The sequence below is a fragment of the Nuphar pumila genome, chromosome 5, assembly GCF_984573655.1.
Source record: "Nuphar pumila chromosome 5, dmNupPumi1.hap1.1, whole genome shotgun sequence".
Classification (NCBI taxonomy): domain Eukaryota; kingdom Viridiplantae; phylum Streptophyta; class Magnoliopsida; order Nymphaeales; family Nymphaeaceae; genus Nuphar; species Nuphar pumila.
The window spans coordinates 91,659,750-91,731,838 of NC_143253.1; positions in this window are offsets into that span (position 1 = coordinate 91,659,750).

Below are 72,089 nucleotides of genomic sequence, written 5' to 3' on the forward strand. Positions count from 1 at the left end.
ATATGAAGTATAATAAACTTGTTGAGCTTGCGAGGCTAATATGAATGGTTCATATGTTCCAAACCTGGATTTATGATTCACCTCCACAATGCCTGAAGCTTTGTCGAGTCTTGTTGCAGTTGGATCAAACCAATGACACTTGAATAAAGTAACCCTGTTATTCATGCCTAAGTCAACTCCATTATTTCCTCTATAACACCGTAGTAATCATGTTCATTTTCACCGTAGGTGCTACCCTTGACACACACGCCACTATTTATCGTTGATTTGTATATACCGTAATCTTTTGTATGAAATTGATAACCATTTACGATATACCCGTTGTAGCATTGCACAACTTTGGTCGGACCATTTTCTAAATCACATATTCCTTGATCTTTAACATCACCATGGCGAACCTATGCACAAACATAAACAATGGTTGTGATCACGATCAATTAAGTAACTTAGTGTTGTTTATAAGTACAAAATTTATGTTAGCTTCTTTACCAACTGTTTCAACCACTCCACAAACTTAGTTTCACGTTCTTTTTGTACTTCTGCATCAGTGAGATGTGAAACTTCGCTTTGCAACTCCAGATCAAATCGTCTGCAAACCACAAATACTTATATTACCGAGCCATGTATCCACATATAGAACATAAAAGGATTTATAATTGAGTTGCATATACATATACTTACTCGATATATGGGTCGATCACTGAGCAATTAAAAAGAATATAGATGTGTGTTGCATCTTGCTCTCGATCTGTCAATAGCCTTGATCAACAACTACCAAATGCATGCCCAAGTGGTTGAAATATCGACAGCTTGTCAGCTACAGTTACTTGTTCTCCATCATCGTTACGGGGCGGGCATGTGTAACGTGTTGGAATATGAGGTTCGAAGTACATAGATGAGAAATTTGAAATCTCTTCTAAAGTGTACGCCTCACAAATAGAGCCTTCTACTCTTGCTTTATTACGAACCTTTTTTTTTAGGTCGAACATGCATCTGACAAGAATATACATTTCAAATTTTAAATATCTGTCATTAAAGAGACAAATATAAAAAAACATATACCTTTCAAATGGGTACATCCATCGATATTGCACAGGGCCACCAACCCTTAGTTCATATGGCAGATGTATGATCAAATGTTCCATAACATCAAAAAATGTTGGCGAAAATATCTTTTCTAGAAGACAAATAGTGGTGATGACAGAGTCCTCGAGATTCTTTATATCTGATACTACGACCTCCGATGCGCACAATGTTCTGAAAAATCCGCTCAACTCAGACAATACCCCCCATATAGGTTTGTCTAACATATTATGGAATGCTAGGGGTATCAATCGTTGCATAAAGATATGACAATCATGGCTCTTCAACCCATATAACTGTCCATCGTCAATCTTTACAGCCCGAGCAATGTTAGAGACATATCCATCTGAAAATCTCAATTGTCTCAACCATTGACATACATGTTTTATTTGATCAGGTCCGAGCACGTACTTTGCCTTTGGTTTCAGTACTTTGCCATTATATTCTTTGAGTTCCAATTCTGGTCTTTTACATATTAATTTTAAATCCATACGGGCCTTCAGATTATCCTTCGTTTTTCCTTTAATATTCATTACTGTATTGAACACATTATCAAACACATTTTTTTCTACATGCATCACATCCAAATTATGTCGTATCAATAGGGTCGGCCAATACGGTAGTTCCCAAAAAATAGATTTCTTCGTCCAATTGTGATCCTTCCCAAATCCACGGAAGGGTGTAGGACTGCGGGCATCTGTTAATACATCTGAAAAGTATCACAATCTTCTTAAAATCTCTATGCCAGACAATCTTGTGGGTGGACCTTCCATTTCAGTTGCGCATGTTCGAAACACATTCCTTTGTCGTCGAAACGGATAGTCGCTGGGTAGAAATCGACGATGACACTCAAACCAGCAAGGCTTCCTTCCATGCCTCAATCTAAAAGCTTTGGAATTCTCCATGCAGTACGGACAAGCCAACCTCCCATGTGTGCTCCAACCAGATAGCATACCATATGCAGGGAAGTCACTGATTGTCCATAGAACAACGACCTTCATGTTGAAATTTTGTTTTTTGTGGGCATCATACGTGGTAACACCGTCATCCCACAATACTTTTAGTTCATCAATCAATGATCTTAGATATACATCAAGATTTTGGCCAGGTGAGGTCGGACCAGGGATCAACAGAGACAAAAAAAGATTTGGACGTTTCATACACAAGCTTGGTGGAAGGTTGTATGGAGTTACAAATACTGGCCAGCATGAGTATGGAGTTGATCTACCCCCAAATAGATTAAATCCATCTGTACATAGACCGAGTCTAACATTTCGCACTTCCATTGCGAAGTTCTGATGAGTACGATCAAAGTGCTTCCAAGCTTCAGCGTCAACAAGATGCGTGATATTGTTTTCATCATGTCGAACTTTATTTGCATGTCATCTCATGTGTTTAGCTGTCCTTGAAGACATATACAATCGCTGTAATCTAGGAGTGATAGGAAAGTAGCGGAGCGACTTGTATGAAACTTCCTTTGATCTCGTGCTACCATTGCCTCTTGTCTTTGGCTTGAACCGAGGATGCCCACATGACGGGCATGATATGTTGTTTTCTTGCTCCTTGAAATACAACATGCAGTGATTTGGACAAGCATCAATATTTTTTGTAACCCATACTTAGAGCGTTGACCATAACTTTCGCACGATAGAAATTTTGTGGCAATTTCTCATCATTGGGCAACATACTCTTCATAATCATGCACAAATGGTCAAAACATGATTGACTCAAATTATACTCGGACTTCAAATTCATTAGTTGAAGAACTGCAGACAAGATAGTGTGACTCTCACAACTGTTCCAAAGTGGCTCATCAGCATCTCTAAGTAAATTATAAAATCTACTAGCTGCATCGTTTGGTGATTTTTCATCTACGGCAGTTCTTACATCACTAGAACTCATAGCAGAACCCAGTTCTGTTCCTGCGGCATCAAATATCAAATTCGTATATGGATTATCGTGCACCACATTCACCCGTGCATCAAAATCGTTTCTAAATTCTTCTCCATGAAACGTCCAGTTCTGATAATCACTCATAAAACCCTTCCTCTATAGGTGATGTCTAACGCCATGAGGTTCTACAAATCGATTATTCTTACAAATCTTGCAGGGACACCTAATCTGACCTGTGGGATCCACTGTACTGACACTTGCCGTTGCAAATTCAATAAAATTGTCAACACCATACATATATTCATGCGATAGCTCATTGTCCACTATCCTACGGTACATCCATTCACGGTTTGCAGTCATTTTCTTATGATGTTACGAATAGCCTAACGAATTAAAAGACAACAATCAGAATACTACGATGAAGAACATATCAAATTTATCATGCAATATATGATGTCATACAATAACAAGAATTTTGATGCATACATTGATAACTTAATATTTTCATGTGCAAACTATTCATGACACGATACAATCATTTGAAACATGCTTTCATTATACAATTTCACATGGAAGTCATAATCAAATTGAAAGTTACATGCAAGCATGGATACAATTACATCAAACATTGCAATACATCGTAATCATTCATACTAAACAAATGGCAAACATGTACCTGCAGCAAACACACTTCAATATCTCACTAACTACTACCATGCCTAGCATGGACTCCGTACTCCAAAAATAAGAACACTTCAATATTCATACATTAAAATCATGCTCAGCATGATCTCCGAACTCCAACAAAGCAACCCTAAATATCAATAACTAAGTGAGTGTGTGAACAATAAAGTGTTACATCTAATAAATTAAATAACATGTGATACGCTTGCATCACTTACTCACCACGGGTATTTACCCGATTTGCATTGTTTTTGACACTTACTTACCACAGGTGGCTGAGCACGAGCTGGTTCCGTTGAAAAATCTGCACAAAAAAACACTGTTTTAAAATGAAGTCACCACGAAAAAAAAAATGGTTCTGGCAAGGGATCGACTCCCCTGCTGTTCCGGCAGAGGGTCGACCCCCTTACGGAACATAGGGGGTTAACCCCCTTACGGAACGTAGGGAGTTAACTGACCCCCTGTTCGGGCAGGGGGTCGACCCCTAGCCTTTTCGCCAGTGAGTCGACCCCCTGCCGGAACAGCAGGGGGTCGCCCCCCTGCCTGAGCAAGAAAGGCTTGACCCCCTGCCTGTTACGGCAGGTGGTTAAACCCCCTGCTGAGGTCGACCCCCTGCCCGGGTCGACCCCCTGCCGGAAAGGCAGGGCAAGGGTCCCCTGTCGGAAAACGCAGGGGGTTAGCCCTCTGCCGAAAACGCAGGGGGTTAACCCCATATCGGAAACGCAGGGGGTTAACCCCCTATCGGAAACGCAGGGGGTTAACCCCCTGCCAGAAATGGGAGGGGGTTAACCCCCTGCCGGAAACGGGAGGGGGTTAACCCCCTACCGGAAACGGGGGTTAACCCCTTACCGGAAACGGCAGGGGGTTAACCCCTTGCGTGAACCGAGAGGGGGTTAACCCCCTACCGGAAAACGCAGGGGGTTAACCCCCTGCGTTTCCGACAAGGGGGTCGACCCCCGACCGGAACAGCAAGGGGTTAACCGACTTTTCGGCAGGGGGCGACCCCCTGCGTTTCTGGTAGGAGGTCAACCCCCTGCCGGAAAACGCGGGGGGGGGGGGGGGGGGGGGCATCCTTTACCTTTCTCCAGGCGGCGGACGGTGGGACCGACGAACGGCAGGAGCGGCAAACAGCGGGAGCAACGGGAGCAACGAAAGAAGGAAAGGAAAAGCTGCCTGGGATTAGGGTTATTCGAAAGTTAGCGACGGATTAATTCCGTCGCTAAGCCAACGTAAAATCAAATTTATGGAAATAGCGACGGACGATATTCCGTCGCTGACGATATTCCGTCGCTAAGTAGCGACGGACTAGATTCCGTCGCTAACTTCGTTGGTAAATGGTGCGACCGTAACGACAAAACAGTACGTCACAACATCCGTCGCTACTTAGCGATGAACTATATTCCGTCGCTATTTTCGTAAGCTTCATTAATTATAGCGATGGATTTTTGTCGCTCGCTAATCCGTGTCGCTAACGTCCGTCGCTAACAACGTATTTTCTTGTAGTGTGAGGGCTCCCAACGTGGCTACACAAACACTGCCCTTTCCTTTTTTGCGGTAAGTGGGGGCCGTTTTTAACGTGATCCCGCCCTTTCCGCAGAAAGCTTTCTCGTTGGGAGCGGTCCGATTCTGTTTTATCTGAATAAAACTCAGCAGAAACCCTTGAGTTGAGCATAGTCTTCTTCCACTTCACACAAATGCCCCCTTATTGTATGAGAGAAGATCCTATCGTACTTGGGAAAATCTTCTTCTTTTTTTAATTTATACGTAGTTGAGCTCCATTCCCACCATCACCGAATCAGGTCCATTGTAATCCGAACCTTGAATTAAATCCTGATCTTCGGCAGTGAAGTGATGTGTCGCACTCGTATCAGGGTACCAGGTCTGATGGGGCTTGGGACAAAACAACAAGGGCTAAGAAGGCTTTGACAATGTCAAAGCATTGGTGCGCAACGTGATTGCGCCTGCCACAATATTGACAGGTAACACTACTTATTTTGATGGATTTCTTGATTATTTGATCCCCGAGCATTTTCAGTTGGTCGACTGTTTTTGTCGTTGTGGAAACCTCTTCCTCTTTCTCTACGATATTCACTACTTTTTTTGTGTAAAGAAGGCAACTGAGTTTGATTCATTATTTTAAGACTTCAAATCAACTCAGGATGCCTTTCTTGGCTTAACATGTTATAGAACTTCTTTGAGCAGTGACGGTGGTGATAAAGCTTCTCATATTAAGATAAGAGACCATTGATGGTGTATTGCGCTAAATCATAATCAGAAATGAATGCATTCACCGTAGCAAGAGAATCAACGGAAACTGACCTTGGTTAGGTAGGTGGACATATCATCCCCTCCTTTCTTAACGTCCTTGAGTTGGCCTTTCAGTTGAATGATACACAACGATGACTAGAGGCAAAGGATTTTTCAGAGCTGTCTATGCCTCTCTTGCACACTGAACTCTTATTATTTGTCCTATGACTGATTCTGTAACAGTTACCTTGATCCAGCTCAAGGCAAGCTGACTGGAACGTCGATAAGCTAAAAACTCAAGGGTATAAACAACATACGACCCTTCAACAAACTTAACTGGGATAGAACTTGACCCATCGATAAATTTTAGGAGATCTTGACTTAGCATCACGATTCTATCTGTCATCTCCATAGTTAATAATTGTTTCTATCAAATTTGATAGAAACAAGATTTGAAAATGCGTTCCATTGGGTTAGGTGAAGATTTTGCACAGCTAGAGAAGAAATTGATGAAGCCATGAAACCAACTGAGGGAGAATCAGTCACGAACACGAAGCAGCTAAGAAAAGAAAATCAATCACGAACACAAACAACTACCCATATACGGTAGCAAAACACACACAAAAAAAAAACAGAAGGCTTAGGGCTCCAATACCATGAAAGTTATAAAAAAACCCAAGAGAAAAACAAATGCACAAGAAGCCAAACAATTTAACATGGTTTGGTTTTACTAAGATTTTCTAAAATATTCAAGGCTTAAAAAATCATGTTTTTCAACGAAAAAACATGATCTAAGTATCATTTCTTACCTTTGTATTGTCAATGTTAAGACAAGGAGGCTGCACACGACAATTCAAGTACAAGATTTTGATGATGAACAACTGGAACATCTGAATTTCAGTTAAGGCAATGAAGAAAGATAAAAAGAATTGAAGAATTCATTGAAGAATCTGTGAAGACAAGTGTGCAAATGTAAATCTCTTTAAAAGTCTTAGATTCTTGTAAGAGCTTTACTTTGATTGCATATCTTACTTGCATTTCACCTAAAAATATTTAAAAAAACTTTTCTAAAATAACCCTTGGTGAAAATCATTTTAGAAAGCTCTTTACCCACATTTTCAGGTTTATTAGTCGACCAATAGTTTTATCTGTCGACCAATAGACTCATCAGTCGACCGACCCGAGAGTTCATTTTCTGAAAAGTTTAGCAGGAGTTAACTGAAGGTTTTCTAAGTCGACCGGACAAAATGTTTGATTTTATGAAAAATTTAGCTGGAATCGACTGAAAACTTTTTCAGTCTACTGATGATTTTTATCAGTCGACTAACTTTTCTTTAGTCAACTAAGTTTCAAAAATCTTGAATTCAAAACTAAACGGCTAGACATAATAGTCGATTGACGGTAATAGTCAGTCTGTTAATATTTGAGTTCAGTCGACTAATAACCTTTCTCATCGACTAATATAGCCATTTTTCTGAAACTTTCAGAAGTTGCATTCTTTAATTTTTCAAACATTTTGACTGTTCAAAACTGACTGTTTTGACACCCCTCCGTACCATCAACGTATGAAAATCTTTAGCTATAAATAAGAATGAGATCTACACTCAAAATCATCAAGAAAAATATTCAATTATTTGTTTTTCACTCTTATTTATTCAAGTATTAGTTTTCTCACTCACAAAGTATTTTCACTTCAATTCTTTCTGTGAGTTAGTGAAATTATGAGTTGAGTATTTTAGCAACCTTAGAAGCCTATTCCACTCCATTTGCATTTACAAGAAAGGCTCGTAGATTGATTGTAAGTTGGTTATTTCAATTTTTCTGTAAAAGGACAAAGTCTCTTTGGTTTAAAGGAGAAGTTTACTTTTAGCAGGGTTGTTGCTGAAAGTGGGACCGGTTTTGGTTTGTTTGAGCTTGTGGTGACACAAGTGTGATAGTGGAAATCTCAAGCGAGTTTTGCTTAGAGACTGAATTTTGGTCTGGAATACTGAATCAGGAAAAAATTCTTGTGTTCTTTGTGTGTGATTGCTTTGCAGTATCCAAATTCCTTTAAATTTTAAAGACGAAGTTTAAAAGCACTATTTACCCCCACCCCCTCTAGAGCTCGTTGCATTGATCCTATAACACTTTCATTTGATATCAGAGTAAAGTTTGCTATCTTTTGATCTTACCATCATCTAGCATGGCAACAACATCATCTTCTCAGCACAAAGACGGATGCTCCTGAGTTCATCCTTCTCTCTTTGACGGAACAAACTATGGCTATTAAAAAGTAAGAATGACAATATTCTTACAATCCATGGATCTTGAAATTTGAAGAGTTATTTCAGAAAAGTATCAAGCACCATCAATTAATTTCAACCTATGGACTGATGAAGCAAAGAAGACTGCTTCACTCAACGCCAAAGCTATGAATGAACTATATTGTGCCATTGACAAAATAGAGTTCAATCGTATCTCTCAATGTTCTACTGCAAATGAAATTTGGCATACTCTTCTCGTAGCTCATGAAGGTACGTCAAAGGTAAAGGAATCTAAAATTGTCTCTTTAGTTCATAAATTTGAGTTATTTAAAATGAAGCAAAATGAGTCAATTTCTAACATGATAACTAGAATGACTGATATTACTAATACTCTCAAATCACTTGGGAAAGAATATTTGCAATTTAGATGAAGATGAAGATATTGCCCTTATCACTAGGTAATTCAAAAGATTCATCAAAAATGAGAGATTTCAAAGAAAGGTGAAGAAAATTGAACCACTAATTCCTGATAAAGTCAAGTGTTTCAACTGCAAAGAAGGTGAACACATCAAAAGAGATTGTCCTCTTCTCAAAATCAAGCCTAAGGATCAATTCAAGAAAAAAAGGCATTTTAAGCAAATTGGGATGAAAGTGACTCTTCTTCCGATGAAAAATCAAATGAAAAAGTCAACATATACTTTGTAGCACAAGAAGACTCGGTAAGTCAATTTGATTATGATGACTTATTAGAAGTTTTTAATTATTAATATGCTAAATTCAAGAGTCTAAGTTCTAAAAATAAAGAATTGAAAATAGAAAATTTGACTCTTGACTCTAAGAACAAAGTGTTACTTCAAGAGATGAAAGATCTCAAGAAGGAAAACTTTTCTTAAGCATGTAAGATAAAAGAAATTGGCGTTATAACCAATGTCTTACAAGAAGAGATATCTATTTTGAAAGAAAAATCTAATGATTTTCTCTCTATAGTGACTAAGTTCACTAATGATCAAGAAAATCTACAATAACTTCTTAGTTCTCAAAGATACTCGGTTAACAAAACTAGATTGGGATATAGTTTCTTTGATACTCAAAATAGAGCAAACTATGTTGTAAAGAATCAAAGTCAAAATTTTCAATCATTGGTTCAAAAAACTTAGTTTTCTAGACATGTATATCATGGTAGAAACATATCACATCATGGTACTTCCAATGCATATAAGCCTAGACATGTTTATTCATCTTATTATGCTTCTTTCTACAAATCTAGAAATGCCAAATCATTTTATGATAGAAAGAGTAATCATTCTCAAAGGAAATCAAAATCCAAATGGATTTGGATTCCTAAGACTAACTCTCATGGACCCGAATATAAAAAGGGGTCAAATGCTTTATCTTCCAATTTTGTTATAGGTACACAAAATAAGGAATAAGTGGATCTTGGATAGCGGCTATTCAAAACATATGACTGGAAGGCCGGAGTTATTTTCCACCCTTCAAAGTAAGGATGGAGGAACTGTCACCTTTGGTGATGATAACAAGGGAAAAGTAATCAGTATTGGTAATCCAAAATTTTTCTTGATAGAAAATGTTCTTTTAGTAGATGGATTAATGCATAATTTGTTATCTATTAGTCAATTATGTGACAAAGGTTTTTTTGTTTCTTTTGAACATGATTTATGCTTCATTTCTGATTCTTGTTCTAAAAAGATCATCTTTAAAGGAAAGAGAATAAACAATGTATATGAACTTTATCTTGATGAGTTACCCACCTTCAATGAAAAATATCTTATTGCTTCAAATGAAATTCAATGGTTATGGCACAAGAGACTTAGACATGTTAACTTCAAATTAATTTCTAAGTTATTCAAGAATGATCTTGTTAGAGGCCTACTTAGAATATCATATAAAAAAAATCATTTATGTAATGTTTGCCAAATGGGTAAACAAATCAAGAGTTCTTTCAAAGCAAAAGATATAGTTTTAACAAATCGTCCTCTCGAACTTTTACATTTAGATCTATTTGGACCATTAAGAATTCAAATTTTGAATGGTAGTAAATATGATTTTGTTATAGTAGATGATTATTCTCGTTTTACTTGGGTGATTTTTCTGAAAAGCAAAAATGATGCTTTTTCTGAATTTTCTAAACTATACAGAAGAATTACAAATAAAAAATCAAACTCTATTATTACTATTTGTAGTGATCATGGAGGAGAATTTAAAAATGAATCTTTTCTAAAGTTCTGTGATTTACATGGAATATCTCACAACTTTTCTTTTCCTAGAGCAGCTCCCCAAAATGGAGTTGTTGAAAGAAAGAATAGAACATTGCAAGAATGTGCTAGAATCATGCTTCAAGATAAAAATTTACCAAAATACTTTTGGGCTGAAGCAGTAAATACAACATGTTATGTTTTAAATCGTGTTCTTATACGACCTCTTTTACATAAAACATGTTTTGAATTATATTATGATCGTATACCAAAAATCTCATATTTCAAAATCTTTGGTAGTAAATGTGTCTTGTTAAATACCAAAGATAATCTTGATAAGTTTGATTCAAAATCAGACGAAGCTATATTTCTTGGATATTCTTCTAGAACCAAAGCTTATCGTGTTTTTAATAAAAGAACTTCTTGCATTGAAGAGTCTTTACATATTGTATTTGATGAGAATTATGAGCAGGTTATACCTCTAAGTGAAGGAGAAGAAGTCATACCTCAAGGAGAACCTTTGATAGAAAATATTTTACATGAAAACATTCCTCAAAATCTTCCATCGGTTTGGAAAGAACTCTGTTATCATCCACATGAGCAGATTATTAGAGAAATAAAGAGTGGTCAATTGGAAGAATACATTGCAAATTTTGCTTTCATATCAAAAATAAAATCAAAGAATATCAATGAAGCTTGTGATGATGAATTTTGGCTTTTGGCCATATCTGAAGAACTTAATCAATTCACTCGAAATGATGTATGAGATCTAGTTAATAGACCAAAGGATCATCCTGTAATTGGAACAAGATGGGTCTTTCAAAACAAGCTAGATGAGAATGGTGAAGTCATTTGAAACAAATCAAGGCTAGTAGCACAAGGCTATAACCAAGAAGAAGGCATAGATTTTGAAGAAACATTTGCACCAGTGGCTCGATTTAAGTCAATTTGAATGATGCTTGCTTTTGCTAGCTACATAAATTTTAAGTTATACCAAATTGATGTTAAGAGTGTATTTTTGAATGGATATATCAATGAAGAAGTTTATGTAAAACAACCTTCAAGCTTTAAAGATGAGAAATATCAAAAAAAAGTCTATAAATTAAAAATAGCTTTGTATGGACTCAAACAAGTACAAAGAGCTTTGTATGAAAGACTATGAAGTTTTCTAGAAAAAACTGTTTTTTTCATCGGTCGGGTAGACTCCACTCTATTTATTAAAAATCTAAATTCAGATATTCTTATTGTGCAAATTTATGTTGATGATATAATATTTGGTTCTACTAATGATTCTCTTTGCAAAGATTTTGCTAAAGATATGTAGGAAGAGTTTGAAATGAGCTTGATGGGTGAATTGAATTACTTTCTTTGACTTCAAATAATATATTGCACATTCAAACATATATATCCGACGGTAGTCGTTAGGCAAGCGTGTGAACACCGAAGTGTCCTAAAGGGCTCAACCAAGGACTAGGGTGAGATACTACTACAGAAAGTATATGCTATATACAAACAAGCAAATACTTGAGAGAGATAGATCAACAAAGCGAACTTACTTCAAATCGTGAAAGAAACAACTCTGACTGCTTCGAACAAGGTTTGATCCTTCCTTCAGGAGGTCAGACTAGGTCAGATGAGATCGACCTAGTTGAGAAAGAGGAAGAGCAGGTCAAGCTAGTAAGCCTAGGTGGTTTGAACCAAACTGGGTTCAGTTCAAGTCAATTGGGTTCAGCAGGTTCAGACTCTGCCCAAGCTGGCTGGGTCTGGGTTCAGAAAATCAAACCAAGGTTCAGGACCAAAAAAGACTTTGACTTTGACTTCAAACTCAACTAGGTTTAAGTCAAGTAAACTGAGTTTGGACCAAGTCAAGTGAGCTAGCACCAGGTCAAGCAGGCTAGAACTAGATCAAGCAGGCTCAGACCCACTCAGGCAGACTAGGCTAGGTAAGGGAGGTTTAGGAGAAAGAGAGAGAGGGGACAAAGGAGGGGGGATGATTTTTTCTAAAGGGGGGTCTCCTCCTTTTATAGCCAAGGTGGCTTAGCCCCTAAGCAACCTCCTTTTTCTAGAAAAAGCTAGAAAAAAATTAATGCTTTATTTCCCCTTCTTGCCATTTATTTCTGAAAAACTCCAAGAGCTTTCTTTTGCTGTGGGGCCCACATGAAAATTCTATGGGATATTTTGTGGGTCCCACCAGATATTTTCTGAGGAATATTTTTGTGGGTCCCACCAACATTTATGTGGGACCCACAAAAATTTCAGTTTTTGACAATTTTTTTCCTAAAAATTCTGAGTACGTCATTCTCTTCGTATTGACGTAACTAAGAAAGTTGACTCGTACAAATCTCTTGATTTTATTCAGGGAGGAAGTTATGACTCCCTAATGATTTGAGCATATATTTACGAAGATACGAACATCTTAAGTATAACTGGTTCATACAAATCGATTTGATTGGTATTCCAGATTCAGATGCTATTTTCACCTGAAAATGCCTCGTGAATTTATTCAAAAAGTTACTAAAAATTTGTGGGTCTTATATTATTACCTTCTTAAAAGAATTTTGTTCGCGAAATTCCGTTAAGAGTACTAAGTGTGTAACTCAGGATATTTCTCTCATATATTAAATTCATAATTTTTTTCACTTAGTTCGACATCACATTCATTACAATCATAACCTCATATCATGTTCCATGATCGATAAGGGTATGTTTCTTATATCTGAGTTCAAAATACGCTGTAACAATGGTAGTTTTTTTTTCTGAATCAATGTTCTTTCAACTCGCTATCACTCATAGCCATCTTGTGTAATTGTTTCATACACATAGATCATTCTTCTAGAGATTAATCATATTGGAATATGTCCCCCGTCAGACTACCTGGTATTGAAAATGTACCTCCTCATAGGTTCGCCCTCGTCAGACTTACCTAATATTGGATCATTACACCCTCATAGAATCATACTAGCCAAGCTACTGGTTTCAGAACGTATACACTCGCACGGAGCTGTATACCCTCACAGGCTCGCCCTGGCTAAACTATCTGATCTTGAATATGTAAAACCTCACAGGACTCTCTTCTTTTGAGAACAATTCTTTGATGGTTTATTTTATTAAGTGACTTTTAGCGTTTTAATTACGCTAAATCAATTACTCACTCATAGGGTTGATAACCATCAATTTCGGACATAATCACTTAAGATTCGATTTGACAAATCCAAAACTACTTTAAAGAACAAGGATACATATCAATCCAGATGACCGTACACAGGGTCATGAGCCTTTTGTCTCAAGCATTCATTGGATCTTGTCTTTCGATTGCCCCTTTTTATCCAACATAACTCTATTTATCACGATCTAAAAATCGATAAGGATCTGATTTTTGAATCAGGCTAAAATAGAAAAGCCAAATCTATAGATTTTATAATTGGTTATCTCAATCAATCTCATAAGATCATAATTCACCATAGCTCTTTATGGAATCAAAATTTCATAAGATCTATGTCGAATCACTTGGTCTGAGAAATATAGGACCTCACAAGGAGTTATTGCCCTAGATGGTCTACCAAGTCTTGGACAATATACTTCCTCACAGGAATATACCGCCTTTGCGGCTACCCGCTCTTGGACAATACACTCCTCACAGAGATTTACTGCTCTAGCTAGATTACCTGGTCTTGATCATACATACCCTTACATGATGGCCTCATTTGCCACAATATAGGCAATCCTCTGTATCACAGAGACTCCTTACTCAGCATGGTTCTTTTCGTCATAGGAGTCATCACAGAAGCACATGTTTTAGTTTCTCAATGTATTTATGAAAGTAAAATTGTATTTACTTTATGTACATTCTAAATACATACTTTGCCCTTTTGTACAAGCGTCACGCCACACTGGCAGACATTGATGGTGAGAAACCATACATATGAGTCCATTGACTTCAAACATAACCAGTTTCCTAAGAACTGAGTTTATTTTTCAACGTAAACAACCCAAAATATCATTGACTGCTATATCACCTTGGCTTAGGCATAGTTGAAGTTGGCTCGGGCGACACTTTCGTACTCTCGAGCGAATCTTGTGGATAGATCAGTGATGCTAGTCCACTTTCTCACACATTAGCATCATAGCACGGGGAGTCTGAAATCATGATCAGCGAACAAAAAGAATTACCTCCTTCATTCAGATCGTACATGTTAGGCGTATGTGATGTCAGTCCACCTTCCCATCCCATATCATCATGATTCAGGGAGTCCAAAATCATAATAGGATAATAGGAGTTATATCCTTCACCCTAGCCATTCAGGCTCGACATTGGTAATGCCGGTTCATTCTCCCATATAATAGCACTATGACTCAGGAAATCCAAAATTATAATGGGATTATGGAAGGAGTTGTTGTATCCTTCATCCAGGCCATGCAAGCTAGGCGTATGTGATGCATGTTGATAACCTTGCAAGTGATTGAATTCTGCAAAGAAGTTCAAGTCAAAATCTACCACATATGGTAGTTCATCTGAAGTCGATGGGGCATGACTACTCCCATCACTTGAGTAATGTGGTTCACTGATGCACAAGGTCTCATCTTTAAGATCAAGCGATCTCTGTCAACCCATATCGGTGGTATACCGCCTTTGGCATTCGTTGGTGGAATGCCCATCTTCGTCACAATACTGACAATCTTGGACTTCCAACGGGCATACTCACTCATTGTACATAAATTTGCAATGATGGCAGTATCTACGTGAGTCGTGAGTTGCCATTTATACAAAGATGCACTCAAATCAGTAAGTTCAAAGAAAAATATACATATAGTGCGAGACCACAAGCATGACGGATCTTGAACCAGGTTTCTCAAACATATGCTCTAATACCAATTTTCTAACTTCTCGGGTTTCCAAAACAAAGCTAAGTTAAAATTTTCATAAATTTCTTTTTTTTCTTTGCAGTGGTTAGAAAAGTTTTAGCACCAGAATTAGACGATAATGAGTCGTCAGTTTTAGAAAACTTCAAGCACATCACAGGTATGTGGCCAAGCACCCCTTGACCACCAAGGTGTTTCATTTATCAAAATCACTTGTTTATTATAAATATCACTGCTTAGAAAAGCAACCTTGGTTCAATAAAATGAAGCAATACAACTCTGTCTAGAGAAACCCTATAACTTGATGCTGCCTTGCTCCGCATATCGCAACGCAGATCCAACACCTGAAATCCCCATAAAACAGAGTCAGAACCACTGATGGTCTGGTAAACAAGCAATCATACATCCATTCAACTCAAATAATTACGTTGATCACTCAAGGTCACAGTTCGCAATAACGACGCTCAAGTCTCCATGACTTAGCGTATATCACAAGAGTCTCCTCAGAGCTATGAGTTGAACATTCGCTCAAGTCTTCATGACTTAGTGTAAGTCTCTTCAGGGTTGTGATTTGAATCTCTCTCTCAAGTCTGCACGACTTGGCACTAGCCTCTTCAGGGTTGTGATTTGAATCTCTCGCTCAAGTCTGCACGACTTGACGCAAGCCTCTTCATGACTGTAATTTAAATCACCACTCAAGTCTGCATGACTTAGCGTAAGTCTCTTCGGGGTCTCAATTAGGATATCAAAGCTCAAGTCTTCATACTTGGCACATCCGTATCTTACGAGCCTAAAGCGCAATCTCCTCGAGATTCACTTAGTCGTGTAGATACAACATGGATATTTTCCCAATCAGTCCAGTAGTATACTGATTATGACACATTTACGAAGGTTATGTAGAACTTGACACAACAACGTTCATTCACTCATACATTCAAGCATCGCTGAACCTAAGCTAATGCTTTGTTTCGATATTTAACCTCTCCTCTTGGGCTTAAGAGAGGTATATCTGAGCATCAAAACAACGATCTGGAGGTTGATTATTCTATGTATTTTAGATACCTCAGAGGCCTATTGACCCCATCCTCTTAGTAGGACGGTATATTTCATACCAGAAGAAGTTCCTACTAGGTATTCAGATGCATCCTGCTACTGCAGTAGTTGGGTTCAGTCCTTAGATATTTAAGGATAACCACGACCTCTATACCTCTGAGTGACAGAGGTCATCATGAACTCTATCAGGTTCGAAGGTAATATATGTCACTCAAGGTTCCACCATCACCGTCTTCCTTGGTGAGAAAGTTCTGAAGGGGTCTATCAGTCTTACAAAATTTTTGTCGGACATTGCATGCCTGTAGGACAGCCGTTGAGGAGATATACCTGACCCCATTCAGTATGCCCTTAGCACGATCATCAACCGTGGGGTCTTTTCATTTTATTCATATGCAAGCTGGACTCTACTCTCGGCACTGCGAGCATCTCACCTCTTTTGGGTGGACAACGTACTATGGCTCTGCGGCCCTTACGAGTCTAGTTATATATCAGTCTCTCAATGAGCATGCATATGACACGATCTCAATAGATTGGTTGCTCGGCGTATATCATCGCAATAAGTACTTAGCCTAGTCAAGGCGCAACCACTACTCCGACGCAACGGCCTTTACGAGTAAGGTGCCCTTACAGGCAATAGGGAGATGAGTCATTCTGGCATTGTTCCAACAACTAGCATCCTATGTCATTCAACTGAATCTGACAGTTCTTCTGCCAACCATTTCGACAACACTTCCTTCGCTTTAACGACATGAGTGAGTCTAACCTTTCTACATTATAGAAAGTACTGGGGGTATATAGGCAACACCTCCCTTGCATGATAGAGTAACATGCTTCGCTCTTTCTAAGCTTGGTTCAACTTCTTCAAAAAATTCTGCAGTACTCCCTCTCTTTACTGAGGAAGTGTGCGTTTCTTTTAAGCTGGGTGAGCATCTTTTCAGAATTTCCAACAGCACTTTCTCTCTTTGACAAAAAAATTTATATGCTTTAACTTGAGAATGAATGCTCACCGTTGTGCATACTTTGCATCCATCAAGGTTGATTGGAACCTTGGGACATAGCTAGGCCATACACAAATAATTTAGTCTTTACGAAAAAACAGTTTTGAACAAAAGTGAAGCCTTTCTAATAAGAGCTTTATTCGTCAAGCAAAATCTTGATCGAAGAGCGGTAATGGAATCACATCGGCGATTTGGAGTTGGTCTCCATTTGAACACTTATTTATGTGTCATATATATAATATAAGTAGAAGCATGTGCTTTATATGGTGATGGCGTAAAGGAATGCATATACATATTGTTCTGGTGGTGAAACCGAACAAAATATTTTACGTATATACTTGCAGAAAGCAGAGAAACCTTGGCATCATACGACGTGATGGAAAGACAAAATGCGTAATCTAAATGCATATTAAAAAATTGCAGAAAGCAGGGAGCCTTCGCATCATACAACGCAACGGCAAATTGTAAATTACATTTAAGCATGGAGCCTTGGCATCATACGACGCAATGGCAAATTGTGTATTACATTTAAACATGAGCATTGGTAATATATAACGTGACGGTAATCTCAAGAAAATATATACGAGAATCGGCATCCAACGATAGTTACAAGACGAGTGTGTGAATACCAAAGTATCCTAGAGGGCTCAACCAAGAACTAGAGCGAGATACCATTTTTAAGAATGTATATACTTGCATTCAAACATATTTATCCGATGGTAGTCTCAAGGCAAACACATGAACACTGAAGTGTCCTAGAATACTCAACCAAGGACTAGGGTGAGATACTACTTCAGAAAGTATATGCTATACACAAACAAGCAAATACTTGAGAGAGATGGATTAACAAAGCAAACTTACTTCAAATCGCGGAAGAAACAACTTTGGCTGCTTGGAACAAGGTTTGATCCTTCCTTCGAGAGGTCCGACTAGGTCAGATGAGGTCGACCTAGTTGAGAAAGAGGAAGAGCAGGTCAAGCTGCTAAGCCTAGGTGTTTTGAACCAAACTGAGTTTGGTCCAAGTCAACTAGGTTCAGCAGGTTTAGACTTAGCCCAAGTTGGTTGGGTCTGGGTTCAAAAAATCAAACCAAGGTTTGGGACAAAAAAGGACTTTGACTTTGACTTCAAACCCAACTAGGTTCAAGTCAAGTTAACTGGATTTGAACCAGATCAGGCAAGCTTAGACCCACTCAGGCAGGCTCGACTAGGTAGGGGAGGTTTAGGAGAGAGAGAGAGAAGGCAAAGGAGGGCAGGGAGCAATTTTTTCTAAAAGAAGGTCTCTTCCTTTTATAGCCAAGGTGGCTTAGCCCCTAAGCAACCTCTTTTTTCTAGATTTTTCTAGAAAAAGCTAGAAAAAAATCTAATGCTATCTTTCCCCTTCTTGTCCTTTCTTTTTGAAAAATTTTAAGAGGTTCCTTTTGGTGTGGGGCCCATATGAAAATTCCATGAGATATTTTGTGGGTCCGACCAGATATTTTTTGAGGAATATTTTTATCGGTCTCACCAAAATTTCTATGGGTCCTACAAAAATTTCACGTTTTCGGTAATTTTTTTCGAAAAATTCTGAGTACGTCATTCTTTTTGTATTGATATAACTAAGAAAGTTGGCTCGTACAAATCTCTTGATTTTATTTAGTGAGGAAGTTATGACTCTCTAACGGTTTGAGCATATATTCGTGAAGATACGAACATCTTAAGTATAACTGGTTCGTACAAATCGATTTAATTCATATTTTGGATTCAGATGCTATTTTCACCTGGGAATGCCTCATAAATTTATTCTGAAAGTTACTAAAAATTGTGGGTCTTACACCTGCTTAAATCCATAAATAGATTTCTTTAATTTGTAAACCATTATCTTGACATCACCTAAGACAAAATATTCTGGTTGGACCATATATATTGTCTCATAAATGTCACCATTAAGGAATGCAGTTTTAGCATTCATCTGATGCAGCTCTAAATCATAATGACCCACAACTACCATCATAATCATAAAAAAGTCTTTCATAGAAACCGGAGATAAAGTCTTTGTGCAATCAATGTCTTCTTTTAAAGTAAATCCCTTTGTAACAAGACAAGTCTTATATCTCTTTTGGTTTTAAATATCTATTTGCAATAAATGAGTTTCACACCTTCAGGTAATGAGACAAGATCACACATGTCATTATCCCTCATGGATTTAATTTTCTCATGTATTGCATCAATCCACTTTTGAGAGTTAGAACTTTGTCTGGCTTGATAAAAGTTGATTAGATCATCTTCCCTTATGCTAGTATTACCCTCATGTTCTTATAGAAAGATAATATAATCATCTAAAATTATCATTTTTTGTTTCTCTAGTGAATTTTTTTAGTGGCACTTGTTCTTGAGTTACTTGAGGTTATTGAGTTTGTACCCCAAACGTAAAAGGTTAATTTTAGATAAGGAGATTTAAAGCATTGCCTTGATCTGAATTTGTGGGAACAATATCAGGAATAAAAATTTAATCATTGTCAACCACAACTGTAGGAAAATAAAGAAACTCTTCTTCAAAAGCAATGTCTTTTACCTTATCACTCTCCCCAAACTCAGCATCCTCAAAGAAACAAGTGTTTTTTGTTTCAAAAAAAGACTTATTCACAGGGTCATAAAACTTATTGCCCCTGAATCTTTAAAAATACTCAACAAAATAACAACTAATCGTTCTTTAATCCAGTTTATTTTCATGTGTTTTGTAGGTCCTAGCCTCAGCTAGACATTTTCAAATATGAAAATGCCTCATACTAGGTCTCTTTCCTATCCACAATTCATATAGGGCCTTAGTTACTGCTTTAGATAGTACCATGTTCAATATATAAACTGTAGTCTTTAATGCCTCTTTTTAGAGGGTCTCGAGTAAGGTATAATGAGAAATCATACTCCTTATCAAATCCTTTAGGGTTCTGTTTTATCTCTCAACAACATCATTCATACTAGAAGTGACTGGCATGGAATTTAGCAAAGAGCCCTAGACTTTGTTCACCTGATCTATCATATATAACATATTACTCACCAACATGGTCAGATCTAATGACCTTAATACTTTTGCCAAGTTGGTTTTTAACTTCAGCCTTAAATGATTTGAATACATCCAGAGACTGACCATTCCAAGAAGTTGTAGGGGATAGCCCATAAATATCTGAATGAATTAGTTCTAAGATATCTGTTTTTCTTTTGGCACCTAATTTTCTTATGTTTGTTTGTTTTCCTTTTATACACTCAACACAAATTTGAAAGTCAGTGAAATCAAGAAAATCAAGAATTTCTGTAAGACCCACAATTTTTTAGACAAACTTCTGAATAAAATTCATGAGGCATTTCTAAGTGAAAATAGTATCTAAACTCGAAATGTGAATCAAATCGATTCTTGCGAGCTAGATATACTTAGGATATTTGTATCTTCATAAATATATGCTCAAACTGTCAGGGAGTCATAACTTTCTTCCTGAATAAAATCAAGAGATTTGTATGAGCCAACTTGCTTAGTTACGCCAATATGAAGAGAATGGCGTACTTAGATTTTTTTAGAAAAAAAACCATCGAAAACCCAATTTTTTTGCGGGACCCACAAAAATATTGGTGGGACCCACAAAAATATTGCTCAAAAAATATCTAGTGGGACTCACAGAATATTCTATGTAATATTCCATATGGGCCCCACACAAAGGAACCTTATGGAATTAAAATAAAGCCAAGGGTATTCATGAGATTGGATTTTTCTAGCTTTTTCTAGAAAAATCAAAAGAGGAGGCGGGCTTGAGCTATAAATAGCCCTCCCCACCCTCTCTCCTTTCATAAAATTGCCCCCCCCTCTCTCTTGCCTTCTTTCTCTCTCCTAAACCTCCCCTACCTAGCCTAGCTCACCTGATCTAGTCTGAGCCTACCTGACATGGTCTGAACCCACCTGACCTAGTCTAAACCCACTGGACCTGGCTTAAATATAGTTGGATTAAGTCAAAAATCAAAGTCCTTTTTTGGTTCCAAACCTTGGTTGGATTTTCTGAACCTAGACCCAGCCAACTTGGGCTAAGTTTGAACCTGCCTGACCCAGTTGACTTGAACCGAACCTAGTTTGGTTCAAACCTCTAAGGTTCAGCAGCTTGACCTGCTCTTCCTCTTTCTCAATTAGGTCGACCTCATCTGTCCTAGTCTAACCTTTCAAATGAAGGTTCGATCCTCGTTCGAAGCAGAAGAAGCATTTCTGAGCCGTTCTTCACAAATCAATGGGTAAGTTTGCTTCATTGATTCATCTCTCTCAAGTATTTGCTTGTGGTATATACTGTATACCTTCTGAAGTAGTATCTAACCCTAGTTCTTAGTTGAGCTCTCTAAGATACTTTGGTGTTCACGTGCTCGCCTCGTAACTATTGTCGAATATATATGTTTGAATGCACAATATATGCGTTCTGAAAAATGATACCTCGACCTAGTTCTTGGTTGAGCCCTCTGGGACACTTCGGTGTTCATGCGCTCGCCTCGTAACTATCGTTGAATGCTAATTCTCGAGTATATTGTCTTGAGATTGCCATCACGTTATATATCTCCAAGGCTCCTGCTTATATGTAATTTAAGATTGTCGTCACGTTGTATGATGCCAAGACTCTCTGCTTTCTGTAATTTCTGATTACACACTTAAATTACGCATTTAAAATTATCGTCACGTTGAATGATGTCAATGCTCCTATTTTCTGCAAATATATATGTATGTTAGTTTGTTCGATTTCAACCATCAAACCATAAGTATATGCACTCCTTTACGCCACCGCCATATAAAGCACAAGCTTTTGCTTATACTACATATATTGTGCATAAATGAGCGTTCAAATGGAAATCAACTCCAAATCGCCAATGCGATTTCTTTGCCGCTCTTTAATCAAGATTCTGCTTGACGAATGAAGCCCCTATTGGAAAGGCTTTGCTTTTACGCAAAACTATTTTTTTGTAAAGACTAAGTCACTTGTGTTTGGCCTGACTATGTCCTAAGGTTCCAAACGAACCTCGATGGGTGCAAGTACACACATCGGTACGCATCCATCTTTGAGTTAAAGCGTAGCAATTTCCTTGTCAAAGAGGAGAAGTGTTGCTGGAAATTCTGAAAAGATGTTCACCAAGCTTAAAGAAAACACACGCTTCCTCAATTAAAGAGAGAGAGTGCTGCAGAAATTTCTAAAGAAAGCTCAACCAAGCTCAGAAAGAGTGGAGCATGTTATTCCATCATACATAGGAGGTATTACCTATATGCCCTCAGTACTTTCTACAATGTAAAAAGGTTTGTAACACTTTTGTCGTCAAAGCAGGGAAAGTGATGACAAGATGGTTAGCAGAAGAGCTATCAGAACCAGTTGAATGTCACAAAGATGCCCTGTTGTTGGAACGCTGCCAGAATAGCTTGTTTTCATGTTTGCCTGTAAGGGCACTTCACTCGTAAGGGCCGTTGAGCCAGAGTGGTTGTTGCACCTTGACTAGGCCAACTGCTCGTTGCGGTGAAACACGCCGAGCAGCCGATTCAAAGAGATTGAGTTATATGCATGCTCATGGATACTGTTACATAACTAAACTCGTAAGGGCCATCGTGCCAGAAGTACGTTGTCCACTCGAAAGAGGTAAGATGCTCGTGATGGCCGAAGAGCTGAGAGCTCAGTTAAGCATGCATAAGAATAAGACTTAAATGTCTCATGAACCCCATGGTTAAATGTCCATGTTAGGGAAGATTACTAAATGAGGCCGGGTATATATATCATCAGTGTGGGATGCACTGGCTTGTCCGAATGGCAAGAACATATTCAACAAGTAGCAGTTAGACCAACTAATTTCTTCAGGTCTTGCTCACCGTGACAAACAATGATGGTACATCTCGAGTGATATATATTTGATTATGAACCTGATAGAGTTCAATGGGACCTCAGCCACTCAAGGGGTTTGAGGTCGTAGTTATCCTTAAACATCTAAGGATTGAACCCGACTACTGCAAGTAGAGGATGCATCCGAAATGGCATGTTAGGGTTCTCTCGGTATTAATTTACCGCCCTAACATGGATGGGGTCATCAGGCTTCTGGGGTATCTAAAATACATAGAATAATCAACCCTCAGAACATCGCGTTGATGCCTGGACAAAGAGTTCTCTCGTGTACTAGGGAGTCAAATGTTAATATCGAAACAATGCATTAGCTTTAGGTTCAGTGATGCATTGAATGTATGAGTGGATGGACGTTGTTGTGTCAAGTCCTGCATAACCTTATGAAAGGTGTCATGGTTAGTATACTACTGGACTGATTGGGCAAAGACTCATATTGTATACGCATGACTAAGCGAAGCTCGAGAAGCTTGCCCTTAGATTCGTGGGATCTGGATGTGCCAAGTATGAAGACTTGAGCTTGATATCCCTTTGAGACCCTGAAGAGGTCATTACTAAGTCGTGGAGACTTGAGCATGATATTCTAATCACAACCTTAGAGAGGCTTGCTCTAAGTCATGTAGACTTGAGTGGGATGATCAAATCACAACCTTGAAGTGGCTTACGCTAAGTCGTGCAAACTTAAGCGAGATGATCAAATCACAACCCTAAAGTGGCTTACGCTAAATCGTGCAGACTTAAGCGAGATGATCAAATCACAACCCTATAGAGGCTTGTGCTAAGTCATGAAGACTTGAGCGAGATATTCTATTCACAGCTCTGAAGAGGCTCACGCTAAGTCATGAAGACTTTAGCGAAGTGTTTAACTCATAGCCCTATGGAGGCTCTCGCGATATACGCTAAGTCATGGAGGCTTGATCGTCGTTATTGCAAACTGTGACCCTGAGTGGTCTTTGCATGAGTGAATACTTGATGGAATGCATAGATGTTTGCTTACTTACCAGACCATCAGTGATTCTGACCCCGTTTAATAGGGATTTTAGGTGTCGAACATGCATTGCGATATAAGAAGCAAGGCGGCATCGAGTTCCAGGGTTTCTCTAGACAAAGTTATATCGCTTCTTTTTATTGAACCAATATTGTTTTTCTATGCAGTGGTGTTTGTAATAAACAAGTGATTTTGATAAATAGAACACCATAGTGGTCAAGGGGTGCTTGGCCATATACCTATGATGTGCTCCGAGTTTTCTAAAACTGACAACTCATTATCATCCATTTCTGCTACTAAAACCTTTTCCAAGTTCCATTGTAAAGAAAAAAAAAAGAAATTCCTGAAAATTTTAACTTAGCTTTGTTTTGAAAATTCGGGGCATTACAGAATTGGTATCAAAGCATGTGTTTGAGAAACCTGGTTCAAGATCTGTCATATTTACGGTATCGCACTATAAATATATTTTACTTTGAACTTACTAATTTGAGTGCATCTTTGTATAGATGACAACTCACGACTCGCGTGGATACTGCTATCGTTGCAAATTTATGCACGATGAGTGGATATTCTCGTTGGAAGTCCAAGACTGCCAGTATTATGGTGAAGATGGGTATTCCGCCAACAAATGCCAAGGGAGGTATATCACCGATATGGGTTGAAGGGCATCGTTGGATTTTAAGGATGAGACCTCGCATGTCAGTGGACCGCATCACTCAAGTGTTGGAAGTAGTAGAACCCCAACGACTTCTGAAAAGTCACAAAGTTTAAAAGGCTTTAAATTCCTTGCGGAATACAACCGCTCACCAAGCTACCACCCGACATCACATACACCAAGCTTGTATGACTCAAATGAAGGATACAACTCCTTCTATTCGCCAATCATGATTTCGGACTTCCCGGATCATGATGTTATTGGATGGGAAGGTGGACTGGCATCACATATGCCTAGCCTGTACGATCCGAATGAAGGAGGCAATTCCTTTTATTTGCCAATCATGATTTCGGACTCCTCGAGCTATGATGCTACGGTATGGGAGAGTGGACCAGCTTCGCTGATCTATCCACAAGATTCGCTCGAGAGTGCGAAAGTGCCGCCCGAGCTAACTCCAGTTGTGCCTAAGCCAAGGCAATGTGGTAGTAGACAGTATTTTGGGTCGTTTTGGTCGAAAAAGAAACTCAATTCTTAAGAGACTGGTAATGTTTGGAGTCAATGGACTCATGTGTTGGTTTCTCGCCGCCAATGTCCAGTGTGCCATGACGCTTGCATAAAAAGACAATATATGTGTATAGAATGTATATAAAATAAATAAAGTTTTACTTTCGTATATACATTGAGAAACTAAAATATGTTGCTTGTGTGTGATAGATAAATGGCTTCTACAATGAGAAGAACCATGCCGAGCGAGGAGTCTCATACACAAAGGTTCCTACTAGAGACACTCAACAACCTGGTCACTGTCATCCGTGAAACGATGCCAGAACCAGTCACACCTCGCAAAGAGAACCTTGGGGGAATAACGTATGAAAAGTTCATCAAACTTGATCCACCAATCTTCGCCAGTAGAGCCAATCCAAAGATTACAGAAAGATGAATCGAGGAAACAGAGTGTGTATTTCTAGTATTGGGAGTACCAGAAGAGAAAAAGACTAACTTTGGCACATATAGGCTGAAGGATAATGCACGGAAGTAGTGAGATACCAATAAGATCATTCAGTTCTCTCAGCTTGAAGTCATTCTTTGGGATGACTTTCGAAGATATTTCTTGGATAACTACTTTCCGTTCCACTCTAGAAACAAGAAAAAGATAGAGTTTCTGGGATTGAAGAAAGGTGGTATGAGTCTGATTGACTATACCACCAAATTTTAAAATCTTGAGTGGTACTACTCTCGATTGTTTAAGACCGGCTGGAAGATAGCCAACAAGTACATCAATGGGTTGCGGGAAGGGTTGTGATCTTGTGTCATGACCAGCATGCCTCAAACTTTTCAAGTTGCTATGACGGCAACTTCAAAACTACAAGTTGACTGGGAGCGATCCAAAGGGATCGTAGCAAAGCAGCCAAGTGGGCAAGGATTACGACCACCCTTTCACAAGAGAGAATTCCGAAACAAGAACTCTGCTCAGCAAGTTGTGAGGTCGCCACCAAGGCAGAATACGACTCCAAATAATCGTCAACCTAACTCTAACTACCTAAGGTGTCGTATGAACCACCCTAGGAGACCGTTTCCTGATGACACTGGTGGTTGTCTCTATTGTGGCAAAGTTGACTACTTTATAAGGGATTGCAACAAGAAGGCTGTTGATGAACAAAGGAGGAATCACGTATCTGCCAGACCCTCTCAACAAACACCACAATGCCCTCAGTTCCAACGACCACCACCTAGAGTAGAGCAAAGGCCTGCGATAGGTCATGTATATGCTGTAACGACTGAACAAGACGAAAATGGTGACTTGATTGAAGGCATTGTACCTATGAATGAACATGTTGCTTACGTCTTGTTTGATTATGGTGCTACTCATACCTTTATCTTCGATGATTTCACCGAACAACTCCACGCTTCGGTGCAACCGGTTGATAAAATGATCGAGGTATACAATCCATTGGGTTCATGCACCAAGTGTATACGATGTGTAAAGAACCTGGATATAGAGATAACAGGGCAACACTTGCCTATTGATGTCGTCCTACTAGGTATGATACAGTACAACGTCATTCTGAAAATGAATTGGTTGGCCAAAAACCATGCTAGGATTTTATGCCGCGAGGGCAGGATGATTCTATCTCGACCGGGATTGCCCAAGGTGGAATACCAGTTATCCAAACTTGTCCCACAAAAATGACTCATATCAGCACTTAAGGCACAGAAATACCTTAGGAAGGGTTGTGTGGCCTTCCTACTAAGTCTCTCGACAGAAAGCTCAACTGCCATATTATAAACACCCCAAAAATTTCCTTTCATTCACAAACACCTTCCTTCTGCCACTAGGGTCCACATCTCTGAAGCCTTCAGAGAACCAACTAGTCGACCCCTGAGCCAGGGCCATTGAGAGCCCAATTTATGCATCAAATTCAACTATTTTATCCTACAACCAAAATTCAATCCTCATTTTGACTGAATCTCAATTTTTAGTTCTCATCCTTAGAGGAGAATTTCTCATCCTTTGTGTCTGTCAGGGGTTCGCGATTCCAAGTCCCTTATCTAGGGTTTGCATTTCATATGTCATTGCATATCACTGTATGCATTTGGCATATCATCTCATACCATTTCACATCATTTCATAGAATTTCATGTCATTTCATCTCATTTTTGAAATCCAACACTCTTGTTTTCAAAATCTATAATCCAGATTTGAGTTTTAATACCTTCTTTCAGAATCAATTTCAAAAACCTAGGCTTTAAATCAATATTTCTCTATCTGGCCAACCCCCAGGGCTTTATATCTCTTTGTTTCAAAGTATTTCTCTTACAAAAACAATCTGGATTCATTTTAAACTCATTTTCAATTGATTTCAAACATCAGATGAGACCCATTCAGGTGGTGCCACTTCCGAATCACTTATTTCTTTCAAAAATTCACAAATTTAGTTATTTTAGAATTCTAGTTGAATTAGGACTCTGTCTTTTCACATTTTAAACCTTTTCAATCTTTCATTTTATTGATTTCAAGTCAGAAATGACTTCATACCTTGTTTATTCTCTTTCATTTAGTCTTTTTGTAGAGTTTTAGTCGAACTAGGACTCTATTTCAGAGTTTCAGACGGATTAGGACTCTATCCCAGTCTCATTCTTTGAATCTGTTCTTCACTCATTTTCGAAAACCTCTCATCTGCCCTTTTAAAATGTCAAATGCTAGAGTCCTAGTCGAATTAGGACTCTGTCCCAGAGTTTTAGTTGGATTAGGACTCTATCCTGATTTCATCCTCTATCTCTGTGTTTCACTTATTTTTGAAAACTTCTCACCTGCTTCTCAAAAATATGCCAAAATTCTAGAGTTTTAGTCGAATCAAGACTCTATCCCAGAGTCTCAATCGGTTTAAAACTCTACTATGATTTCATTTGTTATCTTTATTTTACTTGTTTTTTGAAAACAAACCCAAAACTTTAGAGTTTTAGTTGAACTAGGACTCTATCTTAGAGTTTCAGTCGATCTAGGACTCATTTTGATTTCAATTTTCATCTTATTTCTGTCTATTTTCTAAAATCCTCTCGTTTATTGTCAGAAAAACCAAAAATTCTGGAGTTTTAGTCTGATAGAGTCTTGATCTGGTTAGGACTCTACTTTAATTATTGTTTCTACTTCCATTTTCACTATGTTCACTTGTTTTCCAAAAATTAATCCATTTTGCAGAGTCTCAGTTGATTCAGGACTCTATTTCAGAGTTTTGGTTGATTTAGGACTCTAATCCTGACTGCATTTTCTAACTTATTTCTACCAGTTTTGAGAAAATCTTTCAAAAACTTCTTTGTTTGGCTTTCAAAAACCTAAATGACAGAGTTTTAGTTGGTTTAGGACTTTAGTCTAGAGTTTTAGTTCATTTAGGGTTCTATTTTGAAAACTTTTGGTCTTCATCTGGTGATTTTAACTTCGTTTCAAAACCCTTTTTAGTCTTTATTTTAACTTTTTTGAAACCCTAATGTGGGGTCCACTCAGTTGGTGCCACATCTGAAAGAATTTTGATCCAGTCAAAACTCTATTTGATTCAAAAAAAATTAATTTCAAGTTCAAATCCATTCTAAACCTCTTTTGAAATCCCTCATTTTCAAGTTTTAAAATCGTTGTTGAAAAATTAAGTGGGGTCCACTCTAGGTGGCGCCACATTTGAAAGAGTTGGGATTAGCTTTGGGTTAGTCAATGTTATAATTAGGTTAGGAGTTTAGAAGAGTCAAAGTTTGATTTTAAAACACAATTTTCACTTTAGTTTTTAACTTAGGTTTTTAAAGTTTTCAAAATTAGGGTTCTAAAAACAAAAGTGGTGCCACCTTAGGAAGCTTCCTAAGTAACCTAGAATTCCAATTAGATCAATTAGGGTTAGTAATTAGAGTCACAACTAGGTTAGGATCCCACCAAAAATCCCCCCCCCCCGCTAGTTGGTTTTAGATAGAGTTTTGAAAAAGTCAACAAAAGCATTAATTACACCCTAATTCTAGGGTTTTGAAAATCTATAAATAGAGACCCCAAAGGGGGTCGATTTTGATGAGTTTCCTCTCTCTCCCTCTCTCAAAAATTCATGCTCATCTCTCTCCCTCAACCTCCTCCTCTATTGAAGACACTCCAAGGTATGGTTTTCTTCTTTTTCTTTTATGTTTTTTAGTGTTTTTCATGTTATTTCATGTGTTTCACCATTATCGCCCCTTGTGTATTAGATTTAAGTTTGTTTTTCATTCAAGATTCATAGATTAAATGTAATAATCTGATCTAATGTTGTATCTTGCTCCCTTCCATGTTTTTAATCCATTGAAATAGATTAGATTAGTATTTTTTGTGTTTACGTCAAAGAAAAGAGAAGATTCGACCCCTCTATGGATCGAATCACTCTTTCAAGGGCTAAATCAAAAGTTATTTCATGCTTTATATATATATATATATATATATATATATATATATATATATATATATATATATATATATATATATATATATATATATATATATATATATATATATATATATATATATTTCAAGCATGTGCATGCATATTTATATGATTTAATACGTTGAAGAATGCCTAATGGCCTTAGTTCAATTTTATAGTTATTTATCATGCTTAAATTGAATTTATTTTATGTAATGCAATGTTAATTGTCTATCTTGATTTCTAGCCACATGTTTCTCTATTTTCTTCATCTATTTATGTTCATCATAAAAATCTTATTTTTTTTATGTTAGAACCACACATTTGTCTTATGTTTTCAATAAAACAATTAAGGTTTTTAATGTTCAGTAACTATTAAAAAAATAAAAGTTGAGAGACTGTCTCTGCAGGCTATCAAATTAGACACAGAACCAGGGTCTACTTGTCCCTATTATACCTCCCAAACGGTAACTGTTTTGCAAAACCCATAAAAACCAAAGTTGTTTTTTTACATGTCTAGTATTTAGTCTAAATTTTTCTTAATTTTGGGGTTCCGTTTGATCCCTTTTTAGGATTTAAAACCAGGACTTATACAGAATCCAACTTCTGTAACAGACCTCTTTTCAAAAATAAAGGACCTGACTTCCTGAAGTCACACAGCCCTAACCCTGAAGTGTTTTTCTGTGTTTTAAATCTTGATGTGTTCATTAGAATTTCTAAAATCTTTTCCCAAAATTTGGGAAAATATTGAAGACTATTAACCCTTGAAACAGTAAAAATACTAAAGTCTATTAAAAAAGACAGTTTCCTGCTTTTAAAAGTTTTGATCTTTAATGTTTCAGTCAAAAATCAAGTTTTATAAATTGTTTTTCAACTCTGTAAATTTCATCTGATTCACATAGATGTCAAGGATCTTTAGCCTCAATCTAAGCTCGATTTGAGCTCTTTTTGAACCGCTTTTGGGCAAAACACTGAAATAGGTTTTCTCCCTTTCTTTATTTTTATCAAAAATTCAATTATTTTTATAGAATATCCTATTTTCCTATTTTTTTCTCAAAAGTCTTCCTAATTTTTAGATTCTAGGATGTTCCTAAGGCTACTAAGAGTCTTCAAACCAATTTTGAGTTTTTTCTAAAGTCAATTTCTATGTCTTTCATGCATTTTATGAAAACTAGTTTCTTGAAAAACCCTAAAACAAGGGCAAAATCATCATTTTCATTTAATATTCCTAATTTTAGGCAATATTTCTTTATTTTAATATTTCAAACATGTTATCAAACATTTCAATTACCTTTACAACCATTTTTATCAATTTTAAATGCCCCAAATTAGAGATATTTCAAATTTATTTTTTTTAAAAACCCTGATTTCAAGGTCATAGTCTTGTTTTTAGGGGTATTTTGGTTATTTTGCCCCAATTTTTAAATTCAATCTTTCAAATAAAGTTAATTTTCATATCTTATTGAATCATACATGCATTCAATACTGTATTTCATAAATTTTCATTTAAGAAAGTTTTGAAAAGGCTTATATCCAGATAAATTCATCAATTTCTAGATATTGTTGGATAAATCCAGAAAAGCTAACATTTTTGCCCCTAACAAGTTTTCTAGTTTTGCAAGGATATCCAAGATTGTATTTTTTTTATTTTTCTTTATTTTCTTTTAATTAATTGATGTAAATTGTAAATAAATTTGGAATAAGAGTTTAAATTCCTGCTTAGATTTGCATTTACATATAGTTTAATTTTCAATAATGTCTAATGTGATGATTGATATGCATATTCAAATTCACAATGGTCTACACAAATGTCACGTGCACTAGCTTCATAGAAGTTAATAAACTTGATTGAGTTCGTATTTATCGTCATAGTCAGAATATGAACAAAATCCAGATTTATCATCTTCTTTTAAGCTATAATCGGCCTACACTCTTAGGCTATTTTAAAAAACCATTTCATATTTCAATCTTTTATAAATACTTTTCTCTTTTTAAAATCAAATGAATTATATTTAATTCATATTTGTGGCCATAGTCAGGGATATGAGGCAAATTTACTTCATTGAAGTTCTATAAGGCACATAAATTCTCTTTTTCAAATAATTTTCTAAAAAATCTTCAAAAAAATATTTTCTCAAAATCATATTCATATATCATTTAGGTTAGATTGCATCATGAAAAGGATTTCATAAGGCTATACGCCTCTCTTTTTTATCAAATAAAAGTCCATTCTCAGAAAATTGATTTCTCAAAGTTATCCTGAAATTTCTTCAGAAATTGATTTTCTCAAAAGCATTAAAGTTTTTCCTTCATTAAAAACGGTTTTCAAATGCCTTTTTAAGTTCAAAATCGATTTTCCAAGCTCCAATATTTTCAATTACAAAGTTCAAATTCAGAGAAATCAATTTTCTATAAGTCATTTTGAGTTTTCTTAGAAATCGATTTTCTTAAAAACATCAAGATTTCTTCAAAAATCGATTTTCTTTCGTTTCAAAAATGTTCTCTCAACATGGTTCATGATTTTCAATGTGTCTTCTTTTACAAAAATTTCCAAGTATTTTAAATCTCTGAAGCATACATCATGTTTTTCATTCAAAAATTTTCTAAGTCATAGCACATGCCTGATTCTTTGTGCATTTAGAAAATAAAACATCGATTTAGACAATTGAGCATAGCAAAGCACACAATTGATTCTTAGTTCAATTACCCCTGGTTATGGCGTCAGGAACGGTTGAACCTCATACCGACATGCGAGTCTAATTCTTCGAAATTATCTTGCATTTTAAAACAGAGGCGAGTTATTTTTAAAACTTTTTCAAAAGGTCAGTTTGACTTGCAAAAGTAAAATTTTGCAATGATAACACATATCCCTCAAGAATTTGGAAGTGGTACGGGAGTTTCCCAAAGTGTTTCTTGAGGAATTGTTAGGACTTCCGCCACTTCATGAGGTTGAATTCGGAATTCAATCCTTACCTGGAACGGTGCCAATATCAAAAGCCCCTTATCGTATGGCGTCAGCTGAGCTTAGTGAGCTAAAATGTCAGATGAAAGAACTGATAGAACAAGGGTTCATCTGTCCGAGTGTGTCACTGTGGGGAGCCTTGGTGCTATTTATAAAGAATGATGGATCCCTTCGGTTATGTATCGATTATCAGATACTTAACCAGGCAACTATAAAAAATAAGTATTTGTTGCCTCAGATTGATGACTTATTCAATCAACTGAGAACCGCGAGAGTGTCCTTCAAGATCGACCTCAGGTCTGGGTATCATCAACTCAGAGTTAAGGAGGAGGATATACCCAAGACTACCTTCAGAATGAGATATGACCATTATGAGTTCATAGTAATATCGTTCAGACTCACTAATGAGCCTGTTGCCTTTATGGACCTGATGAACCGGGTGTTCGGGCTATATTTGGACACATTTGTCATCGTCTTCATCGATGTCATTCTCGTTTATTCAGAGAATAAGGAACAACACAAGGAACACTTTAGAATTGTCTTAAAAACCCTTAAAGATAATCAACTATATGCCAAGTTTTCAAAATGTGAATTCTGGCTAGACAAAGTGATGTTCCTTGGCCATGTAATCTCTAAAGATGGAATCGTGGTAGATTCTATGAAGGTGAAAGCTGTGATAGACTGAAAGCAGCCAAAAAATATCACTGAGGTCTGCACATTTCTTAGACTTGCTAGATACTACCGGAAGTTCATACAAGACTTCTCCTAAATTGTCGTACCCATGACAAAACTATTGAAAAAGGGAGTCAAGTTCAAATGGAACAACTAATGTAAGGAATGCTTTGAGATTCTCAAACAGAAGCTTACAATTTTCCCTATCCTTACCTTACCTTCTGGTCAAGGAGGCTTCGTGGATTATACCGATGCCTCAGGAATGGGTCTGGGTTACGTATTGATGCAACACGGCAAAGTAATCACTTATGTGTCATGACAATTGAGGATCCATGAGAAAAACTATCCAACCCACGACTTGGAGTTTGCCGTGGTGGTGTTCGCACTCAAAATCTGGCGACACTACCTGTACGAAGAGAAATTTGAGGTCATGTCGGACCATAAAAGCTTGAAATACCTCTTTCTCAAAAAGAACTCAATATGTGGCAACGTCAATGGCTGAAATTTCTTAAAGACTATGAATTCACGCTTTTCCATTACCCTGAAAAGGTGAATGTCATAGTAGATGCCATTAGTCGCAAGACTGTTGGCACTCTAGCCAGCCTCATTGGACAATGGAAGATTTTGTCAACTGGAAGTCATTTTTTACTGATCTAGGCAGAATTTTATTGTCAAGCCTAACAATACAGCCTGAGATCCTGGATCAAATTGTAGCCAAACAATTCAAGGACCCACAGTATTTGGAACTAAAAGCTCGAGTTGATAAAGATGATACTTTCTTTCATCTGAAAGAAAATTAAGGAATATGGATGGAAGAAAGGATATGGGTTCCAAATAACCCTGAGTTAAGAGAGAAAGTACTCCAGGAAGCTCATGGTAGCAAGTACACTATCCACCCTGGAAATACCAACATGTTCTGAGACTTGCACATAAAGTACTGGTGGAGGGGTATGAAAAGAGATGTAGTTACGTTTGTCTCAAAGTGCTTAACCTGCCAGTAAGTTAAGATTGAACATCAATGACCTGACGCTAAAATGCAATGGATTGAAATTCCAAAATGGAAATGGGAGAGTATTACGATGGATATCATCGTAGGATTACCTCGATCCAAGAGACAACATGATTTAATATGGGTGATTGTGGACAAACTCACCAAGTCTGCTAATTTTCTGTCAATCAACACCAGATATTCAACCGAAAGATTGGCAGAAATCTACGTTCGGAAAATCATCAGACTCTATAAAGTGCCTATAATGATCATATATGATCGTGACCCGATGTTCACCTCTCACTTTTGGGAGCAACTACAAAGAGCCCTTGGGGCAAAACTCAAGTTCAGTACAACTTTCTACCCCCAAACAGATGGGCAATCTGAGCGGACCATACAGACTCTTGAGGATATGCTGAGAGCATGTATGTTGGAATGGAAAGGGGATTGGGATTCCTATCTAGCATTGGCTGAATTTACTTATAATAATAACTATCACGCTAGTATTAGGATGGCACCGTATGAATCCCTATATGGAAGACCCTGTCGATCACCAATCCACTAGGGCGAAGTGGGTGAGTGAACCTTAGACTTACCCATTGTCTTGCAGCACTACACTGAGCAGGTCCATATGATCAGAAAGAAGCCACTGACTGCTCATAGCCGACAGAAGATCTACTCAGATCAACGACGTAGGGAGTTCACTTTTTTGGTTGGAGACAAGGTTTTCGTCAAGGTCTCTCCAACCAAGAGTGTGTTCCGTTTTAGAAAGAAGGAGAAGCTCATCCCCAAATTCGTTGGTCTCTTCGAGGTTTTAAACCGGATCAGAGAGACTGCCTACTGAGTAACATTGTCACTGCAATATGTGTTGATACATGACGTATTCCATGTGTCAATGCTTAGAAAATACGTTCACGATCCTTCCCATATCATCCAACATGAAGGCAGTTTGCATCTTCCCCACTCGATCCTTAAACTAAAGCTTACCCTTTGGTTTCAGTGGGCAGTGATTGTTCTCTTTTTAGGTCCCCCCACGTGGTTGATTCAATGAATCACTGAGCACCAACATTCATTACTATTTTCTCTACCTCACAATTCACTTCTTCTTGTCCCCAAGGTGCTTGCAAAGCTATTCTGTTGTACTGGTTGGAATTTTCATTTGGTAAAGAATATCATAAGAAACGTCAATCACTGATATTCCATTTGGACTTGTCTATTAAGGTCATACACAGTACTCCTAAAGAAGAATGCACATATTTTTTGGATCTTTTGAGCAACAAATTTTAACCCAAATATGAATTTTCAGTGGACATCAGAGAACAGTATCAGTGGCATGAATGCCCAGTACTTCATGGTCTCTGGTGAAGACTACCTAACTAATTATTCATTGATCCAGCCTTCTGTGATACACGGAAGTTCACAGGGTCATTATCAACATGTTGTTTTGTCTATGGAAGACGCCATTTCATATTACATACATCAAGGTTCTATTGGTCCACAATGCTCAAATGAGTTTCAAGGAGGGAATTTTCCCACTTCCATGTCTCAAGTGCAATACTGCACTCTTGAGTCATCATCATGTGCTACTGGGATAAATTTGGGTGATTACTTTGTAGAGATTGATTCAACTATATTGATTTACTGTGCTGTTGAGATCGATTTGTGTGAACATTTTGCAAAAATCGATTCATCTGTATCAATTCACTATGTTGTGGCAAACCGATTGAAGAACTCGAATTGTTGTGCAAGTTCAACCTGCTGAGGTTGATTGGTTGTATGAAATCGAGTTGAGGAATCAATCTATTCATGTATTTAAGTTGTTGTTAGTGTTTTATTTACTGTTTAATATTCATGCTAGCACCTGCACATCACCCTATCACATTCACTACACTTCATTTTACAGTGTATTGCACATAGCATGTGCATTCATTCCATTCCCTGCACATGAGTACTTGCACATATGTCATCCAACATCTTCACCCCCTGCATTTCATTTGCACTAAGCATGATATCAACAGCATGTTTCATTGCGTTTTATGTATAGCTGTGGATGAACTTCATATCTGCATCAACATCATTTTCACTAAGCATCAACATCTCATTCTACTAAGCATCACCTTCATATCATCGCTCAGTTTAGCATTGTTGTGTTGCTGCATTGCTTTGTTGCATGTCATTTAGTTACACTACTGTGTATTGCATGGCATACTACCTGTACACCACCTCATTCACCTGTATTGGATTCATTTTTTGCATAACACTAATCATCTGCATATTCATTTCCTACATTTTATACATTCACCTGCATTTCCATGTTACAGTCCACTATGCATTGCATTTTCATATATGCTTCAACAAATGAATTTTTGTATACATCTTAGCCAATGCATTCTCATATGCATTTCAGCTCATGTATTGCATTTGCATATACATATGCATTTCATCATATGGTATATGCATTGCATTTGCATATACATATGCATTTCATCATATAGTATATGCATTGCATTTGCATATATATATGCATTTTATCATAGTATATGCATTGCATTTGCATATATATATATATATATATATATATATATATATATATATATGCATTTTATCATATAGTATATGCATTGCATTTGCATATACATATGTATTTCATCATATAGTATATACATATGCATCCTGCTAAGCATAAGCATATGCATTTCATCATATGCCTTTCAACTTTAGCATATGCATTACATTTGCATATACATATGCATTTCATCATATAGTATAGGCATATGCATTTTCACTTTATCATAGACATATGCATTTCCATTCAAGCATATGCATATGCATCTCCATTTAGTATAGGCATATGCATTTTCATCTTAGCCAAAGCATATGCATTTCATATTATTATTGCATTTCCATTTTAGTTCAAGCATAATCATTTCATTTTGGCATAATCATTTACAATTTCTTTTGTATTTTGTGTCTTTGCTGCTTTGTGCTATTTTCTGTTTTGCAGGGAAGCTTGGAAGAAGACCCTGACTCCACTTTTACTAGAAAAATGTCAACGTTTATTTTAAATTCAAGATTGTAATTCTTTCATTTAATGAGAATTTCTATGTTTCTGCCTAGATTAGAATGGATGAGCATGTAATTGCATTTCAATTTCTCATAATTAACTGTATCATTTTATTTTTACTTTCTTTTCAAAAATGACACAATGAAAAAACACGAATGACACGTGCATCCTTTAATAAAGGATAAATAAAATTAAGTAAAATTTGTATTTACGACCATAGTTGGAATATGAACAATACTTAAGATTATTATTCTCTATTAAAATACAATTTATTATTCAAAATCATCATATTTTTAAAAAATGCTTTTTCTTCTTTTATCAGAATTCAAAGTAAAGTTTAAATCAAGATATATTTGTGGCCATAGTCATGAATATATGGAAATTTAATCTTGCTTTAATTCTATAAAAGCACAAAGATCTATTTTATTCTTTTCTGAAGTTTAAATAAAGATTAAATTAGAATATGTTTGTGACCATAGCCATGAATATATTAAAACTGAATCTTATTTCAATTCTATTAAAGAATAAAATTTACTTTTCTTCAATCTTTAAACAAATTCTTTCAATGCATTCATCATTTAAGATAGAGTTGCATCATGATTTGCCATCTTTTTTTTTTTAAATTCTTTCAAGTTATTTTAAAAATTTCAAGTGATTTTCGAAATGAATTTTCAAAAACACAATTTTCATTTCTAAATTCAAAAGCCATTTTCGATTTCCAATTATAAATTTAGATTTCCCTTCATTTTTTTCATCTTCAATTCCACTCAGTTTTTAAATATTATTTCAAATTCCAATTTTCGATTCTTATTTCTGAACTTCACATCTTCGAATTTCACATTTTAACTTTGAATTTTATTTTCAAATCTTTACTTCTTTTCGAAATTCCAAATTTTGAAATTTTATTTTTCATTTCAAGTTCAATTTCAAAGATTCTAAATTTTATTTTCTCCACTTAAATTCTAAACCAAATTTTTGAAATTCACTTTGAAATTCCAATCCAATTTCCAAGTTTAATTCTGATTTCAAACATCAAATTGAATTTCAAAATAAAATTCAAAGTCTCAATTTCAAACTCTGATTCATCAAACTTCAAAGTTCCAAATTGAGTCTTTTATCTTCTAATTTCACTCTTTTCCAAATCCAATTTCGATTTCAAATGTTCATTTTAATTTAGATTTAAGATTCCAAATTTTAAACTCTGAATCTCACAAGTTTATTTCAACTTCTTGCAATTTCAACTTCTTGCAATTTCAACTTTTGATTTCAATTTCAACTTTTTTAAAATTTCGAAATTTTAAATTTCTAAATTTCCTTTTCAATCTTAAATTCACTTCAATCCCAAGTTTTTGGATTCAAATTTCAATTTTTTTAAATTAAGTTTAATTTCTGAACCATTTCCTAAAGGATATTTTCAAACCTATTTCAAAATCACTTGAAAAATCCAAATTTTTGAAATATTTCCAAAAGCATACATCATAGCACAAGCATGATTCAATGTGCATTTAGGATTTTAGAATAATCGCTTAGTCAAAATTTAGGCAAAGCAAAAGGCATTGATTCGATCATTGGTTCAATTACCTCTGGTAAAGACGCCAGGAACGGTTGAACCTCGTACCAACGAGCAAATCCCATCTCCCCATTTTTCTGTAAAATTTTAAAATGGAGGTGACTAATTTCAAAACATCTTTTTCAAAAGGTCAAGTGAGACTTTGCAAAGAGTTTCTCTTCTCTTTTCTCTCCCAAAAGAAGGAAAAGAATAAAGGAAAAAAATTTCAACGATCACAGAAGTGACGACCGAGATGGGATGCGTCTTCGTCCGATCGAATTAATGCCTTTGCCTTGTTTAAATTTGTCTAAGTCATTATTCACAAATGTCAGCTTCATTTAATGAAAACCTTAGGAGCCTAGACTCTGTCCCAGCTTGTAAGACCCGAGAATTTTCTGAGAAATTATCCAATAGAAGATTAAATTTCATAATGCAATTATCTATATATTCGTACATAAATATGTATATATGTGTATGCACATTTGTATATAGATATATATACGTGTAAATATATATGTTGGAAACCCTAGAATGGATGTAGAAAAGAAAAAGCTTCAGTGCTTTAGTCCTTGTCCCTTTTGTGTTTCCTTTAATGGAACATGTAATGCATGTTTTCTTCTACCCTCTGAGGGCACTTTTGAGGGCTTGAGGGTACCTCACATGGTACTTTTAGGGCACAAAAAGGGCTCTACTGCATGTTTCAACACTTTCCTGTAAAACACAAAAACAAAACACGAAGCAGAAACAAGAAATCTAAACAAAATCTAGGCTTAAAAACTAGCAAAAACTAAGATTTAAGCTAACTAATAACAACTCACTACAAGACGAAATAATAAAACTAACTAACAAACTAAATATCAGATTGAAACAAACTATGCAATGACTAACTACTTGAGACAAATATGAAACAATCAAAACATATAAAAGAATCAATCTACTATTATGAACTAATCAAATAATAATCTAATTAACGAAAGGCGATCTAAATAAACATGGACTAGAATTGATTATTTAATAATCAAATTAAAGTTGACTACTTATAAGGCAAACTAATGCAAATTCTGAATACCTAAATTTGAAGACATGTTGATTAAAATGAATAACTTAAGAAGAGATAAATTAAGCTAATTAAACTAAGGTTAATGTAAACACATTATGGCTGAATGCACTACCCACTAAATCCTATAAAATCTAATTAATTGGCAACATAGATGAATATACTAATTAATGCTTACTCTACCCCTCATATGAATTGATAGTATGAATTTAGGCTAATGTAAGCAAAGCAAGAAAGAATGTGGTTTATCACTAAAACATGAATCCAAAAAACAAAAAATAACGACCATCTAATTAAACTAAATATACCTGAAACTGCTTACTTATTGCTCATAAAAAACTACTAAACAATAACAACCCTAACGAAGAACAAAAAGGAAAACTAAGCTAACTAACCATCTACAAATAAAAACTGCAATTAGACTAATGCGTTGGCTCACTACTCATTCACAGATATGCATGTTTGGCACTATTGAATGGCACAACAACTATTCTCTATCCAGTGAAGATAAAAAAAAATGATGTGGTTCACTTCTACTGAATCAGGGAGTTTGTTTCTGATATGAATACGCAGCCTGGTTGAGATGGTCTTGTACGTATGCTACCATTTCAACGCTATTGTGTGTGACTTAGCAGTCACCCAAACCAGCATTAAAGGAAAGCCCTTTTTATGTCACTCTAAATTCAAGAACCGACTTACAACAACAAACAAAAATTTATCAATCAATCGTGGCTCGTATTTCACATAGAAGTTGCTACACTACAAGAAACCAGTGGATTAGCGATGACCTAAATCTGTCGCTAATCCGACGTTAATCCGTCGCTAAACAGCTTAGAGACGGATTAACATCGGATTAGCGACGGATAGCTTCCATCGCAAATTTTTTGATAATAAAATAGTGACAGAATTTTTCAACACATGAATCTAATCATCGCTAAGATTTTGTGCGTCCTCTTGTTCATTGTCTTGATTTGTTCCTTCAACTCCACTACGCTGATTATCGCCAGCAACCTACACGAGAAAAAAAAAGTCAGAATTGATAAACAAAATATACTGAAATAAATTATACTCTATATGTGATTCTATCATGCTCATATATGTTCTAAGGCAGTAAAAAAACTCTATATGTGATTCTATCATGCTCATATGCGTTCTAAGGCAGTAAAAAAACTATATATGTTATTCTATCATACTCATATGTGTTCTTAAGGCAGTAAAAAAAACTTATATGTGATTCAATCATGCTCATATGTGCTCTAAGGCAGTAAAAAAAATGTATATGTGATTCTACCATGCTTATATGTGTTCTAAGGCAGTAAAAAAACGTTATAAGTGATTCAATTATGCTTATATATGTTCTAAAGACAGTAAAAAATTTATTTTTGTGATTCTATCATACTCATATATATGTGCTCTAAGGCAGTAAAAAAACTGTATATGTGATTTTATCACGCACATATGTGTTCTAAGGCAGGCAAAAAACTGTATATGTTATTATATCATGCTTATATGTGTTCTAAGGCAGTTGAAAACCTTTATATGTGATTTAATCATGCTCATATGTGTTCTAAAGGCAGTAAAAAAACTTTATATGTGATTCTACCATGCTCATATGTGCTCTAAGGCAGTAAAAAATTGTATATCTGATTCTACCATGCCCATATGTGTTCTAAGGCAATAAAAACACTTTATATGTGATTCTATCATGCTCATATGTGTTCTAAGACAGGCAAAAAACTTTGTATGTGATTCTATCATGCTCATGTGTTCTAAGGCAAGCAAAAAACTGTATATGTGATTATATCATGCTCATATATATTCTAAGGCAGTCAAAAAAATTGTATATGTGATTCTACCACGCTCATATGTGCTCTAAGCAGTCAAAAAACTGTATATATGATTCTATCATGCTCATATGTGTTCTAAGGCAGGCAAAAAACTGTATATGTGATTATATCATGCTCACATGTGTTATAAGGTAGTCAAAAAAACTTTATATGTGATTCTATCATGCTCGTATGTGCTCTAAGGCAGCCAAAAAACTTTATATGTGATTCTATCATGCTCATATGTGTTCTTAAGACAGTAAAAAAAACTTATAAGTGATTCAATCATGCTCATATGTGCTCTAAGGCAGTCAAAAAAATGTATATGTGATTCTATCATGCTCATCTGTATTCTAAGGCGGTAAAAAAACTTTATATGTGATTCAATCATGCTCATATGTGTTCTAAAGACAGTAAAAAAACTATTTTTGTGATTCTATCATACTCTTATATATGTGCTCTAAGGCATTAAAAAAATTGTATATGTGATTCTATCATGCTCATATGTGTTTTAAGGCAGGCAGAAAACTGTATATGTGATTATATCATGCTCATATGTGTTCTAAGGCAGTTAAAAAACTTTATATGTCATACAATCATGCTCATATGTATCCTAAAGGCAGTAAAAAATTTGTTTTTGTGATTCTATCATACTCATATATATGTGCTTTAAGGCAGTAAAAAAACTGTATATGTGATTCTACCATGCTCATTTGTGTTCTAAGGCAGTAAAAAAACTTTATATGTGATTTTATCATGCTCATATGTGTTCTAAGGATGGCAAAAAACTTTATATGTGATTCTATCATGCTCATATGTGTTCTAAGGCAGACAAAAAACTGTATATGTGATTATATCATGCTCATAGGTGTTCTAAGGCAGTAAAAAAACTATATGTGATTCTACCATGCTCATATGTGCTCTAATACAGTAAAAAAAACTGTCACTACAACAAAGCAGTAGATTAGCGACGACCACATTCTGTCGCTAATCCATCGCTAACAGGTGTAGCGACGGATTAGCGACTGGTTGATAATTTGAAATGATATTTTTAAAACAATGATTTTCAATAAAACTTTGAAAAATCGTCAACCAAAAGTAGAAAGACCGACTTTCCACAAAGTGGTAAGTACGGGTCGAATCCTCAGGGAACATGAATTAATCAGAATATTTCTTTCAAATTTAATTTATTAATTACAAATGTCAATCTACAATTACAAAACTAATCAAATTACAATTAAAAAAAACTTGAAATAGCAATTCAGTCTTCAGTTGCACGCCAGGGGTATTTTGGTCTTTTCACCACTTAGACGATCTTTGCACTTGGACAAGGAACCCTGGAAAAATGAATATGCTGTTCAACCTAAAAATGAAGGAAAATGCAAAGTTAGTATTTTATTCTAAGATTGAAAAATATAAATGAACCTAAGTCTAATTTGTACGAAATTAATAAAACAAGTTCTAATTCTCAGAAAATAATGAAATAAAATATTAAACTAATTCTAAAATTAGCTAAACTAATTCTAATAATGCTGTATGATGCTTATGCAACTTCTACAATGCAGAAAATACTGAAAACAGTCCTAAAATGCCGAAACTACAGAAATTACAAAATTGCCCCTAACTAGTGTAAAATAGATTTCTGACAGGTTATCGGAAAACCACCGTTTGACAAGGCAAACAAGGTCCGATTTTCCCAAAATTCATTCTGTTCTGTAGCTGACAGATTAAATAATCTGAAAGTTTTTACAGAATGAAAAAATAATATCTGGAACTCCAGATATAAGGATTTCAAAACTGGGAAAAATCAGGATATCGAAAGTCCCGAAATTTAAAAACCAGAAAAGCGGTTTTCACAAAACGCTTAAAAATCAGACCAAAACAACTCGGATCGAGCTGAAATTTGGTCTGCAGTTAGCTAACACGTTGATAAAGTGAATAGAAAAAGAATTTTCTAAAAACTCAGAATTTTTGCACCTGAAATTACGACAGTGCGATGGAGCAAAAATCAGACTTTTCTTTCAATGCACTATTCACTCTATGAATCTATTTTACACACTATGAATGTAATGTAAATGTAATGAAGATTTAAATGACCCTAAATGACAGATGATATGCTGATATTAACTACGATGAAGCTAAATGAAGTCTAAATGAGGTATGCTATGCATTTTATGACTATAAACTAATTGAGCTAATAATGCAAATATAACTAACGTACTAAAACATACAATTAACTATATGCATATGTCATGAATGAATATAAACTGAATGCAACTATACTAACTAAATTATTAACATACAACAAATCAACAAGCACATATTAAATCAACAAGTATAAACTTTAACTAAAACAATTAAATAAATAACTACACTAGCTATTCTAAAATCACTATGGATTAAATCTAAAAAGAATGAGACTACTAGGGAACAATAAGATGCAGATTTTGAAATAGGACTAGGGTCGACTCGACTAGGCTCGGTTGACTTCGGTAGACTCGGTCTTGACTTAGTTAAGGTCAGTTTGGTTTGACTAGGCTCGGGTTGGGTGAGGTAGGCTCGGTTGACTTAAGTTGGGGTTAGGTTTGACTCGGACTAAGGTTGACTCGACCTAGGTTTGACTTAGCTAAATGGGTTCGGTTGACTCAACTAGGTTCGGTTTTGGTTAGGTTAGGTTAGGTTTGACTCAACTAATTAGGTCAACTAAATTAACTAGATTAAACCCTATTTAAGACCTATCTAATTAGTAACCTACTAATTAACCTAAAATTAATTCAAAACTCAATGAATTCAATAAAGAAGGTTGGAAAATAAGGTAATAAATGTTAATGCTCGAATTTTGGAATAATTAGATTATCAAAAATTGCCCAATTAAATAGGGAGTTACACTCTTTAAATATATTTAAAGCTCACTTTGGAAAAAGGAAAAGTCCAACCTAGAAAACCCATGATTTTTGCTTTCCAAGATTGAAGTAAATTGCATTATTTCTTTATGGAAATCGTGGAACTTAAATTGGAAATTTAATTGAATTTCAAAAACACTTTCCAAAGCCAAATAGTAACTCCTTTTTTAATGCACACTCAAAATTTAATTCTCCTTTAAATGCTCCACACGATTTTTGAAGAATCTACTATTTCCAAAAACTTTTCAAATCCAATTACCTTAATTGCCTTCCTTCTCAAAAATTGTCAACCCTAATTGAGCTACTTTCTAGGCTAAAACATCTAAAACTACCTAGGGAATGAAAAGACTCAAATAGAAACACGATTTCCTAGAATTAAATGCTATGCCTAATTCCAAAACTTACTTAAATGGCTCTTAAAAACGTCTAAGGCAATAAAACCTAATACACTGAATGTGGACACCCTAATAAACCTACCTAATTGCAATTAATACTTACCAAAGATAGCCTAGAGCTCGAATGGAGCTCTAATGGCTGTCGCCCCACCTTGGGGAAGAAGAAGACCAAAAAAAAAAATACAAACTAAAAAAAAATGATTAAACTAAGTAACAAATACTTTGATAAAGCTAAATTAATATATAATCAAAAACTCCTAATTACACAAATGCAAGCATGAACAACACTATGCTGGAATTCATGAAATACCGAAACACACTAAATTACCTAAACATTATTCTAATGAACAAAACATCAAAAAAATTGCAAACGACTAAATCTCTTTCTAAATCTATCTAACTTCAAGAACAAAATACATCACGAACACAAGAACACAACTGAACTAAGTATCAAACATGAAACCGAATGAATACATCCATTAAAAACATAAAGAAAATAAACTCGGTTTTTGTAAATTTCCTTCTTTCAATAAAGAGAAACTACCTAAAACTTGAAAACACAAAGAAAACAAGAGTTAAGACAACTCTAAAACGATGAACTTGACACACCCAACTTTAAGAGACTATCAACGAATATACAAACAGAAAATCACACGAATGACACAAGAGAATCACCTACACTTGCATGATTTAAAACATTCATTCACGATTTTTGCAAAAACCTCTCACGCGACACGTAAGAAATCCATTTTCCTTAAAACGAAAAATAAAGGACATTGAAATAAACAAAACACACACACAACAAACAACAACACCACAAAAAAAAACAAAACAAGAATATTTTTATAAAACCCAAGAATCGGCTAGAAATAGTCTAGCTGATTTTTGTGTTTTCTTTTATCAATTTGATTGCAACACAAAACAAACAATCCAACGAATAGGGTGAATAAAAAAGAAAACTTTTTTTTATTGGATTTTCAGTAGAACAGCACCATAAACACCTTTGACAAATTTGAAGAATCGGCTAGATGAAGATCTAGCCGAGTTTCACGATTTGAGTGAAATATCTTAAAAATCAAAATTCAACGAATCAAGCAATGAAATAAACCTAATTTAACATGCTGGTTTGTGCACGGGGTCTATTCTAAGGTTGAAACAAAAAGAAAAAGAAGAAACACACAGAAAATAAGAAAATGAAATCAAACACACAATTTCGGTTTTAGCTAGAAGAGAAGGAAGAAGAAGACCTACCTCTCGGGCGATCCGACGATCGTGGGGATGAAGAAGAGCGAACCGTGGCTTGACCTTGATGTCCCGAACGGTTCGAGGATGCTGGAACTTCACCAAGAACAACACTTTTGCAGCTGCAACACGTTGGAGATCCACCGAGGATGGGATGTGTGCCGATTCTCGATCGGAGGGTATAGAAAACCGGATGGAGGTAGGGCCGGCTCACCTTGATGTGTGTTTCGCACTACGGATCAAGGTTAGTAGTCTCCACCTCTGCTATACCTGCAAAAACACAGAAAAATGGTGAAAAAAGCAGCAAGAAAAAGGAAGAAACGTAAAGAAATCACAAGGGAGATAGAAAGATGCTTGAAAACCAAGCATAAATCGGTCTTCAATGGCCAAAACATGGTGGAAGGGAAGGGGAGAAGGTGCTGGAGCTAGAGGCATTGCAGGGGGCGTCAAATCCAAGCCAAAGACGCCTAGGGTTTGCTGAAATATTTTATTTATACTTTTGACAATTTTCAGAAACACTGTTATAAAAAAATAATTTTCTATGCACCTCTTTCTGGGGGGTTTTCTGCAAAACTTTTTGAAATGGATATGGATAGGCGTGTGGGTTGTATTTTGGGTTTTCTAAAGGTTGATCCAAGGTCCAAACAGCCTAATTGGGTCGGATATGGATCCGATCCACATCGAAATCTGTGCCCAAACACTGAAATCGCAATAACTCTCTCATTTTAAGTCCGATTTCTCTGAAATTCAAACCATAACCCCTTACTATCAAAATGCATCTAAACATGGGTTTAAAACCTTAAACTTGTTACAAAATGCATGAAAAACTTGTTAACATGATGTGCATTCCATGCATCATCAAATACCCTCATGCTTGAATGTTTGTTAGTCCCTTAACAAACCCTAATTATGTTGTGCACAAAGACAAGAAATGCTAAATATGAATGCATAAAAACTAGCTCACTTTCGTAGGAATCACAGTTGCATTTAGCGTATGCAACAAGCCCTTTAAACCCCTGATTTACACCAGTGGACGAGTAAGGTCTCGTGAGGGTTTGCAGAGATGCTACCCACAAACATCAATGAAATGTAAGGATGATTTTTCAAAAATATTAGGCTCTTAAGAAAGCAGTTGGAACAAATATTTCATGTAATTGACATTCTCAAAACAAGTTTAAAAATCTCATGCCACCACAGTAAAAATTTATTTTCCTTCACTTTTCTAACATTGTAGCTATTTTATGATTTTTTCTCAGAATGTCAAGTATTCTCATGTTTTACTCATTTATTCTCACTTCTATATTTTCTGCACAGTAATACACACCTATGCCTAAGCAATGAAACTTTTCTCATTCAGCACATTCTTTTTCTTTCATTTTCACCCTTTTTCAACTTTGTTCTCTTGAGCATTCTTCTCACATGAGCACTATTGCGAATAGTCAGTTTTCGTGACCCGTGTAGCGAGCTTTGGGTCAGTGACTCCCAGGCCGGCCGACCTTAGGGCACTAGATACAAAGTATCCCTCAGACTTAATTGCTCGAGTCACTAGACCTTCTATTCTAATAGTTTATGTATAGTCTTCCTCGTCATGTGCAATGTCTCTATCTCTTAGGATTTCTATGCAGTCCATGTAACAAGCTTTCGAACCGGTGGCTCCCAAACCAGCTGGCTTTGGGGCACCAGGTGTAAAACACCCTTCAGATTCTACTTACTCGAACTACAAAGGCCACATAAATCAACTAGACAAGAGGATGATCTCCTTCATTATCCTTTTCGTTAAGAGACTCAAACACTTCATCTCGTGTCTGAGTTCTACTATTAGGATTCACGAAGACATCGCCAACTAAACGTAGCTCTATTCTTTTTAAACTCATTTTTCAAAAACATCTTTCCATTACTTATTTCTTTCACAAAACATACTGTGCATACTTATACTAAAGTGATTCAAAATTTTCTAACAATCAAATACTATCTTTTCTTTGAATTTTCTCATAAATAACTACTCTATTTGAATCAGTTCAGGAAGAAAAATTTTTACATGGGGCTTAAAAATTTGTAAACTGTTAGATTATGCCAAAAACAATCATATATGCTACACTTGTTCTCAAATGCCTACCTTAATTACCAGACATAAAAAAAAATTCTTTGAAATTTTTGAATTTTTTTTTTGTGTGCATCTAACCCCCCCCCCCCCATGCTTGAATGACACTGTCCCTAGTGGCATACAAAATAAATAAAAATGCAATGCAAATGCACACTAAAAGGCAATAAAAAGATTATGGGAGAAAGGATAGATACAACCTGATCTGCTCTAAGCTTCTGAAATTGAATTTCATCTGATATTTTAATTCTTTGAAAGCTCTGCTTTGTACCTGGTAACTTGATATACTAAGTGTTAGATTCATCCTGCATACATCAAAACAAATGTTAGCATATATGAAATGAGATACTGAATAAAGAAAAATACTGAAATGAAAAATAAACTAGTGTACATATGATACATCCTTCTGGTTGAATCCTCATGCCTTCATGAGATGCACTATCTCACACTCACCATCCTGCAAGGAGTCTGAAATAAAGGGCTTCAGTCTTTGCCCATTTACCTTAAATGTACCTTGGGTCATAGGATCGAATAATGTCACTGCTCCATGGGGAAATACTTCTTTCACAATGTAAGGACCTGTCCATCTCGATCTCAACTTCTCTGGGAATAAATGCAAACGAGAATTGTATAGCCACACTTTCTGCTCTGGCTCAAACACTTTCCTGACAATGTGCTTATCATGAAACGCTTTCATGTGAGCTTTGTATAATTTGGCATTCTCATACGCATCATTCCTGAGTTCCTCTAGTTCTGAGAGCTGCAGTGCTCTCTCTTTGCCAGCCTGGGTGAGGTCAAAATTCAATTTCTTTATAGCCCAATATGCTCTAGCTCGACAGGAAGATGGCATGCTTTCCCGAATACAAGGCGATACGGGGACATGCCAATGAGAGTCTTGAATGCAGTTCTATATGCCCAAAGTGCATCATCTAAGCGCGTTGACCAATCCTTGCGGTCCGGGCGAACTGTCTTTTCTAAAATCCGCTTAATCTCCCTATTTGAAACCTCAACCTGCCCACTAGTCTGCGGATGATACGGCGTGGTGAATCTATCATTGATAGAATATCTTCTCACTAGAGAAGCTATTTGTACATTCCTAAAATGCTTGCCACCATCGCTAATCATCGCACGTGGCACACCAAAACGACTGAAAATGTTGTGCTTAACGAACTTAAGCACTACTCTATGATCATTGGTCTTGGTTGCCACAGCCTCGACCTACTTGGACACATAATCAACCGCCACAAGAATGTATAAATTTCCGAAGGAAGGCGGAAATGGTCCCATAAAATCAATGCCCCAAACATAAAAAATCTTGACTATCAAAATCGGAAGCAAGGGCATCATGTCCCTCTTGGACATGTTCCCAATCTGCTGACATCGAATGCAACACCTATAGAACTCATGAGCATCCCTATGGAGTGTAGGCCAATAAAATCCTTACTGCAAAAACTTTGCAGCCGTCTTCCTACTACTAAAATGCCCTCCACAGGCTAATGAATGGGAAAAATTAAGAATGGACTGGTACTCCTCATCCGGAACACATCTCCTAATGATCTGGTCTGCACAGTATCTGAACAATTCTGGTTCATCCCAAAAATAGTGCCTCACCTGAGATAGGAATCTCTCACGCTCATTCTTGTTCCAATGTTCAGGTATCTGCCTCGAAACCAGATAGTTCACAATATCTGTAAACTAGGGTAACTGCGATGTCCTAACTGACATGATTTGCTCGTCGGGGAAAGAATCATTGATCGGCCTTTGATCCTGCGTGGTCTCTACGATCAGTCTGGAAAGATAGTCTGCTACTACATTCTCGCTTCCCTTCTTATCTCGAATCTCGAGATCAAACTCTTGTAGTAGTAGAACCCAACGAATCAATCTTGGTTTGGTGTCTTTCTTATTCAACAGATATTTCAATGCAGCATGGTCAGAATAGACAACCACCTTCGAACCGAGTAAATAGGACCTAAACTTGTCCAATGCGAAAACTACCGCAAGTAGCTCCTTCTCTGTCGTAGTATAATTCATCTGAGCATCAGACAGAGTTCTACTCGCATAGTAGATCACATAAGGTTTCCTATCAATGCGTTGCCCTAAAATAGCACCCATAGCATAATCAGATGCATCGCACATAATCTCAAATGGGAGAGTCCAATCCGGAGGTCTCAAAATGGGTGCAGTAATCAAGGCCTCTTTGAGAATCTCAAAGGCCTTCATACAATCCTCGCTAAAAACAAAGGGTTGGTCTTTCTCTAATAAAGTATACAACGGTCGCGAGATCTTACTGAAATCTTTTATGAACCGCCTATAAAAGCCCGCATGCCCTAAAAATGACTGAATCTGCCTCACAGAGGTGGGTGGAGTCAAACGAAAAATGGATTCCACCTTCGCTCTGTCAACCTCAATGCCACGCTTGGACACAATGTGTCCAAGCACAATCCCCTTTTGGACCATAAAATGGCTCTTTTCACAACTCAGGACAAGATTTGTCTCTGCACACCTACTCAGTACTCGAGTAAGTTTTTGGAGGCAATCTTCAAATGAAGAGCCATAAACTGAAAAATCGTCCATAAAAACTTTCATCACATCATCTATCTTGTCTGAGAAGATAGCAAGCATGCACCTCTGAAAAGTGGTCGGGGCAATGCAGAGCCCAAACGGCATGCGTCTAAATGCGAAGGTGCCATAAGCACATGTAAATGTAGTCTTTTTCTGGTCGTCAGGATGGAAAACTACTTGATTGTATCCTGAATACCCATCTAGAAAATAGTAGTAGCTCTGTCCTGCGAGTCTCTCTAAGATCTGATCAATGAATGGCAATGAGAAATGATCTTTCCTAGTTGCCACATTCAGCTTCCTATAATCGATGCAGACTCACCATCCTGTAGTGGTCTTCATCGAAATTCTCTCACCCTTCTCGTTTTCAACCACAGTGAGTCCTGACTTCTTCGGCACAACCTGAATCAGACTGACCCACTGGCTATCAGAAATAGGGTAAATGATTCTAGCATCCAACCACTTCACCACCTCGTTCTTCACTACTTCCTTCATGTTGGGATTTAGCCTTCTCTGCATATCCCTAACTGGCTTGACTTCCTCATCACAATGAATTATATGCATGCAGAATGAAGGATCAATCCCCTTTAGATCAGCAACTCTCCAGCCAATCGCTGCCTTGTGCGCTCGAAAAATAGTCAACAATCTCTGCTCCTGCTCCTCAGTGAGCAGGGATGAGATGATCACAGGCAGAGTCTTATCTTCTCTGAGGTAAGCATACTTGAGTGAATCCGGTAAGGGTTTCAACTCGAGTTTCGGAGGTGACTCGATCGAAGATTTGGCGGGGGTCTTCGCAAGTGGTGGAAGAGTCTCAATGATAGCTCCCACAGGTAATCTCTCTGACGACACTCTAGACACATCTACGATATCTATACAACTATTCTTCTCTATATGGTACAATTCTAAAGAATCCTCAGTAATATACAACTCGGGCTGCTCCTCCACTAATTCATGTGCAATATCTATATGAAAGCATTCCATGTCTTCCGCTGGTCCCATAGCGGCATTGAAAATATTCAGCTTGACCTTCCTATTGCCGAATGAGAGATCCATGGCTCCGGTCCTACAGTTGATGCACGCATTGACAGTCGCCAAGAATGGTCTACCTAAAATGATTGGAGTCTGGTGCTGGCTATCTACTCCTTCCATATCCGGAATAATGAAATCGACGGGGAAATAAAAGTCATCCACCTTAACTAGTACGTCCTCCAAGACACCTCTCGGTACCTTGACAGAACGATCTGCCAGCTGAAGTGTAATAGAAGTCGATCTCATCTCTCCTAACCCGAAAGAATCAAAGAAATACCCAGGCAGAATGTTCACGCTTGCTCCAAGATCGAGCAATGCGCGTTCTATCCGGATGTTCCCTATGGTACAGGCAATAATCGGGGCTCCAGGGTCCTTGAGCTTTGGTGGGGTCTTATGCTGAAGTACTGAACTCACCTGCTCAGTAAGATGGACCCTGTTAGGAACTCTCTCTCTAGATTTTTGCTTCTACGTACATAGCTCCTTCAGGAATTTGGCATATGCCGGCACCTGCTGAATCGCATCAAGCAAAGGTAAGTTGATCTGCACATGCTTGAATATGTCAAGCATGTCCTGGATCTTCGCACCTTGCTTCCCTCTAAATCCGGGAGACTCTAATGCTTTGGGATAGGGTGGTGGGGGAGTATACTCAGGTGGTTTCTCCTCTTTGTGAAAAGGCTCACTCCTATCCTTCTTTTGTCTTGAGGACGAAGATGATGATGATGAAGGTACTGAAGATGATGGTGGGGATGGTGATGGATGAGCCGATGAAGGTGAAACAATGGCCGATGGCTCCTCTATCTTCTCTCTACTGTCGAGGTGATACTCACTTCCACTCCTCAGGGCCATAACAGATTTGGCCTGCTGCTATGACTCAGCATGAAACAGGCCTCCAGTCATCTGGTCCTTGCCCTTCGGGTTCATGATAGCCTAGCTCGGCAATGTACCCTTGGGTCTCCCACTTATAGCCTCAGCTAACTGTTCCATTTGCGACTCTAACTTCGCAATGGACTGCGTATGTGAGCTCAATATCTGGCTACACTTCTCGAAGGCGTTCTGATTAGAGGTTTTCACCTCTTGGAATGCCTGGAGAAGTCTCTCCTCAAAAGATGTCTGCGAAGCAGACTCCTGCTGAATCGGGGGAGGAAATTAGGTAGAAGACTGAGAATAACTCGGCCTCTGGAATGTCTGAGAAAAAGATGGCGGCCGAGCTGGCTGAGAGGAAGTAGGCATCTGCATGGAAGACTGTGGATTCTTCCATGAAAAATTGGGATGGTTACGCCAACCCGGATTATATGTAGATGAGAATGGGTTATTCGGCGGTCTGACATAACCCTGAGTTGCCTGAACTTGTTCTTGAACAAATTCAGGGTACTGAGCTGCCGAAGGGCACTTAGTAATATCGTGTGCCGGACTGGCACATAGAGTGCACACCTGCTGTGTAGTGGGCAATCCTGAGAGAAGCTGGTCCAACTTCTGAGCAATCATGTCTACCTTGCACTGTAGTGCAGTAGAAGGATCTATCTCAAGAACACCAGCTTTCTTCTGAATGTTGGGTGTAGCTCTATCCGAATGAGAGCTCGAAGCATGGTGGAGTGAATTCTCGGCCAATGTAGCAAATATCCCCCACGCTTCATCCTCGCTCTTCAGCATGAATGTTCCCTCACATGAAGAGTCGATCATCTGACGATTCCTGTCAGACAATCCATCGTAGAAGCTCTGCACCAGTTGCCATCTCAGCACCTGATGATGGGGACATTTCCTGAGGAGATCCTTCATTCTCTCTCAGGTCTCATGTAAGTGCTCACCATCTAGCTCTGCAAAACTTGTGATGGCTCGACGATATTGGTTCGTACGACCAATGGGAAAGTATTTCCGAAGAAACTCCTGCTGTAACTGATCCCAAGACTCTATTTCTACAGAATCTAAGGATTTAAGCCAATACTTGGCTTTGTCCTTTAATGAAAAAGGGAATAGAGTCAACCTCAAAGCGTCATCATCAAAATTCTGTATCTTTACTATAGAACAGATTTCGAGGAATTCATCTAAATGCCGGTAGGGATCCTCGTGACTAAGGCCATAAAAAGTTGGGTGCATCTGAATAATGCTGGCCTTAATCTCATAATGAGGCGCTCCTACATCCGGTCTCCGAATGCAAGATGCCTGAACATAATCTGTGGGAATGAAGTATTCCCACAGAGGGCGTGGATGAACTGGGGGTGGAGGTGGAGGATCCATGTCAGCCATTGTTGTCGAACTTCGATGAGTATGTAAAATTCTCTATGGGTTCTCAACAAATGGATGTAATGGTGTTCCTAGACCTCGTCGCCCCTGCAAACACTGGTACTAAGACCAGATGTAAGCAAACGACCTAAATCTAAATCTAAACTAACACAGGTACTAAAACGTAAATAAAACAAATAACAACAACTAAGAAACAGATATACTAACTATCTATGTCAGAATTCTATAACTAATTAAATAAATAACAAAGTAAACTATTCTAAAATACTGAAAAGATAAATACAGGAAATCACAAACTAAGTTTTTCTAAAACCCACCTGTCTAATCGCTCCTTGCAGAATGAAAATTAAGTGAATCCTAGAAAGAACAGTACGTGAATCCTATATTTACTAACTATGTTAATCCTATATTCACTTACTAATCCTACTAACTAAAAATAAAACAACTAATTAACTAACTAAAATAAATTAATAAATCAAACTCTAAGAAATAGAGTAATTATTTCGCCGTTCCCCGGCAACGACGCCAAAATTTGGTTGATAATTTGAAATGATATTTTTAAAACAATGATTTTCAATAAAACTTTGAAAAATCGTCAACCAAAAGTAGAAAGACCGACTTTCCACAAAGTGGTAAGTACGGGTCGAATCCTCAGGGAACATGAATTAATCAGAATATTTCTTTCAAATTTAATTTATTAATTACAAATGTCAATCTACAATTACAAAACTAATCAAATTACAATTAAAAAAAACTTGAAATAGCAATCCAGTCTTCAGTTGCACGCCAGGGGTATTTTGGTCTTTTCACCACTTAGACGATCTTTGCACTTGGACAAGGAACCCTGGAAAAATGAATATGCTTTTCAACCTAAAAATGAAGGAAAATGCAAAGTTAGTATTTTATTCTAAGATTGAAAAATATAAATGAACCTAAGTCTAATTTGTACGAAATTAATAAAACAAGTTCTAATTCTCAGAAAATAATGAAATAAAATATTAAACTAATTCTAAAATTAGCTAAACTAATTCTAATAATGCTGTATGATGCTTATGCAACTTCTACAATGCAGAAAATACTGAAAATAGTCCTAAAATGCCGAAACTATAGAAATTACAAAATTGCCCCTAACTAGTGTAAAATAGATTTCTGACAGGTTATCGGAAAACCACCGTTTGACAAGGCAAACGAGGTCCGATTTTCCCAAAATTCATTCTGTTCTGTAGCTGACAGATTAAATAATCTGAAAGTTTTTACAGAATGAAAAAACAATATCTGGAACTCCAGATATAAGCGTTTCAAAACTGGGAAAAATCAGGATATCGAAAGTCTCGAAATTTAAAAACCAGAAAAGCGGTTTTCACAAAACGCTTAAAAATCAGACCAAACCAACTCGGATCGAGCTGAAATTTGGTCTGCAGTTAGCTAACACGTTGATAAAGTGAATAAAAAAAGAATTTTTTAAAAACTCAGAATATTTCACATGAAATTATGACAGTGCGATGGAGCAAAAATCAGACTTTTCTTTCAATGCACTATTCACTGTATGAATCTATTTTACACACTATGAATGTAATCTAAATATAATGCAGATTTAAATGACCCTAAATGACAGATGATATGCTGATATTAACTACGATGAAGCTAAATGAAGTCTAAATGAGGTATGCTATGCATTTTATGACTATAAACTAATTGAGCTAATAATGCAAATATAACTAACGTACTAAAACATACAATTAACTATATGCATATGTCATGCAATGAATATAAACTGAATGCAACTATACTAACTAAATTATTAACATACAACAAATCAACAAGTATAAACTTTAACTAAAACAATTAAATAAATAACTACACTAGCTATTCTAAAATCACTATGGATTAAATCTAAAAAGAATGAGACTACTAGGGAACAATAAGATGCAGATTTTGAAATAGGACTAGGGTCGACTCGACTAGGCTCGGTAGACTCGGTCTTGACTTAGTTAAGGTCGGTTTGGTTTGACTAGGCTCGGGTTGGGTGAGGTAGGCTCGGTTGACTTAAGTTGGGGTTAGGTTTGACTCGGACTAAGGTTGACTCGACCTAGGTTTGACTTAACTAAATGGGTTCGGTTGACTCAACTAGGTTCGGTTTTGGTTAGGTTAGGTTAGGTTTGACTCAACTAATTAGGTCAACTAAATTAACTAGATTAAACCCTATTTAAGACCTATCTAATTAATAACCTACTAATTAACCTAAAATTAATTCAAAACTCAATGAATTCAATAAAGAAGGTTGGAAAAATAAGGTAATAAATGTTAATGCTCGAATTTTGGAATAATTAGATTATCAAAAATCGCCCAATTAAATAGGGAGTTACACTCTTTAAATATATTTAAAGCTCACTTTGGAAAAAGGAAAAGTCCAACCTAGAAAACCCACGATTTTTGCTTTCCAAGATTGAAGTAAATTGCATTTATTTCTTTATGGAAATCGTGGAACCTAAATTGGAAATTTAATTGAATTTCAAAAACACTTTTCAAAGCAAAATAGTAACTCCTTTTTTAATGCACACTCAAAATTTAATTCTCCTTTAAATGCTCCACACGATTTTTGAAGAATCTACTATTTCCAAAAACTTTTCAAATCCAATTGCCTTAATTGCCTTCCTTCTCAAAAATTGTCAACCCTAATTGAGCTACTTTCTAGGCTAAAACATCTAAAACTACCTAGGGAATGAAAAGACTCAAATAGAAACACGATTTCCTAGAATTAAATGCTATGCCTAATTCCAAAACTTACTTAAATGGCTCTTAAAAACGTCTAAGGCAATAAAACCTAATACACTGAATGTGGACACCCTAATAAACCTACCTAATTGCAATTAATACTTGCCAAAGATAGCCTAGAGCTCGAATGGAGCTCTAATGGCTGTCGCCCAACCTTGGGGAAGAAGAAGACCAAAAAAAAAAAATACAAACTAAAAAAAAATGATTATACTAAGTAACAAATACTTTGATAAAGCTAAATTAATATATAATCAAAAACTCCTAATTACACAAATGCAAACATGAACAAAACTATGCTGGAATTCATGAAATACTGAAACACACTAAATTACCTAAACATTATTCTAATGAACAAAACATCAAAAAAATTGCAAACGACTAAATCTCTTTCTAAATCTATCTAACTTCAAGAACAAAATACATCACGAACACAAGAACACAACTGAACTAAGTATCAAACATGCAACTGAATGAATACATCCATTAAAAACATAAAGAAAATAAACTCGATTTTTGTAAATTTCTTTCTTTTAATAAAAAGAAACTACCTAAAACTTGAAAACACAAAGAAAACAAGAGTTAAGACAACTCTAAAACGATGAATTTGACACACCCAACTTTAAGAGACTGTCAACGAATATACAAACAGAAAATCACACAAATGACACAAGAGAATCACCTACACTTGCATGATTTCAAACATTCATTCACGATTTTGGAAAAAACCTCTCATGTGACACGTAAGAAATCCATTTTCCCTAAAAAAAAAAATAAAGGATACTGAAATAAACAAAACACACACACAAGAAACAGCAACACTACAAAAAAAAACAAAACAAGAATATTTTTATAAAACCCAAGAATCGGCTAGAAATAGTCTGGCCGATTTTTGTGTTTTCTTTTATCAATTTGATTGAAACACAAAACAAACAATCCAATGAATAGGATGAATAAAAAAGAAAACTTTTTTTTTATTGGATTTTCAGTAGAACATCACCATAAACACCTTTGACAAATTTGAAGAATCGGCTAGATGAAGATCTAGCCGAGTTTCACGATTTGAGTGAAATATCTTAAAAATCAAAATTCAACGAATCAAGCAATAAAATAAACCTAATCTAACGTGTTGGTCTGTGCACGGGGTCTATTCTAAGGTTGAAACAAAAAGAAAAAGAAGAAACACACAGAAAATAAGAAAATGAAATCAAACACACAATTTCGGTTTTAGCTAGAAGAGAAGGAAGAAGAAGACCTACCTCTCGGGCGATCCGACGATCGTGGTGATTTAGAAGAGCGGACCGTGGCTTGACCTTGACGTCCCGAACGGTTCGAGGATGCTGGAACTTCACCAAGAACAACACTTTTGCAGCTGCAACAAGTTGGAGATCCACCGAGGATGGGATGTGCGCCGATTCTCGATCGGAGGTTGTAGAAAACCGGATGGAGGTAGGGCCGACTCACCTTGATGTGTGTTTCGCATTATGGATCAAGGTTAGTAGTCTTCACCTCTGCTATACCTACAAAAACACAGAAAAATGGTGAAAAAAGCAGCAAGGAAAAGGAAGAAACGTAAAGAAATCACAAGGGAGATCGAAAGATGCTTGGAAACCATGCATAAACCGGTCTTCAATGGCCAAAACATGGTGGAAGGGAAGGGGAGAAGGTGCTGTTGCTAGAGGCACTGCAAGGGGCGTCAAATCCAAGTCAAAGACGCCTAGGGTTTGCTGGAATATTTTATTTATACTTTTGATAATTTTCAGAAACACTGTTATAAAAAAATAATTTACTATGCGCCTCTTTCTGGGGGTTTTCTGCAAAACTTTTTGAAATAGATATGGATAGGCGTGTGGTTTGGATTTTGGGTTTTCTAAAGGTTGATCCAAGGTCCAAACAGCCTAATTGGGTCGGATATGGATCCGATCCACCTCGAAATCTATGCCCAAACACTGAAATTGCCATAACTCTCTCGTTTTAACTTCGATTTCTCTGAAATTCGAACCATAACCCCTTACTATCAAAATGCATCTAAACATGGGTTTAAAACCTTAAACTCATTACAAAATGAATGAAAAACTTGTTAACATGATGTGCATTTCATGCATCATCAAATACCCCCATGCTTGAATGTTTGTTAGTCCCTTAACAAACCCTAATTATGTTGTGCACAAAGACAAGAAATGCTAAATATGAATGCATAAAAACTAGCTCACTTTCGTAGGAATCACGGTTGCATTTAGCGTATGCAACAAGCCCTTTAAACCCCTGGTTTACACCAGTGGATGAGTAAGGTCTCGTGAGGGTTTGCAGAGATGCTACCCACAAACATCAATGAAATGCAAGGATGATTTTTCAAAAATATTAGGCTCTTAAGAAAGCAGTTGGAACAAATATTTCATGTAATTGACATTCTCAAAACAAGTTTAAAAATCTCTTGCCACCACAGTAAAAATTCCTTTTCCTTCACTTTTCTAACATTGTAGCTATTTTAAGATTTTTTCTCAGAAAGTCAAGTATTCTCAAGTTTTACTCATTTATTCTCACTTCTATATTTTCTGCACAGTAATACACACCTATGCCTAAGCAATGAAACTTTTCTCATTCAGCACATTCTTTTTCTTTCATTTTCACCCTTTTTCAACTTTGTTCTCTTGAGCATTCTTCTCACATGAGCACTATTTCGAATAGTCAGTTTTCGTGACCCGTGTAGCGAGCTTTGGGTCAGTGACTCCCAGGCCGGCCGACCTTAGGGCACTAGATACAAAGTATCCCTCGGACTTAATTGCTCGAGTCACTAGACCTTCTATTCTAATAGTTTACGTATAGTCTTCCTCGTCATGTGCAATGTCTCTATCTCTTAGGCTTTCTATGCAGTCCATGTAACAAGCTTTCGAACTGGTGGCTCCCAAACCAGCTGGCTTTGGGGCACCAGGTGTAAAACACCCTTCAGATTCTACTTACTCGAACTATAAAGGCCACAGATATCAACTAGACAAGAGGATGATCTCCTTCGTTATCCTTTTCGTTAAGAGACTCAAACACTTCATCTCGTGTCTGAGTTCTACTATTAGGATTCACGAAGACATCACCAACTAAACGTAGCTCTATTCTTTTTAAACTCATTTTTCAAAAACATCTTTCCATTGCTTATTTCTTTCACAAAACATACTGTGCATACTTATACTAAAGTGATTCAAAATTTTCTAACAATCAAATACTATCTTTTCTTTGAATTTTCTCATAAATAACTACTCTATTTGAATCAGTTCAGGAAGAAAAAATTTTACATGGGGCTTAAAAATTTGTAAACTGTTAGATTATGCCAAAAACAATCATATATGCTACACTTGTTCTCAAATGCCTACCTTAATTACCAGACATAAAATAAATTTCTTTGAAATTTTTGATTTTTTTTTTGTGCATCTAAACCCCCCCCCCCCCCCCATGCTTGAATGACACTGTCCCTAGTGGCATACAAAATAAATAAAAATGCAATGCAAATGCACACTAAAAGACAATAAAAAGATTATGGGAGAAAGGATAGATACAACATGATCTGCTCTAAGCTTCTGAAATTGAATTTCATCTGATATTTTAATTCTTTGAAAGCTCTGCTTTGTACCTGGTAACTTGATATACTAAGTGTTAGATTCATCCTGCATACATCAAAACAAATGTTAGCGCATATGAAATGAGATACTGAATAAAGAAAAATACTGAAATGAAAAATAAACTAATGTACATATGATACATCCTTCTGGTTGAATCCTCATGCCTTCGTGAGATGCACTATCTCACACTCACCATCCTGCAAGGAGTCTGAAATAAAGGGCTTCAGTCTTTGCCCATTTACCTTAAATGTACCTTGGGTCATAGGATCGAATAATGTCACTGCTCCATGGGGAAATACTTCTTTCACAATGTAAGGACCTGTCCATCTCGATCTCAACTTCCCTGGGAATAAATGCAAACGAGAATTGTATAGCCACACTTTCTGCTCTGGCTCAAACACTTTTCTGACAATGTGCTTATCATGAAACGCTTTCGTGCGAGCTTTGTATAATTTGACATTCTCATACGCATCATTCCTGAGTTCCTCTAGTTCTGAGAGCTGCAGTGCTCTCTCTTTGCCAGCTTGGGTGAGGTCAAAATTCAATTTCTTTATAGCCCAATATGCTCTATGCTCTAGCTCGACAGGAAGATGGCATGCTTTATCGAATACAAGGCGATACGGGGACATGCCAATGGGAGTCTTGAATGCAGTTCTATATGCCCAAAGTGCATCATCTAAGCGCGGGGACCAATCCTTGCGGTCCGGGCAAATTGTCTTTTCTAAAATCCGCTTAATCTCCCTATTTGAAACCTCAACCTGCCCACTAGTCTGTGGATGATACGGCGTGGTGAATCTATCATTGATAGAATATCTTCTCACTAGAGAAGCTATTTGTACATTCCTAAAATGCTTGCCACCATCGCTAATCATCGCACGTGGCACACCAAAACGACTGAAAATGTTGTGCTTAATGAACTTAAGCACTACTCTATGATTATTGGTCTTGGTTGCCACAGCCTCGACCTACTTGAACACATAATCAACCACCACAAGAATGTATAAATTTTCGAAGGAAGGCGGAAATGGTCCTATAAAATCAATGCCCCAAACATCAAAAATCTCGACTATCAAAATCGGAAGCAAGGGCATCATGTCCCTCTTGGACATGTTCCCAATCTGCTGACATCGAATGCAACGCCTATAGAACTCATGAGCATCCCTGTGGAGTGTAGGCCAATAAAATCCTTACTGCAAAACCTTTGCAGCCGTCTTCCTACTACTAAAATGTCCTCCACAGGCTAATGAATGGGAAAAATTAAGAATGGACTGGTACTCCTCCTCCGGAACACATCTCCTAATGATCTGGTCTGCACAGTATCTGAACAGTTCTGGTTCATCCCAATAATAGTGCCTCATGAGAGACAGGAATCTCTCCCGCTCATTCTTGTTCCAATGTTCAGTTATCTGCCTCGAAACCAAATAGTTCACAATATCTGCAAACCAGGGTAACTATGATGTCCTAACTGACATGATCTGCTCATCGGGGAAAGAATCATTGATCAACCTCTGATCATGCGTGGTCTCTACAATCAGTCAGGAAAGATGGTCTGCTACTACATTCTCGCTTCCCTTCTTATCTCGAATCTCGAGATCAAACTCCTGTAGTAGTAGAACCCAATGAATCAATCTTGGTTTGGTGTCTTTCTTATTCAACAGATATTTCAATGCAGCATGGTCAGAATAGACAACCACCTTCGAACCGAGTAAATAGGACCTAAACTTGTCCAATGCGAAAACTACCGCAAGTAGCTCCTTCTCTGTCGTAGTATAATTCATCTGAGCATCAGACAAAGTTCTACTCGCATAGTAGATCACATAGGGTTTCCTATCAATGTGTTGCCCTAAAATAGCACCCATAGCATAATCAGATGCATCGCACATAATCTCAAATGGGAGAGTCCAATCTGGAGGTCTCAAAATTGGTGTAGTAATCAAGGCCTCTTTGAGAATCTCAAAGGCCTTCATACAATCCTCGCTAAAAACAAAGAGCTGGTCTTTCTCTAATAAAGTACACAACGGTCGCGAGATCTTACTGAAATCTTTTATGAACCGCCTATAAAAGCCCGCATGCCCTAAAAATGACCGAATCTGCCTCATAGAGGTGGGTGGAGTCAAACAGAAAATGGATTCCACCTTCGCTCTGTCAACCTCAATGCCACGCTTGGACATAATGTGTCCAAGCACAATCCCCTCCTGGACCATAAAATGGCTCTTTTCCCAACTCAGGACAAGATTTGTCTCCGCACACCTACTCAGTACTCGAGTAAGTTTTTGGAGGCAATCTTCAAATGAAGAGCCATAAACTGAAAAATCGTCCATAAAAACTTTCATCACATCATCTATCATGTCCGAGAAGATAGCAAGCATATGAAATTCCACTAGAGGGGGGGTGAATAGTGAAATACGATGCAGATCGATAAAATAAAATAAGGCAATAAGGCACAACACAATAAACACAAGATTTATACTGGTTCGGCCGAGTTATTAACCTACATTCAGTCCCTAAGTAAAACACTTGAGCCTTCCACTATAACATCCGAGTTACCGGATAAATAGTACAACACCCTCTTCCTCAGAGGTCTACTTCTCTCAACAGAGAAGGGAAACACCCTCTTCCTTAGAGGCCTACTTCTTTCAACAGAGAAGGGAAACACCCTCTTCCTCACAGGTCTACTTCTGTCAACAGAGAAGGGAAACACCCTCTTTCACAGAGGTCTGCTTCTCTCAACAGAGAAGGGAAACACTCTCTTTCACAGAGGTCTACTTCTCTCAACAGAGAAGGGATACAACAGAAATCAGAAAGTTACAGCACTTTCCTATAGAACCTTCAGAATGATATGCAGAGTATGAATGCACGTATGAAGATTCTCAGAATGATCTTTTTCTTTTCTCACACGCTCTTGTATTTTTCTGAGAGCTTTTCTTGACTTTTTCTCTTTCTTTTTCTAAGCTCTTTTCTCAGAGTGTCGAGCAAGAATATTTCTCGTTGAAAGCTTGCTTGTCTTTTCACACTGTTGTGTTTGTATATATATAGTCTTTAGAAAACTAGTCGTTGTCTTTTTGAAATGATTGTCCTTTTGGGATATGAGAAGTCAGGTCATTTCAAAAACAACTTAGTGTGAAAAAGATAAGTGTACTATATTGCTTTTTCAAAAAGTTTTCTTTCCATACGAAGCATTTTTGGAGTACACTATTCGTTGGTGTATTTTAAATGAGTTATTCTTTGTATTAGGTCTTTTCTCATAATAAATGTTCTGTAGTATTTTTGAACATTGAAGTGTAGTTTATCATGTAGTTTTGTCTTTACTCAATTTAATGGTTTGTAGTACATTGAACGTTGAAATATATTCTATCATGTAATTTTGTCTTTACTCAATTTAATGAATATTAGTATATTAATATTTTTCTTACAAGTCGTCACTTATAATAAATGTATGTAAGTGTGATAAATGTTTGTTGAGTACTTTATTTATAAATGGTCATTTCTTAAAAGCTTTTTGGAATAGCATTTAATGTTTACAGAGGGAATGATGACTTTAAGTAAGTCGACATTCTTGAGTGTGGGTTTTATTTATAAATAAATAGTCATTTCTCAAATGCTTTTTGAGGTGGCATTTAATGCTTAAAGAAATAAATGGTCATTTCTTATTTTAATAAAATAATATTTATTTTCTCAAATCGTCAATTCTAAAATGAATGGTTGTGAAGTACACTAAATGCTTGAGTAATACTTATATTACAAATAGTCATTTTTCAAATAAATGCTTGTGTATTATCTTTTCATAATTTGTCTTTTCTTACATAAATGTTTATGTATTATGAACCAAAATTTCTTACGTAAAAATTTGTGTATTATGAACTAATGCATTTTGTCTTTTCTTACATAAATGCTTATGTATTATGAACCAATACATCTTTTCACATTTTGTCTTTTCTTACATAAATGCTTATGTATTATGAACCAATACATCTTTTCACATTTTGTCTTTTCTTCATAAATGCTTATGTATTATGAACCAATACATGTTTTCATAATTTGTCTTTTCTTACATAAATGCTTATGTATTATGAACCAAAATTTCTTACGTAAATGTTTATGTATTATGAATTAATTCATTTTGTCTTTTTCTTTCATATTTGAAATCATTAGCTTTTATATCTTGTCAAAATGTCTTTTTCATAAATGCTTGTAAGAAAGTACAATTAATGCTTTTGAAATCATGAGCTATTATATCTTGTCAAAATATCTTTTTCATAAATGCTTGTAGGAAGTACAATGATTTGTTTCAAAAAGGTGTTTTTGAAATGCTACAATATACATAACGTATCCTTTTATGAAAGCTTAACTTTTTGTAAATAAATGGATTGTATGATTTCAAAGCATATAGTCTAATATGAAATATGCATGCTTCTAAAGGTTCTGTTACATATGACTCTAAAGAAGAAAAAAATCTTCATCTTGAGGTAGCCGATCTTCTTGGATAATCTTTATGAATGTATGGCCCATCAAGCTTTTTCTTCAAAGTAGTATGATTGCATCAAATAGTTGCACTTGATCAAGTTGTCTTCACTCTTCTTAAGTGAAATAACCTTGCATCAAATACTCGTTAAATACATAGCACATCATATCCAGTCATAATATAACATATTCAGTTTCACATATGAAAGCATATCATATTTATCATATCTCATGAAAGCATATCATGTATTTATCATGTATCATATATATGCATCATAAAAGCATATCATATTTATCATGTATCATCAAAACATAGTTTCTCAACATTCTCCCCCATTTTGATGATGACAATATATGCTCCCCCTGTCAATAAGTCATATATATTATGATGATTTAAATATGATATCAGAAATAAAAAATGCATAGAAATAGTAATCATAAAAAACACTAGAATTAACATAAAAAAGTTTGTGTATACTTCATGTGTTTGAGATAAAGAGTTAAACATTTTTCTCCTACATAGGAGAGGTAGGTTTTCTCTCCCCCTTTGTCATTGACAAAAAGGAGGGATCATAGTCGAAGAGTTAATATTATAGACCAGGTTGAAGCAAGTTGAGAGTTGAAGACAACAAGTCAAGAAATGGATTTAAGAAAATACATGGGGCGATCCATTGTTTTGAGACAGAGTAAAGAAGGAAGTGAGCTCAATTCATGTGAGAGAGATGAATAGAGATAAAGTCAAGCCGAAAAGACATAATGAGAAATTTTAAGTTGGGCGTATGAAGAGAGTGATGACAAACATGGAGTTTCAAATAAGACATGGATAGAGAAGAGGACAAAAATAATTAATGAGTGATATATGATGAAAGAGATAAAGAAATGTAATGATTGCTTATTTAATATATAAATAGTTTTTATGGATAGACGTGAAAGGAAATAGGTCATAGGGTGATCATGTGATGTGTACTTTGAAAGATATGACATGTTTGAAAGAAAAGAATGACTTAAAAAATGTGTCATGATTAATGTGTTTTCACATTTGTAATTTTTATGAGTATACGTAAATATGAGAAGGACACACTTTGACTTTGAATAGTGGTAAGAGAGATGATGAGACAAAAAGAGAAAGAGTCAAAAATATATTTGAAAAAAAATAAGAATTGATAAATGATAGATTAAAAAATAAGAATAGACATGGAGGAGTCAGATTCAAAAATCTAAAATATATAATAAAAAATGTAATCAAGAGATGAAATGAGGAGACAAAAGATATGCATGAGTGAAGAGTAATAATTGCTTATATAAGAAGTATTTTTATGGATATGCGCGGAAGGAGTAAGAGTAGTCATAAAGAAAAGTGAGATGACATATATGGATTTTTGAGTAGGATAGGAATAAAAAAAACAAGAAAAAATTCATGATTGATATGAGATAAAAGACATAAAATAAAGTTATGATTGACATGAATTAATGTTTATTTGATAAACATATTTTTAAAGAAACTCAATTGAAGGAAGTTCATAGTTTTTAGAGAATAAAGTTAAGTTTTAAACTAGTAAAGGAGTCAAAATCCCGGATTGAAAAGAATGGAGGCTCAATTCGTATGAGAGAGAGAGAGAATGATGGTACTAAAGGTACTAATGAGAATAAAAAAATGAAGGACAAGTTTTTCGAATAATTTTTCATAAAAGGTGTGAAGGATGAAAGGACGATAATAGATTATACTTAGGATATGATATAACAGATGATGTAGTAAGATTTTACGTGAAATATGACAGCTTGATTTTGAAAACGGTGGTGAAGAAAATAAGAAGAATAAACACTCGATTTATTTACCATAAAGTTTAGTGAAGTGTCTTAATAGGAGGAAAGGAAGTCATGAAAAAGGATATATCACTTGAAAAAATAACATAAGTGAGGAACACAATATCATGTTGAATCTCGGATAGCTTATCGTAAGAGAGGTTTTCACAAAAAGACAAAAGTGATAAAAGGTGTTATGAGATGAGTGATGTGAACAGAGTCATGATAGCTTTACTTAATATTAATTTTTCTTATGGATATGAGTGAAAAGGAAATAGGACAAGGAGTTATTATTGATGTGTACTTGAAAGATGACAAGTTGAAAGACATAAAGAATGTGTCATGATGAATGTGTTTTTATGAGTGTTTAGAGTATACATGAATATAGTTTGACTTTGAATAGTGAAAAAAAATACATATAAAAAAAACATTGATAAGAAGAAAAATAAGATTTTAATAGAACTCATAAGAAGTTTTAGTCTTAATAAATGTGATTAATTATAAGTCACTTAGTTTGCATATTCCTAATTCTCTTCTAATTCGTGTAAAGTCTTCATGTTTCAAAGGTTTAGTGAAGATGTCTGCTAATTGTTGATTAGTTGGTATGAATTCGAGTTTAATTATGTTGTTTAAGACTTGTTCTCTTAAAAAGTGGTGTCTAATTTGAATGTGTTTAGTTTGAGAGTGTAAAATAGAAAAGTTTTAAGTCTCGTACCATGCACGAGGTGCTTATTTTAATCCATATAAAGCACGTTTTAGTTTAAAAACATGATCAGAAAATTGTTCATTTTCAAAACCTGGAGGTTGTTTTACATAAAACTTGTTCATTTATAAAACCATTTAGAAAAGCACTTTTAACATTCATTTGATATAGTTTAAAATCCATATAGTTTGCATATGCTAAAAACATTCTTATAGATTCAAGTCTAGCAACAGGAGCAAATGTTTTATCAAAGTCAATACCTTCCTCCTGATTGTATCCTTGAGCCACTAGCCTTGCCTTGTTTCTTACAACATTACCTGATTCATCCAGCTTATTTCTGAAGATCCATCTTGTCCCAATGATTTGATGATCTTTTGGTTTTGGTACAAGATCCCATAGATCATTTCTTTGGAACTGGTTAAGTTCTTCAGTCATTGCTAGCATCTAGAACTCGTCTATGATGGCTTCATCAATATTTTTAGGTTCAGGTTGAGAAATGAATGCCATATTTGCAATATGTTCCAACTGAGCTCTTGTTTGAACCCCCTTGGTCAGGTCTCCCAAAATCCGCTTTTGAGGATGATCTCTGATTTCAGCAAATGTTCTTTGATGATCATCTTCATTAGATTCAGCTGTGTTATCTAAAAGAAAATCTGTACTTTTAAGATCATCATCATTAGTCTTATTATGAACAGATTGACCAATAGATTCATTAAAACTGACATGCATAGATTCTTCAATAGTATTAGTACTTTTATTGAAAACTCTATATGTTTTACTATGACTTGAATATCCTAGAAATATGCCTTCAACAGATTTATCATCAAATTTATCAAGGCTATCTTTTGTGTTCAGGATAAAGCATTTGCACCCAAAGACTTTAACGTAGTCTATTCTTGGAGTTCTGTCATAGAATAATTCATAGGGAGCTTTATTCAACAAAGGTCTAATAAGTACTCTATTTGAAATATAGCATGCAGTATTAACAACTTCATCCAAAAAATATTTAGCAAGATTGTTATGTTGAAGCATAGTTCTAGCAGATTCTTGAAGGGTTCTATTCTTTCTTTCTACTACACCATTTTGAGGTGCAGCTCTAGGAAAGGCAAAGTTATGAGAAATACCATGCAAGTTACAAAAATTTACAAAAAGATCATTATCAAATTCTCCTCTATGGTCACTACGAATTTTAACAATTGAAGAGGATTTTTCATATTGTAATTTTTTCATAAAATTTCAAATTCACAAAACGTATCACTTTTGTTTTTCAAAAATATTACCCAAGTGAATCTTGAGTAATCATCAATAATGACAAAAGCATATTTATTATGATTAAGACAAGCTACCCTAGAAGGACCAAAAAGATCCAGGTGGAGAAGCTCTAAAGGTCTTTTACTTGACACAACATTCTTTGATTTGAAGGATGATTTTGACAATTTTTTTAATTGATAAGCATCACAAAAAATAGTCTATTTTAAATGGTATTTTAGGTAACCCACGAACCAAGTTATTTTTAGCCATTTTAGAGATATATTTAAAGTTAACATGTCCCATTCTCATATGCCATAAATTTTGAGAGCCATTATTTGCTTATGAGACAATGTTCAATAATATTATCTAAGTATAATTCATATACATTATTTTTCTTTATACCTTTTAAAATAATATTTTCATTTGTATCCACTATGAGGCATGCATCATGTTTAAAACTGACATTATATCCTATGTCACACATTTGACTGATGCTTAAGAGATTGTGTTTTAAACCTTTAACAAGGAGAACGTCTTTGATAAGAAGTTTATCGATATTACCAATATTGCTAATACCAATTATCAAACCTTTGTTGTTATCTCCAAAGGTGACGGTTCCTCCTTCTTTATGATAAAGAACAACAAAAAGATCTGGATGTCCTGTCTTATGTTTTGAACATCCACTGTCTGATATTCATCTGTTCTTCTTTTTCAATGCCTGCAATAGATCAAGTAGAAACTCTTTTTGGTACCCGATCGGGTCCCTTTTTGTTAGATTTTGGAACCCATATCCATTTTGATTTGGGTTTATCTATAATCTTAGAGGAGTACTGTAAACACCCCAAATTTTCCTCATCCATTCTCAAACAACCCTCCTTGTGTAGTGCCAACCCTGTTAGGTCAGTGTAGGAGTCAAACCCCGAGTCAGTTTCAGAAAATCACCATTTTACCCATTTTCATTAAGAAAATTACCATTTTACCCCTAGGTCATCCCGGACCCCAGTCAGTCGGAGTCAACCAAGCTTATTGGTCAGTTCAAGACAGTTAGAATATCAGTCATCTCAAGCACATCTGAGCTCATAATGAATAAACCATTTTCATTTCTGACCATTCCTGCCAAAATGGGATCATTTCTTCAGAAATGAGCTCATTTCTCACTCAAATCCAAGCCAATTGTCTCCAAGTCAGTCATTTACAGTCAGTCATGTTCCCCAGAGTCTAACTTGAGCTCACCAAGAGTTCAAGCGCTCCAGTTTCAGTTCAAAACTATTTCCAAGTGTCCAGGAGCCCATTTTAGTTCGTTTCAGCTCTTTCAGCTGAAACTGAGCCGAGTTTAGTCAGTTGAGCCAGTATTTGAGCCTCGATTTTAGTTCATCTCAGTATTACTGACCTTTGTTTCAGCTCAAACCCAGTTCAGGTTCGTAATTCACTTCATTCCAATGATCATTCCATACCATTTCTCTAAAAATGATGGCTTTTCTTGAAAATTCAGTCGGAAAGGTAAGTTGAGTCAGTGCCTAGTCAGTTCATTTGAGTTGTGAAACTCTAAAACCCAGCTCAATCCAGTTCATTTCAGTTTAATCTAGCTCAAACCCTAATTTCCAGTTCACTCTAGCTTGACAGAGCTCGAAAATCATTTCTTCAACCATTTTGCAAATTTTATCAGTTTTTATGCTTTTTGAACTGGTACAACTGTCAATCGGGGTCTAACATTCAAAATTCTTCATTCAGGGTTAGCATTTCGCATAGCATTTCATGTCATTTCTCATAATTTCATATCATATCTTAGCATTTCATAACATTTCATCACATTTCATTCCATTTTCGAAGTCCAGAACTCCAGTTTTATAAATTTCAATCCAGATTGAGTTTTAAAAAGTTTTTAGAAATCAATTTCAAACCCCGGGTTTCCAAAATTGACATTTTTACCCCCGAGAGTCTAAATTTGGAAATATTTTCTCAAGAACAATAATCTGGATTTATTTCAAACTTAAAATTTTCAAATTCTACACTCGATTTGCTTTGCAACGAGCTATTAAACTTCAAAATCTGAGCTCGTTTCAAAAACTGCAAAAAATAGCTCATTTCGTTTGGAAATATTTTCTCGAGAAAAACAATCTGGATTTCTTTCAAAATCAAATTTTCAAATTCTACACTGGATTTGCTTCGCAACGGGGTATTGAACTTCAAAATCCGAGCTCGTTTCAAAAACTGCCAAAAATAGCTCGTTTTGTTTGGAATTTTTTTTTGAAAAGACTATTTTACCCCTTTGATCGTCAAAATGAATTTCAAAAGTGGAATTTGGACCCGCTCTGAGATGGCCCATCCATTTGCATTTTCTTGTTTTAATTTATAAGAAAAGAAAAAAAAAATTCTTTTTCTTTATTTTTTTGGTTTGTTTTATTTTTGTATTTATTTTAATTTATTTTAATTATTTTATTCTTCCTAAGGTGGGACCCACAAGGGGGTCACCCAAACCTCCAGCCCATTTCCTTTCTTTCTTCCTCCATTTTCTTTTTTTTTATATATATATATATATATATTTTTTTTCTTTTCTTCTTTATTTCTTTTCTTTCTTTTTTTCTTCCTTTTTCTTTCTTTTTTTCTTCCTTTTCTTTCTTTTTCTTTCTTTCTTTCCTCTCCAGCACACTCACGTAAACCCCTTCTTCTTCTTCTTTCCCTCTCCTTTCTTCCCCTCTTCTTTCCTTTTCCTTCCCTTCCTTCTTTCCCCTTTCTTCTTTACCTCCTTTCCATCTTTTTCAAAACCCAAATGGCTACAGCCAATTCACGTAGGCTGTTTCATGAGACAATATTAGAAACTTAGGTTTTGATTTTTATCAAAACCTAAGTTGTCATAAGAAGAAAAAAAAAAGAACGGCAGCTAAGGATTCCGATCTCACGTCTTTCTCCCTCTCTCTCTCTCTCTCTCCCTTGAACTCTCTCTTTCTCACCCCTTGGCTGCAACTTCCAGCCATTGAAACCCTATTCTTGCAGCCCTTACACAGCCACCAGCTGGGCCTCCATCATAGCCTTCTTTGGTGGCAGCAAGAGCCCAGCCACCAGCAGCTTTTCTTCAGCCACCACAGCAACCAGCAAGAGCCCAGCCACCAGCAGCTTTTCTTCAGCCACCACAGCAACCAGCAACCTCCAGCAGTGCAGCAGCAAGCCTCCTTCAGTCCCTT